The following is a 72,089-nucleotide window of genomic DNA, read 5'->3' on the forward strand; positions in this document are numbered from 1 at the left end:
TTCGGATGTACCTTGCTGGAGCTAGTCCAGCACTCACCGAGGAAGAAGGCCAAGTATATCCTCAGTATTCAGCAATACTCCATAGCTTAATCGGTTACAAGTCCTCCAATGGCAGTCAATCTCCAATGCGCAGGCTCCTAGTGTTTAAGACAACACTAGCAGTTTACTGTTCTTGTAAGAAACGGCTGAACAAAAAGTAATGGAGGAGGTGCGTCACCCGAATAGTAGGAAATCCCAATTGTGTGACATAGATTGGGGGAAGCTATCTTCAGATTGGCGCTGAAGATCGCCCTTCCCCTCCAAATGGACGGTAGATTGGAATGAAGTTCACCACCAGCCTGCTACGCCTATGATGTGCACTTCCAGAAAACAGGAGCAGTCACTGTATGCAATCAGAAATCCCAGATGAATACAGGAGTGGAGATGGTTCATCAGAGATGAGATCAACCCCTACTATCTATAATCGAATTCGGGGGATGCTAGCATCGAATGGGCGACGACGCACGCCTCTTCAAGACAGCTCCTTGCTACAAGATCGAGCTCCAATAGGTTCTGCTTCTCGCCTAATTCAACAGCTCGCTGCCACAGCTATTAGCAGAAAGTATGGTGCTGCGAAGGAATCAAGAGCTCAAGCAGAAAATAATTCTACAGATCATCAAGCTCAAGTCATGGAGAATGCATCAGAGAATCAATTTCACCCAAGTCTGTAACAGAATTTGGGGAAACGGGCGAGAATCCCTCTCGTAGGTGTGGAACCAGCTCCCAGACTAGCATTCCTTCAAAAAATTATAACTCCGTGTACAGAGGTCCAAAAATCATGAAATTTGATCTGGAGGAAGCCAAGATCTGGAGGATTAGACGCTCCAAAAATCAGCACGAAAGTCGTTTCCAATAGGTGAGTCGTTGAAGTTTGAAGTTGTGCCTCTTTTTCCTTGAAATCAGCCTGTCGCAGGACTCAGGCAACGTCTGGAGCCAGTCGCCTTCAAAATTCGCCCGTAGCTCGGATTGAGCTGAAATTTGAACCAGTGATAGCTGAGATTTTGATGTACAAATGCCTAAAAATTCAGCTTCAAAGCAGCTTCCAAAAGGTGAGTCGTTGAGGATTGAAATCAGCCTAGTTTCTGGTGTCACTCAGAACTGCATCGCCTAATTCCGCGATCCACCGTCATGATTCCGATCAGCTCCGGCGAACTATCCAAAACAGCTTGGATTCTTCCCAAACTTCACCAGAATGATCCCCCAAGAGTTATGAAGACGTCTGAGCCATTTCCCTGCTGCTCAGATCAACCTCCGATCGCCGGAATTGTGATGATTTTCAGAGATTGTCGTCGCTGTCTTCAAAACAAGAATTCAGCCTCTGTTTCTTCATCTTCAGTCAGCCGATTCCTCACTATTTCATTTTGTAGCTCGTCACAAGGGATACACAACAATTAGACACAGATTGTGATAGTAAGAATCGATTCTTAAAAGAATTGAAATTGATCTAAGTCAGACGTTAGGCGATCTACCTGAAACAGGGATCGTTCTCGCCTGAACTCGTCAACATCTCAAATCCTTCGATCCTAGTCCGATCAGACCGATCTATTCTTCTCGTTAGATGAGTTGACTCAAATTGATCAGAACGTCAGCATCCTCTCCCCTTCTGATCGAGTAAACAGGAAGTTCTCGCGGTAGAATATCCACAGAGAAGGATTTCTTACCGATTGAGAAGTTCCTCCCGCTGTCGATGTGCAGTTTAGGAATTCCTCGGATGAGCTACGATCTGTTGCGCAACCGAGTGATCCTTCTTCCGATTCCAGCCTCTAAGCGCCTCAAGGATTGGAGAGCACTTGCACTGTGATCGGATCTACTTCTGCACTGTATTCAACGTCTATAGTTCTGGTAGCCTTTTCGGTTTGGCTCTTCCGGTTCTGTAGGCGATCTTCTTCTCCAACAAAGTCTCCTTCGCTGGCCAAGCTTTTGACGCCACACTTAAGTAGCTCAAACCCTCTCGCGCGGGAGAGAAAAAGTTTATTTTAGTGACTCAATTTCCAAAAGTTACAGTCTTTGGCGCAGTCTCCAGTTTATATACTACTGGATTGTCTCATTAGATAAGAAGATAACGGATCCCCTTGTCTTAAGCCTTTCTCACTAGAAAAGAATCTCCCTCCCTCCCATTAATAAGCATGGCATAAGAGGTAGTGGAGACGCAAACCCAACATATTTCAGGGCAGCTGCTAAAAAATCCCGATTGACCCTATCGTAACCTTTTGAAAGATCTATCTTCATATAGACACTAGAGGCCCTCCCATTGTTTGTTGCGTAAAGCATCTCATGTGCCAAAAGACAGCAATAGTGAATAACTCTTCCTGACAAGAAAGCTCCTTGGCAAGATGAAATAATTCTACTCAAAATATCTCTCATCCTCAAGACCACGGAAGATAAATTTGAAAACACTATTTTCAAGAGTAATAGGGCAAAAGTCTGAAATATGGGTAGTGCCAGACTGCTTAGGAATGAGCACTATGTGACTACGTCCCACACTTCGCACTAACTTTCCATTCATAAAGAAATTTTTAATAGCATTGGAGACTGCAGGCCAACAACATCCCAATAAGATTGATAAAAGGAATTCAAGAAACCATCTGGTCCCAGAGAACTATCAAAATTGGCTTCAAAAACTGCCCAATGAATTCGTTTGTTAGATACATGAAGCATCAATTTAGAGTTCTCCTCAGCAGTGACAAAGTTATCGCCAGATAAATCAGAAGGCAGCAGCCCAAACGATGAGTCACTGGAAAAGAACCTTTTAAAGTGAGAGAAACAAGCCTCAAAAATATCAGCAGGATCATGAAATTGGCCTTCATCGGTAATAATACATTTAAGATATATTTCTTAGCTCTAGCATTTGAAAAGTCATAGAAGAAACTTGGTGTTTCCATCTCCCTGTTTCAGCCAATGAATTTTAAACTTTTGCCTCCGCATCAACTCTTTTGCCTTTAAAGCTGATACACACCCACTTGGAACACAGACAGAAGCAGAGAGACTATCGCAGAATAGGGGTATGATGCGTACGTATAGCTGACGACGCCGAAGGGTAAGCACACCATGGGACAGTAGCCAACAGATCAGGGACGAAGATTAGAGGTGGACGGGTCGGGTAGATGAAGACTGCGTTAGCTGAAAGGAGCTGAGACAGATTGGGCGCAACCAAGTGTGCGTGCAGGTCAGGTTTAGCTAGCAAGAGCTCAGGCTAACCTGAGCGTGTCGCGGCTGTGTTCAAGCCCAGACCGAGTCATTGTATTCATTTCTGTTTTGGTTTTGTTTGAGTCAGGTTTTGTACTCGTCTTAGTCCGAGACAGCGTGTTAAACCCAAGACAATTCAGTGGTATATAAGTTGGAGACTGCGCCAAAACTTATAACATTTGACATTTTGAATCAATAAAGAAATTGATTTCTCTCCCGCGCGAGAGCCAGGCCACTGGATTATGGCGCCAAACACTTAGCCGATGAAGAAGACTTCGCTGGAGAAGGAGAACGACTGCAGGACCAGAGAAAATGAACCGAGAACTCTACCGGAAATGCAGGCGACGGACCTTGAGCAGACGTGTGATTCCGACCGAGGTGCAGATGTCTTCTCTCACCAGGACATCTAGAGGGTAGGACGGAGGAAGGAGATTCAGTTGAGAAGCTGGGATGCCGATCAACTGAGAAATCTTTAGATTTGTTGCACGACAGCCAGAGGAGTATCTCAGCCAGGTAGGATTCCTATCTCTGTGAATCTTTACCATGAGATCTTCCTGTTCATCCGATCAAAGGGGAAGAAGATGCTGACGCTCTGCTCGATTCGAGTTCTTGGTCTAATTCATCTGAGATTGAAGGATCTGAGGAGAAATTGAAGTGCTGACGAGATCGGGCGAGAACGATCCCTGTTTCAGGCAGATCGCCTAATGCCTGGCTTAGATCAATTTCTAATCTTATTAAATTGGGTCTTTCTATCACAATTCGTGCTTAATTGTTGTGGATTATCTGTGACGAACAACAGAGTTGAAATCGGAGGAGGAATTTGGAGATTTAAGAAGAACAGATAAGGAATTGTTGTCCCATAACAGTGACAGAAATTCCTCATAATCTGCAAATTCCAGGCCATCAGAGAGAGATCTGAGGATGAAAATGGCTCAGATGTCTTCGTAACTTTTAGATGATCAATTTGGTAAAGTTTGAGGAGAATTCAAGTTGATTTAGTCAGTTCACCAGAGCTTATCGGAGTTGCGGCGGCGAATCGCGGAAATCAGCGGTGCAGTTCTGAGCGACAGCCGGAAATAGACCATTTTATGTCTCAACGAGCCAACTCTTGGAAGTGAATTTGAGGCTGAAATTTGGAGCGTCTAATCCTCCAGATGTTGGCTACTTTCAGTCCAAATTTCGTGATTTTTGGAGCTCTGTACGCGAAGTTATGATTTTTTGAAGGAGACTCTCCAAAGCAGGCGACAAGCTGTTTGAGGCTGAAAACAGACTGATTTTGCCTTCAACGAGTCATCAGCTGGGAACGACTTTGGGGCTGATCTTTTGAGCGTCTATTCCTCTAGATCATAGCTTCCTCTGGACCAATTTTCATGATTTTGAAGCTCTAGACACGACGATATGGTTTTTTGAAGTGGGCCGGGTCTGGAAGCTGGTTTTTACACCTGCGAGAGGGATTCTCGCCAGTTTGTTATAGATTTGGGTGAAATCCGAGATCTGGTGCATTCTCCATAACTCAAATTTATGATTGATTGCTGGATAAACATTTGCTTTATATCTTGAATCATTTGCAACATCAGATCTATTGTTGTTAGTTGTGGTGAGGAGCTGTTCCTGAACAGATCCTGTATTTTTGAAGAGCACGCAACCGGCGCTGAACGGGGCACATGTTTCCCCCTATTCCGTCCATCAACAGGAGTTCAATCGTTCTTTGGTGACGCTCTTAAACCTCCTGAGAACTCCATATTATCGATGTATCTTGCCTACAGTGACTGCTGGTTCTATAAGTTGATGCTATAAAAATCATCAGGCGAGGAGGGACTGTTCAGCAGGAAGATAGCCGAGCTGCTGAGGAGTTGATCTTGGAAGAGGCGTGCGCTAGGGTCTAACCAGCGTCTGCTACCCCCTATTCCACATTCAACAAGGGATTCAACTGAGATTTGGTGAACTGCAGAACCTCTTGCATTTCTGTACTTCTGTTAATAAGTTCTTGAGATGCAGTGTTCTTATTAAGTTGAGGTATATCCAGAGAAGACAAACTCAGTAGGGAGCTCACTACAGCTGCTGTCCGAGGAGGCATTTGCTGTGGAGTATTGCTAAATACCGATGATTTTTTGGCTTTCTTCCTTGTTGAGTGTTGGACTAGCTCCAACAAGGTAAATATGAACCCCCCTATAGCTGCGTGGGAGGGTGTACATTCTATTTCCAGCCAACCTTCGAGTTTGTAGCCGATTGGGGATCCTCCAAAGCACAGTTTGCCGAGGACACATTCCCTAAGCTACCGGACTTACTAGGGCGAAGGGTGTGGATTGCTCGTTTTAGAGATTGCATGTATGGTTTGATAGGGATGAATGTGATTGTTGAGTGAGGCAGAGATCAAATTTGTATCGCTACCGTTTGTAAAGCCTCAGATTCCCCACTCTTGATTGTAGTAGGTTGAGACTTGGGAGGGAAACTCCACTTGTATATCAGTAGGGAACAATTCAGTCGGGGTTGCTGTCCAATTTGGGCTCGAAATTTGTAATCTTTATTCTTTTATCCTCCTTTGACATGTCCGTCCCCAATAGATCTTGGGAAGCGACTGCAACTTGGCCAGATTTGAGCAGCTACAAGGGCAGGTCACATCAAAAGCATTTAACAGATCTTCTCTAACTCTTTGCTCCTCCTTACACCAAACAACTGGACCTATGTCCTGCCTTAAATGAAGGGCTGCCAAACAGTCCTGAAGTCTGGTCGCCTCTCTATCAGCCTTGCTGTGGGAAGATTTATTCCAATTCTTAAGGACCAACTTGACCTTGTTAAGCTTATCAAGCAACCATAACCGTATCATGGGGCACGCCTGCACCTCCTCTTGCCACAAATTAGCAATCACAGAACAACAATCTGGTTGGAGATCCCAGTGAACATACAAATGGAAGACCCTTTGACCAGCTGTATAACGAAGTAGAGAAAGGTTGGAGAAAATTAGAGCAGAATGATTTGAGGTTGCCCTTGGAACCACCTGAAGAGAATTGATATCCTGCATAGAATACACCGAAAGGAGTCTACGTTTTACTATATACTAAACCCTCTCTATTCCTTCTGTTAGACTTAGACCAAGTAAACCTACCCGCAGGGTCATTAATCTCAAGAAAGGCCAGCATAACAAACACACGTATTAAATGCAACACAAACTGAAAGAGATAGAGTTCTGCCGGTCTTATCATCACCCTCTCTAATTGAGTTTAAGTCACCAAGAATAATCGTAGGGCCCGATTTGTTCGCCAGAACAGCACCCAACATGATGAGCTGGTCACGTCTCATACGAAAATTGGTGTGAAGGTACACTCCAACTACATCAATGACTACTGAAGCCTCACACCTAACAAAAGAACAAGCAAACGAGTAGAGATTATATCTACAACTCCTCATTTGCACTTCACAATCATTCCAGCCCACCATAATGGGCACTCAATTACCATCAACGCCCATGTTAAATTCAAAACTGTACCCCTTGAGAGGACTAGCAAATCTAATAAGATTCTCAGACATCAACATAGAATCATACAAGAAGAATAAAGTCAGCTTATGTTCAGCAAGCAAATCTAAAAAATCACGCATAGTTAGCATTTGCCAACCCCTAACATTCCAACTGAGAATTTTCAGAGGAAGAAGAATCAGGTGTCATCTGGATAGCACGAACTAGCCCTATCTCCTTCCCAGGTCAAGGGTCAATTTGCATATCCAGACTAATCTCCCTCGAACTAATCATGCCCCCACTCTGCTGCTCACACAGGATTGCTGCTGCCCGACTGCTCTTGCTTCCTAACGCTGCCCCTTTTCTCTTTGTCTGGTTGACTTCCTTACAAGGCAAGCTTCTCTTCTTCAAGGGAGAAGAGTTTCTGCCTTTCTTTCCTCTAGGCTTGACGATAGCCTGCTCTAAGGAAGCCAACCCATTCACCATTTGGCCATGGACTATTGGATGGCCTAAGTGAACATCGCCCTGCTCCCCCATTGTTGTCCTGAGTTGTAATACTTGTTTGCAGTTTTACTCCACCCATGTCTTCCACCTGTAGACACATGGTCACCCAAGTCCCCATCGAGCGTCTGTTCACCGGCTGCCTCAGTAATACATGTCTCAACCTCCTTCGTCGACATCTTCCCCTCACCACCTCCGCTTCCATGGCATCCAACTGAGTTAATAAATGCTTCTCCGTCTCATTTGATGGTTAGTCCCTCTTGCATGCGGTTTGGGTTTTCTCTGAGCAATGCGAACCCTAGACCAACCATCGCCTTCTATCCCCTTATCGTGGCCTTTGTCAAGAGCTTGTCGATTTTTTCACATAGCAAGTAGCCCCACAGAGACTACAAAATTGAATACGTCCCTCATATTCTAAGGATTGTTCAAGCACCAGTGAGCCATCAACAAAACGAACAGAGCCAGGAGGAGACAAGGAAACAGGAACAAAAACTAAAATGCGAGCAAAACCATACCTTGCACTGGATTATGTGAACAAACCTGCATCCAAGAAAGTTCCACCGATCATTTTTGCAATCCCAGCCAAGACTTTGCGATTCCACATCTGCATTGGCAGGTCCGGAAGCCTAATCCAAAGAAGAACACGAGCCTCTGCCTCAATCTTCAGGGGCATGCGCGGTCTCCAGCGACTGGCAACCAAAAATCTGCCTCATATTTGCCAACGTCCCTCTAGAAGAATGACTTCCATATCCTCCTTTGAGTTCAGTCTGATGAAAAACAATCCTTTCGAAAGGATAGTGAAGCGAAGATTCTTCATCCACGCCCACAGTTTACACAGCTCCCCGAACACATATGCATAATCCATCCTTGGCCTTGCACCCCCTCTGGAAAGAAACGCAATCACAATCCATCTAAAAGGGTTCATCTTCCTCTCACTCTTAATAGGGTGATAATTCGTATTATTTACACCACTCCGACAATTCCGGTATATTTCTCGTTTCTCAACAATTGACTGGAGATAATTATGAAGGCTAAAACGTGCATGATAATAACTTAATAGCTTTATCAGTGAAGAACAAGTTGGATTTTGCAGATGGTTCCATTAAAAAACCTATTGCACCACTGTCTTTAGTTATCTATTGGTAAAGATGCAATAATATGGTTTTATCATGGCTTCTTCATTCTCTTCACAAATCATTGTCAACCATTGTGATGTATGGTAAGAATGTTACCGATGTATGGGAAGACTTAAAAAACAGGTTGTCTCAGTCCAATACCTCATGATTTTATCAAATCAAGCAACAAGCCATCAATTGTAAGCAATGTCAATTTTCCATTGATACATATTTTACTTAGATTAAGGCCTTATGAGATGAGTATGATTCTTACGCTACATTGCGGTCTTGTGAGTGTAGGGTGATGGCAAAAGTTATTGGCATTCAGCTAAGTGATCGATTGATTCAGTTTTTAACCGATTTGAATGAAAGTTATGCAGCCATTAACAGCCAAATACTTCTCATGAAACCTACTCCATCAATTTCTAAAGCTTATTCATTATGAATCCAAGAAAAAAAACAACATGAACTTCATATTCCTATTCAATCAGAAAGCATATCTGTTGCTGTAAAAGGGGAAGAGCCAAATTATGAGGAGGTGAACAAAGGGGCTGGATGAGGCCTAAATGTGAGCATTGTAGGCACCTTGGTCATGTCAAAGCCCGTTGCTATCATCTGATCGGTTTTTCAAGGAGGGGGATTTTATAGTGTGCCGCGTCAACAGCCACAAGCAAACTCAGTCATGACTGATAATGCATTGACATTACCAAATACCCCCAACCACAAGCCCCAAGAATCACAAGACTCGCCTACCACCTTGATGCCCGACCTTTACTGTCAATTCATGGGGTTTATGATAGTAAAAAAATCTACCCTTGCAGGTACTCTCTCATTTCCTCTTGTTTGTTCTATCTCCTCTCAAATGTGAATCATGAGGGCTACTCACCATATTGTTAAATCCTAATCAACCCTTTTCAATTCTAGTCCTGCCACATCTAATCATGTCAAGCTCCCAGATGGTACTAGTGCGCCTGTCACTCATGTCGTTCAGGTTTGTCTAAACCCAAACCTTACACTATCTTATGTTCTTTGTGTTCTATCTTTTTCCTTTAATCTTATATCTATTTTGATGATTGTTACAGAAAATAATTGTCATGATGTCTTTTATGATTAATCTTGCTTCACTTAGGACCGTCGCTCTCAAGGAGGACGAATGGGAAGCGTAGACTGAAGCATGGATTATACATCTTTTGGGAGAGAGACACCGTTGACTGCTGCTGCAACAACAAACAAGTCCCATTTATGGCATGTTTCACTTGGCTACCCATCCAATTTGCTGTTAAAAACTATTTTTAGTTCTCTTAATTTTCTTAATAATGATGAACATTTAGTTCTCTTAATTTTCTTAATAACGATGAACATTGCTCTAGATGTCATCTTGCTAAACATACTCGATTACCATTTCCTAATAGTTCTATATCCACCTACTCATGCTTTTGAATTGATTCAGTGTGATGTTTTGGGAGGTTATAAAACAACTTCTCTATCGGGTGGACATTATTTTCTTACTATTGCCCATGATTTCTCTCTATTTACATGGGCATATCTAATGCATTATAAATCTGAGACTTGTTTTCTTATTTAAGGTTTTGTCAATACGGTAGAAAATCAATTTTAAACTGCCATTAAAAAATTTTTGAAGTGATAATGGGACTGAATTTTTTTCAAATGATATGACATTTTTCTTACATTCCAAAGATATAGAAAGACAACATTCTTGTGTTGCGACACTCCAACAGAATGGCGTTGTCGAACGTAAACATAATGATCTTCTCAACATCTCATGTGCACTATGTTTTCAAGCCAAATTACCATTATGTTTTTGGGGTGGGTGTATCCTTACCGCTACGTATTTACTCAGTAGACTTCCTACTCAACCTCTACGTGGCAAAACTCCTTACGAAATTTTACATGGGTGTGCTCCAAAATATGAACACATTTGAAGTTTTGGTTATCTTTGCTACAGTTACAAATTTTGCAAAACTCATAAATTTGATGGTAGGGCAAGACATTGTATTTTCATTGGGTATCCCTTTGGCCAAAGTGCTTACAAAGCCTATGATCTTAAAACTCATGAGATTTTTACTAGTCACGTGTGAAATTTATTGAAATGAGTTCCCTTTTCGTAACATCTCTATCACCGATAGTCAATTTATTTTATCCATATTATCACAAGAATCATTTGAGTATGAGTACCATGCCCCTCAACAGACCTAACCATCTACCTCCTCTTACCTGATACCCATACCCAGGTGCCACTACCCAATGAACCACCAATACCTGGCCCCATCATTTCACCATCCCCTACTACTAACAATGCACCTTCTCTAAGACATTCTACCAGGCGGCGCATGGCTCCCTCTCACCTCAAAGATTACCAATGCTTCTTATCGACTCAATCCACATCATCCAACTCGCTGACGACTTCCAAAGGAAGAAGGTATCTATTACATCATTTCCTTCATTTTGATAAAAATTTCATTTGTCATCAAGCTTTCATTGCATCTATACTTAGCCACCACAAACTTTCCACCTTTCATGAAATCATGAAACATCAAGAATGGCAAGACACTATGCCTGTTGAAATACGGGTACTAGAGGAAAACTCTACTTGAGAAATTGTATTTCTCCCATCTGGAAAACAACCTATTGGCTATTGTTGGGTTTATAAAATTAAATATCATGCGAACAACTCAATAGAAAGGTATAAAGCTTCTCTGGTTGCTAAGGGCTATACTAAAACTGAAGGTGTAGACTATATAAAAACTTTTTCTTCCGTTGCCAAGATCACTACTATTCGGTGTCTCTTGTTCGTTCCTGCTATCAAAGGTTGACATATTTTTCAAGTGGATGTTAACAATGACTTTTTACATTGGGATTCAGACGAAAAAGTCTATATGATACTCCCACCTGGTTTTAACTGACAAGGGGAGAACAATATGGTATATCGGGTACAAAAATCTTTATATGGCTGAAGCAATCATCACAGAACTAGTTTTTTAAACTCACAGAGGCCCTTAAAGATCTCGGTTTCTCTCAATCAAAGGTTAATTATTCTCTACTCTCAAGAGTCAACCAAAATGAGAAATTATTCATAATTATATATGTTGATGATATCATTATTGCAGGAGATAACAAGCAAGCTATTGGAGAATTGAGAACTATTATCAATGCCAAATTTCAATTAGAGAACCTAGCCAAGTTAAAGTATTTCTTGGGTATTGAAGTGGCCAAACCAAAGAAAGATATTTTTGTATCTAAAAAAAATGAGATGGAATAGCATCTAAAATTGGTTAATGAAAGAGGACAGCCTCTTAAGGTTCCCACTTTTAGAAAACTCATTGGATGCCTTGTCTATCTCACCATTACTTGGCCATACATTTTGCATAGTGTCCACATTTTAAGCCAATTTATGTCTCAACCAAGAACCGGGCACTTGGGGACAGCTTTTCATATTCTTCGCTATGTAAAGTGTACACCAAGTTATGAAATTCTTTTATCTTCTTAAAATGATATTAAAGTTTTTTGTGATTATCTTCTTAAAATGATATTAAAGTTTTTTGTGACTCGGATTGCACATCATGCCCTATAACAAGAAGGACTACATCAGATTTTTGTGTTTTCGTTGAAGATAACCTAGTTTCATGGAAAGTAAAGAAGCAAACAACTGTATCAAAATCTTTGGCAAAGCATAATATAGAAGACATGGATAAAATATGTTCTTCATGATCTTGACATTAAACAAAGTCGACCAATGGAGATGTTTTGTGACAATCAAGCAGTTATCCACATAGCTGCAAACCCTGTGTTCATGAGAAAACAACACACATAAAAATCGATTGTCACGTTGTTTGGGAAAAGATTCAAGCTGGAGAGATTTGCACCAAACACATTGATTCAAATGATCAAATTGCCGATATCTTCACTAAAGCATTAGGAAAATATCCACTCTACAAATTAAGATGCAGGTTGGGTCTTATAGAACCAAGAACTTCAACTTGAGGGGGAGTGTTAACTGTTGCCTATGTCGATAAGATCTATATCTCATTAATTGAGGAGTTTATCTTGTAAATATTTTCTGTTTTAGAGACTGATCTTATTGTTGTAATTTTCCTTGTCAAGGATATCGACATTCAACTTCTCTCCCTATATATCACCATACCTTTTGTAAAGCAAAACACTAATATGAAATAACGAGCAATTGTTTGCCCTTCCACCGTGTCTAGCATTCTTCTCTCCACCGTGTTTATCAGATTCCGATGAACGGCGTAGCCAGGATCAGCAGACACCGGTGACGACTTGAGTAAACCCTCAATGGAGGGTTGCCCTTTCCCCACACCCTCGGGAACGAAGGCCATTCTCTCTTCATTGTCCGACGCATACTTCCATGTTCAAAATCAATTGAACTCCATGTAAGTTGTCAAGGATGTGGTTCACAAATTTGGACCAAAACCACTTTGAGCCGAACTGCATGCTGTGTCTTAGCAACGTCCACGTAGATGCTGAACAAACTGTGTTGGGTTAATTGGTTTGCCCAAGACTCGAACGTGACTCATCAAAACTTGGTTAACTGGCCCAAGTTCCAACTTAGTTAAGAACCACAAAGTTACCTTGGATTCCGGTGTGAATCTACCGGAGGAAAGTTGCCTCGAATTCATCAACTTGGAGAATCACGAGGCATAATATACTGAATTTTTACATGGAAAAGCTTTGAATCTATAACCTGGATTTGTAGCATCCATCATCTTGGTTGCCGTTGACGATTGAGTGAATCGTTCGAAATAAAATTGGATCTTAGCACCCGTTGCAGAAGGCCGACTCACCCTTTAAATACTTTACATATATCTAAGTCCGCAAGAAAAAAACAAGAACCCACATGAATTCAAGCAGTCTGGGTTGATTCACCAATTCATGTGCTGGATTATTCTTTCCTCAATATGATGTTTGCAAGCATTTAGTCGGTTGTTTCTTTATTGTCATATTGGTGCCGTCAACTATTTGTTCATGCCCCTCAATCAAAAATTTCTTGCTCCGCCACTCCGTATGGTCCTTAAAAAAGACTTTTCCACTAGGACATATATCAAACTTTTTCAATTCTCAAGGAGCATTTAATTTCTTCGGATTTAAAATCCATGGACTTGATGTGGATATGACGTGACATGTTTTTGATGGTGTGGTCAAAGATTCATGGTAAAATCACATTAAGGATCTTAGATCAGACCTAAGGTAACCATATTTTACTTTTTTACTTTGAGAAAGAGTTTGATTTAAGATAATCTCATCTTAAATCCAAGGTTCTCAAATCCTGAGAACTTATATCTATTAGACTATCAAACGCCCTTTTAATGAAAATGGCTAAGTGAGTTCTTGAATGCTCTGCTCCATATCTCCAGGTCAACAGCCAAATATGTTTTGTTTTTCATCAAATAAAACAGTTCCTTCAGTATCACCATTTCTAGCATCAGCCAAGATGCAAACAACTGGAAGCAGGATTGAAAAGGCTCTTATTTTCTCTTGGCCAGAAACCCTCAAAAAACCGGACCTTTTAATGTGGAAAATCAGGGAACAAATTTAAGTGGCAGTTTTGGGGCTTGATCCAGGGTTTATCCTCAACGACCTTCACTATTCTCCTCCTAGCTGCAGATGTTGTTCAAAGACGGTGTTTGAAGGCAAATGCTCTTTCCAGCATCGTTGGCTTTTCTTTTTCGTTTTTCTTTTCCAGAAACTACATGGTACAATCACTTCTTACAGACAAGGTACCCATGTCTTAGAAGGACAGGTGAAGGAGAAGAGCAGCTTGGCCTAACTTACGGAACAAACGGGGCCCTTAGTTCTAGGCCATACTCAATGCGGAAGATTTGGAAAACAAATTCCCAGGAACTCATTTCCCGCTGATCCAAACAAAGAGGCTTATAAAGATGCATCTTCGATATTTCATCAGCATAATCTGAGGGCCTGTGCACCCTTGTACGCCGATCTAGATCGTGTCTGCCTGCAAACCGACACCCTACACATCCTGGTGATAGTGAAAAAGGCTTCCCCAGAATCACATGGATACTGCAAATTCAGTAGCTATGAATGCTCGGTGGGTGAAAATGGTACTACCCAGCAGTTTCTTTGTGAAGTTTCTTCTTTTCTTTTTTTCGGTTTCATATGCTTTAGGCTTCTTGAAGACATTGTTTCAAATTTTTAGCCATAAGCGGCCCTTCTCCGTAGGATAAGTTTGCATCTAAAAATTTCTACAGCATTACATATTCTGGTTACTTGCTAGTTTAAAGAATACAGGTATTATTTTTATATATCCTCATAATTTGATCGATTAGAACAGTAGCAGGTCTGTCAATTGATGCGCTATCTTGGTTTGGTCAGTTCCACTGATCTCTGAACCATCTGACCTCTAATTTTGTTGGTGAGGTCAGTATGCTTCAGCTTTATTAGACCCAATTACATTGTCCTCATAAACTGTCATCGCTAAGGTGTGTTTTCCTGTTCTGGCACTGTTCTTCCACTTATTGGCCCGATCTTATACTACCACTTGGCCCATCTTGCCTGCTTCATAAAGGGGGAACTTAATGTTTCAAGAAAATGATCAGATATTCAGTAACCAATCCTTAGATAACTCAAGAATGAATCCTCTTTTCCTGAAGAAACATGCCTACAGATTTCTGGAAACAAGTTTTCCAGAAAGTTTCAGAGGCGTGGAAGAAACATATGGTTTCAGGATTTAAAAGAGTGAGAGTAACCAGCAACTTGAGAAGCAATTTGTGTAGGCTTAGCTAGAGAAAGAATAATCGATATAGTTGGTTATATAAATGAAACTGATCGCTTTCTTTTAATCTTCATACACTCCCCACAAGAAAGAAACTTGTGAATCTGGATATTCCAAGGGCGTTCACCAAAATCAGGAACTTCTGTTATCTGGAAATTGTAGCTACTAAAAATGGCGACAGTGCAAGATTTCAAATACATCAAAAGTTGAGGTCCTTAATTATGACATGCATGCAGATATTCTGATATCATAATTACTTCTTAGAAGTCGCAGTCAGCACAAGGGAATCTCTGAAGTAGGTGTGCAATAATTCACCGAGATGTGGACAACCATTCACTGTTTTCCTTGTGAGTCCTTTTTGCTTTGTAGTGAAGCACTTCTGCTCCCCACTTTGTCCTGCATAGGCCAGGATGTACCACAGGTCATGATGCCTTAGTTTCTCAACTATATTAGATTATATATTATTACAAGAAAGCAAGTGCAATTTATTAAAGTTTTGGCCTCTAGGATCAAGTGCAAAGTAAAAACATCGGGAGTTAATATTCAAGCTTTGGTTCATTAATGATGATTTTGGTATGATTACTGGATTCATAAAAGAAAAAGAATAAGTTTTGGTTGAAATTGCAGATGCAGTACTGAGTTTGAATACTTTTCATGGTGGCTGACTACCCAAACTGGAGTGCAGTCGTTAGAGGATCAACTTCACAATCACAAGAGCTTCCTTTTTTAGACTTTGTGGCTACAGAAACCACCGCATTGTTAGCAGATCTCTGCAAGATGTTGGAAGATTTCATGTACCGACAATCTTACGTCTGTGGTTGGCTCCAAATCACGCACATGCATTTGTCTTCGAAGCAATAGACTATCTTGGTCATGAGTTTTTGAGAGATCAAACGTACAAAAGCCAGAGCTTTTGAACTGTTAGCCTGCGACTTTTTGTCACAAGATCGCACCTCCAGTCGAAGAATCATAAGTTTTTAAAGGATATTTGCTTTCATAGAGACGCATTCAGATACCCATGAAACAATTTCTTGGGGGCTGTGTAGCCTGCAAGTTTTGTGAATGTGACAGAATCCTCAAAAGCATGTAAAAATGGAGGAATTTATGAGGTAAAGCAAACTACATGGAGACATAAGATCTCAATGTCCACGTCTGAGCACAAACTTATTAAGATTCTCATCAGGCTCAAAATCTACTTATGTTTATTTATTTATTTCAGGAACGGACCTTTTTGGTCTTGTTTCAAGTGCAATATACTAGGACAACACCTATTTTTGAAGCTGCTCTATATATGTACCATCCATCTAAAAGATTTAACAGATTTGAAAAGTTTAAGTAGTGTTTCATAGCATGGATATCGTATAAGAAGTTGCATTAAAAGCAGTGCCCACACTAGCCCACAAAATTTACTTTATTTGTATATAGAAATTGGGTAATTTTCAGTTTTTTACATATGAGTGTCTTACAAATTTTGAAATTTAAACTTAAAAGTGCCCCTCAGCTAGAAATGTTTGGTTCTGCCACTGATTAAAAGGTGTGCATTGTAAAATCTTTAGCTTAAATAAACTGAGGATGTCATCTTCAAATCATATTGCATGTAAAAAACCTATGAATTTAAGGTCGGATTGAAAGATGTCCAACCTCAAATCCATACATCTACATCTGACGATTTCAGACTACCACGGATCAGATCCATGGTGAAACTAACACACCCTCAGTGGGTTCGATATAATATGTAAGAAGAGCAACCATTGGAATCCAACGGGTTAGCAACTATAACTGCAGGAAAGAGTAGGGATGTAAATCCGTCGCTAAAATTCCATTGCTGACCCGAAACAAGATCCATTAAGTCGGATCCAGTAAAAAGAAACCCATTAAGCCGGACCCAGTAAAGAAAAATGGATATGAATCCTGAACAGTCGGACATGGATCTTTTTATGCGGTTTCAAGTGACTGAATCCATGGCCAGATGATGACTCAATCTGATTATATGTAAGGTTTGGATTCTACACCTGCTGAATCCAAATTGATCATTTCAAAAGTTCATGGCCAAATCTGAATCCAGATCCAATCTAAAACTGAGTAAGGCTTAATCTATAAAGTTGGATCTGCTAAACAGTGGGCCCGAACTGAATCTCAACTGAACATGTGAGAGCAGAACTATAGTCATTTGATGTATGCATCATCACGGACGGATGAAAGGGATGAGCAAACACAAAATAGATCTTAGTCATATGATATCTTCACTAGCAAAAGTTTTCTCTTTCTTTCTTCTGTTGAATCCTTCCTACTTCTCCTGATTTTAAAGATGCCCATGAACTTTAGCATTCCTATTATGATACTCCTTCAGATTTAAGAGTCGAATATCACATATTTTAAGATTTCAGAATAGACTAGAAATATCCTGCAGGAAATCTATATATAACCCGAAGTAAACCCAACATGCTGTATCAAATCCAGTTAAAGCTTGGGCTCCGGTCCAGTCAGGGCATGATGGTAACATCTCGACTGAGAAGACCTTCACATGCATTAAACTTGTCTGAATCCGAGTCATTTACATCCTTATAAATGAGCGAAGGGGACCCACTTCTGCATCAAAAATATAAGCTATTGGGCCCACTTGCAAGGAAGTCATTTCATTTGGCAGTTCTTCGCCTAGGGTCCCGACTGGCTGTGGGGAGTATTTCCTATGTGTGTGTGTGTGCGTGTGTGTGTGTGTGTGTGAGAGAGAGAGAGAGAGAGAGAGAAGAGATGGGGAGAAGAGGGAAAGTGGAAATTATTGTAGGGAAAGTGGAAAGAATAGCATCACCTTTTTCCCAGCATCGGTTCTTCACAGCTTTCTCTCTCTCTTTGTTAGTGTGAGGCCTTGCAAGTGACCAGCAGCCTTGCTTATATATATATATATATATATGTGTGTATTCAGGTTTAGATGGAGAAATTATGTGTTTAACTATGATATAATGCATTCGGGTGGCTGTGATTGAATAGACATCAGTTTATGTCTCTGTTGTTCATATGCGACGCCTTTGGGCTTGACCTTACGAAGAAAAGAAAGAAAAAAAAAAAAGTGGATTATCTAATTTTTGCTTGACCTTATAAAAATGGGTCGGACCGGGTTGGGCCTCGGACAACGTTGTTTTGGCCCAGTGCACGGCCTGGTCCTCTATTGGTGAAAAATAACCGGGTTGAGCCAGCCCAGCCTGGCCCCATGCCTAGGCTTAATCAAACAAAAATAAGCTTCTTTGGGTAACAAATAAATAAATAGATTTTACTAAGCATCATATAATTCATAAAACCAAAAGGAATTCTTAATATTTTAGGATTAAACAATTATGGCTTGTAAAAACTTTGGAAGACAACACAAAGTTGAGAGGCACGCAAGGACATGTAAATAAGCACACGGACGAGTGTGTGTGTGTGTGTAGATGTGTGTGTTTGTGTTATAACAAGCCTCTCTTGAAGCAGGACAGAAGCCAGTCAGAATGACCCCACTAGGTGTGTGTGTACAAGAGGTATTTGTTTGTTAGATCTCATTAACTGAAGAAGAATAAGAGCTGGCTTTACTTATCGTTCTAAGGAGCGCTAGCTACTCGAAAAGGAGTTGTTAAGTAATCTACCCATAAAAATAAAAAAAGAAACAAAAAAGAGAAAACATGCAAGCGAAAACCAGATACCTAAAATGACAGAGAAATGACTGCAGAATCTTTCACATATGATATGCTACGAGGCACACGAGCCCATAAAACATCAAACAAACACATGTTATAGTATCTTGGCTGGATGAAAAGCAATAATTTCAACTAGCAGAATGAAAACCAATAATCACTTACATAAATACTTGTGATCATAGACTGAGATGGCGTCAATGGAAGAAAATGGCATCAAAATTGACAACAAAACAGTTGATAGAAAAGATCAACCGGCTAGAGTTTTACCTTTGTTGTAGGTGAAGAACGTCAAAATTGTGGCAATCGACGATCCTCTAACCATCTTGCAACAACATTTCATGCGATGACAAAGTAAAAGGGCCCAGGAAGAAAGGTCGGTCACAGTTTGTTAGGGTTTTATTGTGCACCGAACAATATTAGGATCTTCCGGTCTGGCGAACAACAACCTTCTTGGATGTACCTGCAGGCGAGAAAAAATGGACGATGATGAGAGAAGAGGTTATAGAGGTAAAGAAAGCACGAAACGTCGATGATGAGGGGAGAGTGAAAAAGAAAAGGCACGATAGTGCTTCATGGCATGCGGCCGACGTATAGAGAGAGAGGGAGAAAGAAAGAATAGAGATGGCATGAGAGAGAGATGCCGATAGAGAGAAATGGTGTCTTACCTGCGAAGAAGCACATCCACAATGCCGCGCTCTTCTGTGAGAATGAAGAAGAGCACCGGTCCGACTTTTATTCCAAGGTAAAATTATCCTATCCATGGGATTCCACAAGGGAATTTTCTCTGCATTTGAATACAAAAGGAAAAGCCCTACAAAAACGTCAACTTGTCGCTGTGCATGAAACATGGCCTAGATGAAATTCTCAATAAGTCTGGTATATGAGAGTATGGAAGCCACAAATTTTATATATGTGTGACGATTATGTGCACTATTTATGATTTATCTTTATCAACTTAGTTAATCATGATTGACATATCTGTACATCCCAAAAAAATGTTGAAGCACTTGTTATTAATTGAGAGATTCTCGATGATGTACATGTTACTTGTATTGAGCTGGCCAAGTTTAGCATGATCTTGAGTTTTGGCATATTGAACCCTAGGGAATAATTCAGCTCCCCTTTTTCTGTTTTTCTTTTTGGTTTTTTTTCTTGTTTTTGTTCATGACATCTAGGTGGAGATTCCTTGATTATTGGCCACACATTGGTTGGTTACAGTTAGCCAAAGCCTTCAAGCTCCTTCAACAAGTACTTGCCTCACGCTCACTCATCTGCATTTCATTAGAAACTATATGTGAAAAAATAAGGTAAAATTAGATGCAAAATCTGTGTTGTTGAAATTAGGGCTGCACAATGAGTCGAGCCAGCTCAAGCTCGACTTGAACTCACTCATCTGAACTCAACTCATTTTAAACTAGTCAAGCTCGAGTTCAAGTGTAAGCTCGAAATGTTAAACGAGTCGAATTCAAGTTGTAGGAACTCGACTTGGATCAACTACATAACCAATGTTGAATTATAATGAGAAAACAGTTAAACGAGTAGCAACTAAACAAGTTAAAAAAAAAAGACATGTTTCACATAAGAGAGTTAAACAAGTCGAGTTTGAGCTTGACTCGAGTTTGAACTCAAGTTTTATGAGTCAAGTCGAGCTTCAGCTACCCCAACTCGAGCTCTACATGGCTTGTGTGCAGTCCTAGTTGAAATTGTATGCTTCATGATTCAACAGGAAGACTACCTCAACCTTGAGGAGTGGGAATGAAAAAAGGGGAGAGTAAATTTAACTCAAATATCCAATGCAGGGTGAAGCTATATTTTTGTTAGTAACATGTGCTACCCTATAAAACTGGACCGAATTCACTCAAATTTTAACACAAAAAAAAGGTTTCAAACAATAGGCTTCATGGGACATATGCCCCTGGTCAGTCCAATGAATCTGCTCAAACTTTAGGATAGATTCATAAAGCACTTACAAAATGTTTGTACTTCCAAACTGTCGTTTGACCATTAGAATGGCAATAAACTGTCTCATATATCTATTTGAAAAATTGAAGCAGATTTATAAGAAATATTTTGTGAACCTACCCTGATTTTAGAACGAATACATAGTTAAAACAGTTTGTTGATGCTCCCATTGTCAAATATGTTTTTGAGATTGCAATTCATTTAAAACTGAATTGGATTGCCTTTTTTTTTTCCAATAGATGGACACAACGGCATACAGACAACTGTCCAGGATCCTTAGATAAGGTCGGCCCCGGACCAATCTGGTTTTTTTTTTTTTCTAAATAATAAATTAGAGGAATCCCCTTCGTCATCAAACTCTTAAGGCTCTATATCTTTTTGCCTTTAAGGTTTTGGCTTGCTTCGAAGTTTGGGTGGATCCAGGATACATCCTTCAACTAAAGTGTTGCGCTTACCGCCATTTGCAATCTAAATGAACAACACGCACGCCAAAGTAAAGCCATGACCAAGGGATTCAAGCCTCGAACCGACCCCTTGGGTGCGAGCCACTTTGCCACTAAGTTGCATGGGGTCAATCTGGATTCATCTGATTATTTCAACTTAAGCTCGGAACAAGGTTTAATTGACAGAAAATCATATTTGCTTAGTTCATTTGGTTGAAGAGCAAATTACGTTATTGTTATCGAGACGCTAGTGATTATGAATCTGATTGCGACTCCCATGGGCGATGGTTTAGAAGATCTGCTATCAGGGGGTCCACCTCAAGAATGGTTCTGAATTGTTGGTATTAATCCGATTACGGGCCCGGCGTTTAGGAAATGCCAACATTAATCGGACACAAATTGAGATATGACTGTCCTTATCAGGTAGATCATCTCATGGTTTCTGTTGTCCAATATGACATTGGATAGGATCCGGTCCTGAACACCATCCACTAGGGCGCAAACGGTTCGGACTGGGGATACAGATAAATGCATAGAAATCCATCTTCCCTCTTGGACGCTAAGGCCTTTTTCGTATTTGATCACGCACCCTATATTTATATTTATATTTATATTTAGGGAGTGTTTGAAGATACCCTCTAAAAGCAAAGTTTTGTAAAAACTAGGTTTTGTCAAATCTTGGTTTTTTAATCAAATTTTGGTGTTTCTCTCTTGCGAATTGCCTCCCATTCTGATCCTTTTTAGTGACAGTATTTTTGTTTGGTTGCGGATTCTTTTGTTGTAAATATTTGTTGTTGGGATAAAAGGTTAGGGGCCTCTCCCCTCATAGGGTTGTTGTGGAATTTGGCTCGGTGATTAGACACTTAGAACAACCTATAAGTGAAGAAGAAACCACAAGAGGAGTCAGGTCATTCATTTCATTTTAGAAATGGCATTTTGTCAAAGGTAATTTTCTTATAAACCTAATCTTAGAAATGAAATTTTGCATAAAATACCTGTGTTTAAAGGTGTCATCCAAACACACTTTTGTGGCTGTTTGGCACCAGTAATAAATAAATTGTTACCGGATGGTACATTTTGTAACACTATAAAAGTATCCTACCAATCTACCTCAAATTCACTAAACAGTAACAATCCGTTATGGATGATAAGCGGCCCACTGAGCTGCGGCCTTGTGAATTTGAAACCCATGTTGTAGCAAAAAACCTCAGTGTAAGGTCCGACTTGTCCAAGTTGAGCATTTTTGTTGTAAGGTATAGATCTTAAATAAAAGATCCAGATACATCGCGTATTGAGTCTCCATTGGAGGCTTTACCTAAGCGCTTCAACTTTTGTTGTGGATTTTAACCAATCCATGGTTCTCACACGGAAAAAGAAACCTCCTTTTCAGCATTTCTATCTCACAATTATGAGCCAAAAAACTAGATCCACATGAAACTCCAATTTAACTGTCATTTTGGATTTGGATATGCACAAAGCATGTACAATTTCATCTCTATACAAGAGGGTACGTGATTTAAGGGGGTCCCTGTTCCGGGTCAGAATGAGTCAGATCCTGAATTGAAATTTGCCGGATTGGACCCCACCCATGCAGTACGGACCCAAACGGCCTTATAGATCCTGATGTTTTCGGGATTTGGATCTATTGAACTACCCCAGATTCTGGTACTGGACCTAACCCAGAACTTGTCCAAGGTTCATAAATTTCGAATCTTTTCCTGCAGGTATAATATCCGAACATGAAAAATCTCTGATATTTTAACGCAGTATAGAATCTCTAGTGTTCGAAACTGATCAAACCGGGATTGGACCCATGATCCAAATCCTGGAGAATCTTTTTGGACACGGAAATCAATATGGGCTCAAGGTAGAACAAACGAATTGAAGGGTTTGGAATTATATGGCGCTGTCTGATTCAACTTGACAATCCTGTCAGGACTTGGACTCAAATCATCACCCAAGTTCAAATTGAAATCAGATAATAGTCACAGTTAAGTTCTTGTTTTGAAACTCTTGAAAAATACCTGCACACGAAAATATATAGATTCCACAAAAATATGAAAATGTATCAATAAAACATTAAAAAACAGCAATAAAGAAAATTTTATTTTAGATGGAATTTTTAAGTGGTGAAGATCAGGATGGAACCAAGGTAGGGTCCACATGGGTCATGGTTTTACAAAAAAAAAAGTTAAAAAAATTATATGTAAATTTTAAAAAGTTTCGCTTGTTTTATATCAAAAATTTTGAAAAATGATATTTTAGTGCTATTCAAAATTTAGAAACTATAATTGGGTCTCTCTTCAACTCATAAAAATAAAAGGAGCTCTAAAACCAGATTTCAAACGGGATGCATTAGATAAGATCAATGATCAAGACAGACAATATCACATGCACAAAGAAAATTTAAGAAAATACTTAATGAATGAAATATTAAAATTGTCATAAATATGTTTTAATATTTGAAGCAGATTCATCACCCCCTCGTTGCACGATGATACGGATCCAGGCTGCTCGGATTCATAATAATTTCTGATTCGGATCCAGACCCGTTTAGATGGGCCGATTCCTTTTGGAACGTTGGCTTGTCCCAAGGCCGAAGCGACGGCAGAAATGTTACCGTTTAGAGCGGCAAAGGCTTTTTACCCCGCCCGATGCGGCGCTTTCTGTTTTTACCTTTTTACTACTTTTCTCTTTTTCTTTTTTAATCCCTTCATTTTTTTTTTTTTTTTAACCTTTCACCAATCCCAGATACTTGCAGTCCGTACATGGGATTTACCGTAGATTATACGTGTAAAACTAATAGTGTGGCCGCCCAAAAAAAGGAACCGGTAAATATTGTACGCTTGTGGTAAATGGCCGAGGTGAAACATAATTGCACTGAGGCCCCGCCTTTGCATCAAAATTTCGAAAGGTGATGCATGCTTTGAGATTTTATCCTGATTCCTGATGCAAAGCTTAGAATTTTGAGTGCTCACAATGTTTCTATGTAATTCTATCGGCCTGATTAATGTTTTATTAATGGCAGTAGTGTACTTTCAATTTTGTGATAAATAGATGATCCTCCGCATCAATGCAATATATTTTTTTAAAAATATATTGCATTTAATTTGGAAGAATTTTTGGTAAAATAAGAGATCAATGGATTGAGGAGATTCGAATAAAATAAGTGGTGGCAAATTAAGTCCATTTGGGGTCCTGATTTTGGACAATTTAATATACTAATTTTAATTAATTTTAAATATTTCTGCTTTATTTGAATCACCCTCTAAATACTGAGCGTGACTTTCTATGCGATTCTCATATTGATGTGATTCATATCAATGTCGTCAGATGGTTGATAAGTCGGTAATAAACCAAAAAATTAAAATGAACAAAGATAAATGTTTTTAAATTATCAAAAATATTTAAGGGGGCGTTTGGTTGGCACTGTTCAACAGGAAAAAAAAATTCAAATTTTTAAAACTTTTCTATTTCATCAAACATGAAAAAAAAATTTGAACAGTTGGAGATGATTCTGGAAAAATATTTCCGAAAAAATTTCTCCAACCATAGGAGTGGAGAAATTTTTCCAGGAGGAAATTTTTTCTCCCTCCTTCTCTTCTTCCTCCTTCTTCCTCACCATTCTCATCAAACAAAGAAATTTTTTTCTAGAAAAATAATTCCTCCATAACAAACACAAACTGGTTTTGGAAAAACGGAAAAATTTTTCCATTTTCCTTTTTCCAGAAATTTTTTTCTGACGGCCCCTAAAGGATGGCAATCTTGAAGCACTATTTTTGCACAAGTGAATAAAGCACTATTACGAAAATCAAGATTTTATTTGTAAATTTTAAATATCTTAGTTCAACCTATATATATAAAAAATTTAAAAATTAGATATCGATCCGTCTCTGCTACTGAGACAACGAGACAATATTACTATTCTCTTGGAGAAGCAGGGCGTGCATGGCAAGTCTTTGTCACGTCTGCCATGTGCCCGCAAATGTCCACTTGATAACAGTATATTTCTTATATCTATGCGGCGCCACATGACCTGAACTTCATCCTTTTTTTCATCTTTCAGCAAGGGAATTTATTATGCCTCAGACCTGCAACTGCTCTCTTCTTTCATCGCCATTAATGTTTCTTCTAAGATGAATCGCAAGGACCCAGGAAGGGAAACAATTTGCTGCCGTTGAAAATGCGTGCTGATCAGTTAGAGCACAGTTCATTTAATCTTTTTATTAACGTAGCTCAAACTCAGGCTTATACTTGGAAGTATTGATCAATTAAAGTTAGAGCTTGATAGTAAAGGACACATGCAAGTATGATTCACCGATTAAAAAAAATTCCTATAGAACCAATTGAATTTCTTAACATGTATAATTTATATATCTTAAGTTGATTGTGGTTGACGTGTTAATATATGTATAAATTCAATAAATGTATACCATATATGTAATGGTGGGGCAGTACTGAGCCTACATAAATTGATACGTGCATCATTAGGTGATCGGGAAGAAAATCTCATCAAGGAGCTTTTTTATTTTAAGTTTCAGAAGTGCATCGGTGCCTACTTCATCTTGGCACACTTATCAAATAAACAAAATACACAAGACTACGGTAGGACCATAGTCAGAAAGTGCGTTTTTTTTTTTCGGAAAAAAAAACGTGATAAATTAACTAGCCATTTAAAACTAAAAAAAATGTGTTTTTTTCGTTTAAAACCTGTTTTTAACGCATTTTTTTAGTTTTTTTCAGTTTTTTTAATGTCAAACAGTTTTTTTTTTCATTTTTTATTTTTTATGTATTGCAAATCTACTTATCTTTTGATGTATGTTATTAGTTTCTCATTTATTTTATTTTGCTTTTATTTTTAATTTTTAAAATTTTCAAAAATTTGTCGTATTTTATCATTTTTTTATCATTTTTTTTTCAAGCTCGCTATATTATGCCCAAAAAAACCCTCACCATTTAAAACTCTGAGATGTTATTTGTGACTATGGTTAGGATTAAGGTAGGCTAACAAAGTTTTGAAAAATAAAGCTTGTAAGATAAATTTTTCAAAAATTATAATTTGTTTCTAGTAGAACTTTTGAAAACTACAATAAGCTCACAAGAAATAATTTTTAGCCCTCCTAACAAAAAATTTTATCTCTAACAAGTAAGAGAACACAACTAGTTAGGTAAACGGGTGTATAGAAGAAGTGTTGCCTGTTTGATTCTTATAAATTCTATTTTTTTTATTATAAAAGGTAAAAATGTGACACTCTAATTGATGGGCATACCATACTTCACTCCAATGTCGATGTAGCTAAACACAACATCGGAGACAATGAAAATGAAAAGAAATTGAAGTCTCATTAGAGTGAGTTGTTAACCTCCTGTTCCTCCGTAGACTCATGGTATGTAATATGCATTATATATGTCGGATGACTCAATTTTTGTTTGGCGAATAACGGCTATATGAAAGTTAACAGTAAGAAGCAACGTGGCCTTCTTACTTTGCTCTCTCTGATCTTGGCGATACATAAACTAGAGTGGGTCCACGATGATTCTGCAGAATGGGCTAGGCGGGTCCCCCAGCCTCCAAGTTGATGGAAGCCTAAAATTCCCTGACGCATGTGTTGGGCAGCTTTCACTGCAAGAACAAAAAACAATAGAAAATCAATGGCTTCTTTTCTGGTGAAAACTTTCATCCTTTAAGTTGGTGGTGAATCTTAAATCAGGTCCACAAACTTGGAGCCGAGTTCCTTTTACTTTTATCATCTGAAACAGAAAAATGAAGTGGGGCAGTCCACAATCTACAGCTGACCTTTTAGGTTGCTTGAACTTGTATTGTTAGTTTGGTATAAGCACCACAGTTCGCCCCTTAAGAATTTGATTCAAGTTTTTTCCTTTTTCTCTTAGATGTGAAGAAAAAGATCTCGTAAATGGACGAAACAAAGCAATACCAAATCACGTTACTTTAACTAGACGGATCTGCGATCATCTCTTCAAGAAATTAATTGTGAAAACCAGCAACCTGCCAGAATGAAGTTTGAACAAAGAACAGAGTCTGCTGCCTACAAACTTTGAGCGTTCAAGTTAGAAGAAGTTGGACTCGTTTTTTTGTTCTTATAGATTATTTCTTGAAGTTTTAGACAAAACCCACTTCTTAACATGAAAAAATTCGAGAGAGAGAGAGAGAGAGAGAGAGGAGAGCACATGGAACATACTGCAGTAGGGAGAAGAAGAGGGTGGTACATGGCGTGTCCCACCAATGCACGAAGCACCAAACAGTGACAGCCTTGTTGAGTTAAAAGGGTTGGGTTGCATTGGAACCATCTAGATGGGTTTATGACCGTTGGGGGTAAAGCAACAGCGGCCAAAACCATGGCACTCTTGTCCCAAGGAACCCTAGACAGAAAACGCTTAAAATATTTACGAAAGAGACTGTACAGTAACAGACAAGTACCACATCACCAGGCAGAGCTTCATTATTTACTAGTGACGCACTCCCTAAAACCTGCAAGAACCCCATTCTACTAAGCCTCATTCCTCACAGCCACTGCCTCCACTTTTATTTTGTGGTTTTTTTTGCTCCCCTTTCCCTTTTGTTTTGCTCTTCTGTTCCTGCCCCCTTAAGATTCCAGGTTCCACTACACATTCTCTCACTTTTAGCGCACAAATTCTGAGTTCCCCGTCTTCTGCTTTTATCTCCTCTTTCTTTCTTTCTCTCTGCTTTTGCTTCATTGTTTTTTGGCGCTCCCTTTCCCCTTTGCTTTTTGTGTGAAGATGGGTATTGCTGTGCTTCTGGTTTTGGCCATGGCAACCTGTTCAGGTGAGTTTTCCAGGGACTGAGTCTCAGGTTTTCTTCTTTATTTTTTGGGCCTTTTCTTGCTGCCATAACACGGGGGCGTCATTAGCCTGGCTTACAGACTGGTTGTGATGAGTTTTAGCTGCTTTTCTTCACAGAGCTCTGATGCACATTAAAGAAATTAGGGGCTAATATTTTCCTTGCAGGCATTATGTTTTCTTGCATCTTCTTTCTCCATTTCTTTTCCATGGATCTGCTCCATCGGAAAACGGTCGCCACCTTGAGCTAATCCTTTTGTGGTTGGGGAGTTTGTTTGTTCGTCCCTCTTTTTCAGTAAGGAAAACGTTTCCTCCTTTCCTGCTTCGGGCGGTAAAGGATACTTCATTTGTTTTCGGTACAGTTGGTCACGATAATGTGTGTAATCGATTGGTTCTACACATAACCGACCATGGAGGGGGGGTTTTACTGCACCCATCCCGTGTGTGCATCTGTATCTTCTTTCCAAAGGAAAACGTGTATCTGGTTGTTCTTTCTTGGATGTTGGTATGCTATCTTTTGTAGATTTTAGGTAGATTTAATCTGATAACAATGGGTATTTCCCGAAATGTAACAAATCCAATCTTCTTTTTCTTGGGTACATGCAACAAAATGATCCCTGTCTCTCTCTGGTGGTGCTTCCTGTGTTTTCTTTTTCTTGGGAGGAGGAGGTTCCTGATTTTCTTTTCTCCCTTCTACTTTGGGCAGTGATGGTGGAAGGTGGCACATGGTGTGTGGGGAAGAGCAACGTGGACCAGAAGGCGTTGCAGAAGTCGCTGGACTACGCATGTGGGGCGGGTGCTGACTGCCGCCCCATCGTGTCGAGTGGGGCTTGCTACAACCCAGACACCGTCCTCGCCCACGCCTCCTACGCCATGAACAGCTACTTCCAGAAGCTTGGCCAGGCCCAGGGAGCCTGCGACTTCTCCGGCACTGCCACCCTCACCACTACAGACCCAAGTAAGACCAAATCTACCAGAAAACACATTCACATTCGCTCTCTCTCTCTCTCTGTATATCCCGCCTTCGAAATGACACTTAATGCCTGTTGGTTCTCTGGTTGCAGGTTATGGTTCCTGTGTGTATCCTTCCTCATCCAGGTTCCACCCTCTCTTTCTCCCACTGTTGCCAACCTTCTTTTTTCTTTTTTGATTTTACCGTGAGAGAATGAAAATGCCGTTTTGTTCTCTCTCCTCATCTCTTTGTCCGTCTGGTCCAAGATGCTATCTTTGGTGCGCTTCCTTTCTCTCTAAGCTGGAGCGCAATATCCCTGCCTTCAGCTACTTTGGTGGGACTGTGTTCTCTTCCGCTTGGCATTGGGAAGTGTTCTTGCCATTCTTCTTCTCCACGGAAGCGTTTGGTAACTTTCTTAATCATGTTTGAGTTTGGTGAACGTCACCGAAACAAGAAAAGCCGAAGATGGCTACTTGGTTTTTTTTTCACAGCCCTTCGCTGTCGCGCCTTCTCAAAGTAACAGGAAATTTATTACTTCTAGTAGGACTGTCCGGCGTATACAATTCATTTTCTTCTTTTACTAGAACGATTGTTTTGGTTCACATTCTTTTTGCTCTCCTTTCCACCTTCTGAGAGAGAAAAAGTATTCTTTTATTTATTCTATTCCTCACGTCATGCTCATGTCTTTTCATTTGGCTGTTCTGTCTTAAAACTTAAGCCTCCATGGTTTGGTAGATCTCTGGTAGATTTTTAATAAACCTTTGTCTTCAAACGGATTCGTGCGTGGAATATGCTTTTGCAATACACGCGACAAAGGAACTTCATTTATTCTTTTGATGATCAGTGGTAGGCCTGGTTGTTTAGCTTTTATGATTCTCCATTTCCCCTTGAAAACGTGTTTACTTTTCCTGTCTCACATGCTGAGTCTGATGCCTCTGCGTGACTGCTTGTCTAGATACATATAAAATTTTTACTGCCCACTGAGTTGTTAGAATTGATGAACGTAAAAGCGGGTGTCTAGAAATGATCTGTAAGCAACTTTGGTTGTCTTTATTGGTGTTGATGATGTTGGTTTTTCTTCTATGGCAGCGCTGCTGGGACGCCGCTGACGCCCACCACCACCACCACCACCAGCGGCAACACGCCCACCACCACCACCACCACCAGCGGCAACACGCCCACCACCACCATCCCAGGCCTTGGCCCGTCGAGCAACATCAACGATTTCAACTCTGCCGTTGCCGGCTGCACCTTCGACCTTTCTCTCCTCCTGACCAGCTTGCTCTTCTTGGTCTCAGCATTATTATTCTAATGGCTGTCATTATAAAAGAGAGAGAGAGAGAGAGAGAGGTAGCTAAAACTGAAGGACTGTGAGGCCCTGTCGGTGGGAAGGAGGAGGGGAGGACTGGCCCCCATGGTGCTGGAAGTGTTTAGTGCTGTGGACAAAGGGAAAGAGCAGAAGCATCCAACAAAGCATTCTATACATTGAGGTCCTGTCTCTTTTTTAGGTTTCTCTGCCTTTTTTCTTTCTGGCTTTTTTTTTTTTTTGGGTTCTTGTTGGGAGAGCAGAGGGAAAGGGTTTCTGATTCCTTTGGGAATCTTTTGGGAATGGCGGACGAGGAGGATGAAGAAGACGATGTGGCCTGTGGGGGAAGAATGGCTAGCTAGTGTTGTTGGATGTGGCCTGTGGGGGAAGAATGGCTAGCTAGTGTTGTTGGGTGGTGGGGGCAGATGTGAAACGTAGTACGGCTGTCTATGCGTTTTTCTGTTTAATTTTTGTATATGTAATAGGCAGGATGAAACTCTTAATCTTTCTTCTTACCTTTTTTGATCGGAAAAATGAGATATGGCCACATTTTTAACCATTTAAATCTTTTATAATTCGGCATCCGGATCTCTCCGGTTGTCTGCTAAATCCGGATTGATGATGGATGGATGGCCGGAGGAATCCAATTACCTTATGTATACCCGTGGTGATTGGTATGAGGTGCCTGTTTATATATACGAAGAAATTATACTCTCTTTATGGGCCTAAACCTGATTAATTAATCCATTTTTTATGGATTTATTTAATGGTTTTAGACCTGGTTAATAGGACTTTTGTCATCATCAAAATTTAACGATTTAAAGTTTGTGCATATAAATCACACCTGTAACTTTTGCCTAAATAAACTGATATACAAGCGGATGTACATAATAAAACCTTGAGGCCAGAGCACTTAATTATCAAAAAGTTTTGTACAATTTAAGGTGAGCAGGATGTATTTCATTCTTCTTTAAAAAAGTACTTTTGATAAGCAATATAAAATAAATTAACTATTTTTGAAGTTCAAATACATCTTTTTAATAAATTTCTATCGTACATTACTAAAAATTAGAACATCTACATTTTATTCAAAATATTTCTAGCTTGGAAATGCCGGCGCCGAGGTTGGTAGGCAATCGCCCCGACAAAAGGGCAGCCTCTAAGAAAGTAAGAATATTTCAACATTTCCTTTAAAAAAGGATAGGAGAAAAGTTACTTTTAAGGTGATCTAGAAAGAACGTTGGTTCTGCTTCTAAAAATTTGAGGTAAAAAATACTCAACAGATCATTTTACGCATGACGGAAACCAATTAAAAGGCTCTCGATTTGTTAATATTGTTTAATTAATGATAACACTCAGGAAGACACCCACGCCCACTGAGGACATATAGAATGAACACTAAACCTTAATTGCAAAGAGATTGAAGTCATAAAAAAACCAAAATATATCACACACCAAACACAGTACAATTCAATAATTTGAGAAACTGGATAAAAGTTAAATTTTTCAACAGCGGAAAAGGCATGAGGCAGATCTTTTACTGCCCGGACAAGCCTCGAAGGCGAAGTGCACTTAAACCACGGTGAAACGCATTCTTTCATGCCAACCAATGCTTCACTCTATTTATGGTGATAATTAAATACCTTTAAGACCTTCAAGGGTGTTGCATGTTGGGAAACTTAGCCTAACTAATAAGATTGATTTTACAGAGTATTACCCTTTAAAAGTCATAAGTAGGACTGATGATAGCTGGTACGGACAGTGGTAGTTTCATAGTTTCTTCAGGGGTGTTTCAACCTTGTGGACGCCTTCTTGGTAGCGTTTGTTCTGTAAACCTTGTTTTACGATAGTGAACTAAAAGTTGTCAAAATTATTGAGCTATTTATCATTTTTTTTTCCTAAATATCAATTACACAGCGGAACTAATTATGTTTAACGTACACGAAACTAGTTTGGCTGTTACTTTGTGTGGAAAGAAGTATGTTTTTGGGCTGCGACATACTTTTAATGCCTCATGTTTTTTTCAAACATCAAAATGATCCGCCTCCAAACTGATTTATTTGTTGAAATCGACACCGTAAATCATATTGTTCAAATTGTTTTGGTTATCCAATTATATAATCAAACTGTTGTCTCAATACACTACTATTTCATATGAAGGTCAGCTTGACCATCCAATCATCCGTGATTTTTATCCATGCTAACCTTTACATGCAACAACTTCCTCGGATTCTATGTCTATGTGAGATTAATCAAAAGCAAAAGAAATTCCAGTTTTATATGAAGAAACCTCAACCTCCAAATGTATCTGTTCCCCAGCACCCGTACAAATCAGCTTCCACTTACATTTCAAAATTCGTAAACTATACAAAGAGACAAGCAAACTGCTGGATGAACATCTTCCTAGTTAAGGGGTTTCGAGCTTGTTTACTGCCAACTTTCTTTGCATGCAATGGAAAGCAAGCGCGTGTTCGAGTCTTCCTTATTCTGAAATGAAGACCTGCACATGCTCTCCCACGGCCTTGACCTGGTTAGGATCAGAGAAAAACTTTTGCATGAGATGGTCAAGAATCTATAATCCACACAACAATTGAATTCATTCAACATAGAGCAAATACTGTGGGTTCTTGCCGCCCCATTGGAGCAGACCTTTCTGTGAGGCTTCACTACAGAATATGCAAAGGGGTATCCAAATCAGGCCTATAGGATTCCTTGCGCAATTCTGGTATCTGTTGTGTTGCACCTGCAAAGAGCATTTCATGTCAGATGGTTATTATAAAGAAAAAAAAGAAACGAAAAGGAGTTTCACGAAAAGCAGATCCTCCTACGGTCCCTACTCCTTCCCTACTTGGTAAAAGAGTCCCAACATTAGCAGCCATCAACTACATTTATAGCCACCCGTTAACAGCAGTATGTAGGAGTGCAACCAAGCTTGCCCAGACCTCTTCCTCGTCATGGTTCCAATAGCTGCTGCTCTTGCCTACCACTGCTCATGGAGTTTCGGTTAGTGTCCCTTTTTTTATCTCTTCTAGTCTTTCTTCCGATCATATTTGTTGATAAGCTAGGATTTACAGCAAGTAAGTCCAGGGAAGCATCAAGTTTATCTTTCAAAAAACGGACCCCAACATTTCCTGTGAGCCTCATGCTCCGTTCTACTCCTATTTTCATATTTTTTTACTTAATGTTTTTACAAACAAAATCTAGATAAACAAAAGTGGCAATTTTTTAAACTTTCCAAAACAAAATCAAGTTGCACACGATAAGGACAATGAAAGCCAAACTACGCACCATAAGGAACCAGTTTGATCTAGAAGGTATTGAAGATAGAAAAAATATGGTGGTAAATCTGTTGTAATCGTAAACAAAAAAAATAGGCAAGATGTTGATAAAACAAAGCAAGAATATAAATTAAATGTAAATAGATAGTCATGTAACAATACACACACTTATGCTACTGTAAAGGAACCTCTCCTTTAAACTAATGGATGAAGAGTGAGAGAGAAAATCCTCTTGCTGTGGATGTAGAATTTGTTTGAATCGAACCACATTCACATCACCATTTAGTTCTTGTGCTCTCCTTCCCTCTTTTCTCTTGTTTTTTTGATATGCTATCAGAGCCAAAAGAATGATTTTGGCAAAGATGGCACATAATGAAAGGTTCATGCAGCACCACAAACAAAAACAGTTTTTCCATGCAACCAATTCTACCTGTGGCATCCAATCTGCAATATCTCATATCAGTAAAACTCTCCACTCCACTGATAATTACTTGTTACGGGAATCTCAGCTTATTCCCTTATTGAAACGCTATAGATTGATGGGATATGTTGATGGCACTCATCTTGCCCACCCGTTCCTCTTCCTGCTGAGCAAAGGAACGAGAGCACAAGAACTACACGGTAATGTTAACATAGTTCGAGTCCAATGGAATATACATCCATGACAAGAGGATTTTCTCACTCATCCATTAGCTTGGAGGAGAGGTTCTTTCATAGTAGCACAAGAATTATGCGTATTGTTACAAGATTTTTTATTTACATTTAATTTATCATCTTGTTTTTTTTTTATCAACATCTTGCCTATTTTATTTGTCTATAGTTGCAATAGATTTATCACCAAGTATTTTTCTTTTTATCTTTAATGTGTTCCAGATCAAGCTTGTCTTTATTGTGCACAGCTAGGTTTTCTTTATCTTTATCCTTATCGTATGTTGTTTGATTTCCTTTTGTCAATATTAGAAGATCACCACTTTCTTGAACATTGGATTCTCTGGATCTCATATTGATACATCATTGTTTATATATTCCAAGCAGAATGTACCGACTACATTGACAACATTATAATTACAGGACGCTCCCAACAAGTGGTAACGCAGGCTATTCAACATCTTGCCAACAAATTTCCATTAAAGGATTTGGGACGGCTCCACTATTCCCTTAGAATAGAGGCTGCTTTCATAGGTGAAAATTTGTACCTTACCTAACCAAAGGATATGCTTGAACTCCTTCAGTGGTCTCATATGCTTGAGATTAAACCTGCTAATACTCATCTTCCAACAAATCTTAAAACGAGTTGCAATGATGGAGATTTACTGACAGATCCTAGAGTTCATCGTCAAATGGTGGATGCTCTCCAATATCTCACATTGACACGTCTAGACATTTCTTTTGCTGTGAGCAAGGTTAGTCAATATATGCAACAACCCAACATAGAGCATTGGATGATTGTCAAAAGAATCCTTAGGTATATCAAGTCTACTGTTGATCATGGTCTTGGTCTTCTTCTACAATCATCCTCTCAATTTAATATTACTGCTTACACAAATGCCGACTGTGGCAGCAACCTGGATGACTAAAAATTTTTCTGGCGGATTCCTCATCTTTCTTGGCCACTTTTATATATCTTGGTCTGTTAGCTCGGTCCAGTTCTGAAGCAGAATAACAAGCCTTAGAATAACAAGCCTTATCAAATCACACTGTCAAACTTTTATCCTTTTACTTATATCTTAAAGAAGCTTCATCTCCCCACGATGAGCATTCCAAAAATATTACGTGACAAACTTAGGCTGTTTATTTATCTACTAATCCTGTGTTTCACCAATGAGCAAAGCACATTGAAATTGTTGTGCACTTTATGCAGGACCATATTGCCAAGAATCATGTTATGGTTGCATATGTGAGTTCTGAAGATCAATTGGCAGACATGTTTACTACAAAAGCAGTTCCCAAGCAGAAACTTCATATGCTTAAAGCCAAACTTCACATGCAGGCATGCTTGCGCAGTTTTAGGGGGAATGTTAAAAGTGGTAATCTTCTGGCATTTGCAAAAAGAAATCATGCTGCACATGATAAGGATAAGGAAAGCCAAACTGCGTATGATAAGGACAAGCTTGATTTGGAAGGCATTGAAGATAGAAAGAAAAGATTTGGTGATAGATCTGTTGCAACCGTAACAGAGAAAATAGCAAGTTGTTGATAAAAGTTAAAACGAAGCAAGAAGATAAATTAAATGTAAATAAAAAATATATGTACACTTATGCTATTGTAAAAAAACCTCTCCTTCAACCTAATGGATGAGTGTGAGACAAGATCCTCTTGCTGTGGATACAGATTTTGTTGAAATAAAACCACGTTGACATCACCATGTAGTTCTTCTACTATCTTCGCTCTTTTCTTATATATAACTGGCCCAGAAATTTACTGTACATGAGGAAATTAAATTTAATCCCTCTTTGTCAAACATGGAATAGAAAAGATGACCATCGGACAAATTTCCAGACAGATAGTGGGACGAGAAAACTTGGACAAAAAAAATGGCCATTGGGTTTGAAGAGAGAGAATCTGCAGTTGGTGGAATTGTGGCTTAGAATTGTGGCTTACATGATAAAGAATGTTAAAAAAAGGAAAAACTAATGGTTATTTCCATCAATTCATTCCATGCTATCAAAGAGGAAATATGCTTCCAAGAATCTTTATCTAATCCCATCACACACACTAAGCAAAAATGGAATGGAAGCAAATTTCCCATTGCATGATTCATGGAAACATATTTCCAGAAACTTCAGTTAAAGATTTCCAAACTATCAAACTATACCTCAGGTATGAAATATAAGTTAAATTCATCGCCGATGCAGGTGCATAGTTTGAGAATAGGTTCCTCTATTTTATGTTTTTATTCCTTTTTTCTTTTTTGGTTATCAGATTCTGGAAAGCCATGAACTCAAAACAACATGCGGTGAAAAAGGCAAGGACGAATTAGTGTGATTGTGGAGTTTGATTGTCTGGTCTCCTCTGCCTTTGATGTATCCTTTCTCTTGTTCTTTAATAAATTCCTTGTGGGCCAATGCTTGTCTCCACACAAATTATTGTCATACTTCAATTTTCAGATCCTTGTGCAAATGCAGTTCTTTGACATTGCCTTCACCATACCAAACCTTCTTGGAAACTGAATTATACTATAGTTGTCGCCCTTCATTATGACAAACCTTCCAGCCATGATCACATTGTTGTTATCCGACAGTTTTTTCAAGCCTCTTACTACAATGCTTATTTATAAATGTTCATACAGGCGATTAGTAGTAATTTTTTTTTTCACAGCACAGCCAAGATGTCTTATTTAATTGCCACATTAAGTAGAAAGGATACCTTTGTGTTCAATGAGAGTGTGCTTTGAAATGTCCTAGATGAGAAATGAAGTTGGTCAGCACAATATGGATGCTTGATTGGTCATTCCTTTCATTACTGTTGTGTCTGGGTACATCTCATACAAACTTCTCTGTTAGGGTGCAACATTCCCACTGTCATGGCACAGTTACATTTACAAATGGGGCTCTAATTAGGGTCAAGTAAGTGTTCGGTATGGATGATACACCATGTCTATTTGGTCCAAATCAAATTTTGACAGTCAGAAGACTCAGAACTATACAATTTAGTAAGAACCTTTACATGATAACAAAGCTTTTACAAAGGAGAAGCATGATGGGTGCAAAGACTTGGTAGGGATGACTTCCTTCTTGGCAAGCCCTACCCTGGCTCTCTATTATAGTTATGGTCTCTCTCTTGAGTCCGGGAGGGAAGTATGTTCAGTTGGGTCCAGCGTAATGAGAGAAACTGACTAATTTTGGAGCCCACTCACCTTAAGCAACACTGCTTTCAAAATGATTAAATACAGGAGCAAAATGGGCATGCGTCTTCTTTGGGTGTAGGTTCTTCTTTCTCAAGAAAATTGAAAGGAAAAATGGAGAATAGGCTGAATAGGGAGAAAAAGATTGGAAAAGAGAAAAAGTGCAGGAGCCATGGTGCAGCATCAGCAGAAGAAGAAAAGAAAGGGAGAAGCAAAGGCAGAGAAGGAAAGTGAAGTGTTGGCAGCAACAATTGTTGAGCCTCCATCCTTGCACATCGAGTTCCTCCTCCTTGTTCTTCTTACTTCTTAGGTTCTTCTTGCTAACAAATAAGGTTAACGATCTTACCTCTAGTGATTGCCGCTACTGTTTAAAAGCACGAAAGATTGTACCTGACGTACTCATTTTCTCTTTTAAATAATGCATTCTCTTGCCCCACCGCTTTTCCTCAACTTTAGAGTTTCTCCACACAAAATTCTGTGTCCATTTTCTGCCATATCTATGCTTATTTCTGCTCTATCTTGCAACTGCTCTATCTTGCAAATTTAGACACATCAGTTTGTAGCAGTTGACCATATCCTAGTCTTCAGCAACAAGTTTCAGTTTCATTCACTCAATATATATATATATATATATAGACACACACACACACACACACAGAATGTGAACATGCTTCTGTGGAGCCATCAGATCAAATATGTGACTGTTTGTAAATTTTTAGTGACATTGTTAAATCTGATTTGGTGAGTTTCTACAAATATGGTTTGGCATGACCGTATTCCAACAAAGTGCTATTAGAACACGAGTTCTTTAGTACTTAATTTTTCAACAAAAATGGAGGTGATTGCTAGCAGAATGATTTTTCTAATGGATGCAATTGAGTAATTTAGAAAGCAAAAATGGAGGATCCACTTTGTAACAAAAAATCTCTATAGAGCCACTTAGGGTGTTGAGAGCAAGTTAAAACACATGATACATGAAAATTAGAAGCTTTTAAACTGGAAAATTATTAATACAATTTGACTATAATTGGATGATAATGTGCTTCATTTTATGTCGGCAAAGACAACTACAAAATATCTATAATTGAAGCTATATGATCTTTACAGGAGGAAGACAATAGGAAATAGGGTCATTCAAATTAGATGATGAATCTAAAATTGAAGTTAGTTTAACCATAGAGCACTTAACCCCCTTTTTACATTATGTTGTTTTCTTTCATAAAAGAGGCCTTGAGCGGACCCTAAAAAATAGTCAGGCTCCCCCTTGAGGATGGACCCAACCAAACAACCTCTTTCCAGACTCGAGAGGGATTATAGCTGTAACAAAGAGCCAATTTAGGGTCTTGCTTAGAAGGCAGTCATCCTTTCCAAGCTTCAACACTTATCATGTTGCTCATTTGGAAGAGTTTTTATTATCTAGTCAGTATGATCCTTGTCCATGTGGATCTTCCCCAACTGCATTAGCTTCTGCTCAAGAAGATCTCTTACCCCATGATATTTACTTCAATATATTTTGTACTATAGTAATAAGGCTGAATTTTTCCCCAAATGTATAGCACTGGGGCTATCTCAATGCAATATATAGGCCTCTTATCAAGACCAACATTATAAAGGAGACCTTTCACCCACAACATTTCCTTGCATTCTTCTGTGACAGTAACCAAACTTGCACAACCAAGATATATTAGTGATACAAATCTGTCACCTACTGTTATTTTTCATTCTTTAGGCACATTTATAAATGCTTTGCACCCAATGACACTCTAATGGTCAGGTACAATTATAAATGCTTTGTACTCAATGACTATCAAATGGTTATATGTTACCTGACCAAACCCTTTGTGCAACATCACCTTTTAGTGGCACTAAGGGGAACCTATTTATCAAGATTCAAGTGTACTACTGTGCATGTGATTCTCCACAAAGCATACTCTAATCCTCTCTATAGTTGTCTGGTTCATCCTCTTTGCAGCTTTGTGTTATGGAGTACCGGGAACAATCTCCTCATGTCTGTTGTTATGCTTTATGCAATATTTTCTAATTGACCAAGCTCTATAATCACTATCACTGTCCGCAAACGATCTCTTTAGCTTCTTACCTTTTTTTGCTCAATGGCTGCATGAAAGGTCATAAAATGCTGCTTAGTTCATTTTTACTCTGCATCTGCCAAACATTCCTTGAAGCATTATTAACGAAGTTACAAGGTAAGAAGCAAACTTTTTTGTTGTGACATTAATTGGACACCAGATGTCTCAGTAGACCACCTCTACCAAATTAGTAGCTGTTTTTTTGATGATTTCATTGGAAAGAAACCTTATGTTGCTTATCTACAGTGACATGAAGTTGACTTTTATCATTTAACTCATGAAATAGATTCTTCTTTACGAGCAAATCTAATCCCTTCTAACTCGTGGCTCAGTCAATTGTGCTACGATTTTGATGAAGAACAATAAACAACTGAAGTTATATAATCTCTATTGATTTTAAGTCTTCAGTCTTCACCATGTAGGTTCCAAACTTATCGCCCCATGCCAGTACAAACGCTTCTTCAATAAGCTTCCAACCATCTCGACTCGCTTTGTTTGGATGGAGGGAAAGGGAAGGAAAGGGAAGGGTGGAAAATGGAGTGGGAAAGGAAAGGGAAGGAAAGGAAAATGGAGTGGGAAAGGAAAGGGAAGGAAAGGAAAATGGAGTGGGAAAGGAAAGGGAAGGGTGCAAAGGAAAGGAAAAGAAAGTGACGGAAATGGAAAGAGGTGCTTATAAAGCTTATTTGGATAGAAAGGAAGGAATTGCTAAAATCATGTTTATTTGGACTACATAAAGGAAAGAAATGATAGAATTTATATTACTTTACAATAATACCTCTGCACGAGACGATGGAAAGGAAGAAGGGGGCATCGTGAACAGTGGTAAAAGATAGATAGAGAAGAGAAGAGACACGAACCTGAAGAAGCATCTTCGCTGTTTGATGGTTTACGTGAATGGTGGTAAACAGAGACTCTAGAATGAAAAGGATGCTGCTATCACGTAAAACCTTGTTCATGCATGCGCAGAGAGTAAAAAAGGGCATATAAGGTAGAAAGCGATAAGCCTTTCATTTCCTTCCCAATCCCTCCAATTTTGGAGGGATTTTTGGATTTACATTAGAACATCCTTTCCATTCCTTCTCTTTCCTTTCCCTCCCTTTGCAACCAAACAAGTTTTTTACTTTCCTTTCCTTTCCCTTCTTCTTAATTAATCAACTAAACAAAGGATTGATTGTTCTTTCCCTCCCATTCCCTTCCTTTCTCTCCATCCAAACAGGGTGTAAAGGTAGTCGAGCGAACCGTCTTCGCCTACCTATAAAATCAAATTCATCCTGAGGCTCGAGACATGCCTCACATCTCTTAGAATTAGCGCACTTGTATTTACACAAAGGTCTTCCATTTCAAGAATTTTAGAAGTATCATTGTTGCTCATATGAACTACTCCAAAATAACCATTTCAAGAATTTGAGAAGTATCATTGTTGCTCATATGAACTACTCCAAAATAACATGATTCATGAGACAAAAGAAATAGGTCTATGCAAGGAGGCACAAACAAGATGCTCAAGTATCAAGCATCTAGGTCATGTCTACCTTTACCTTTATCAGATGGAAGAACCATTACCTCATCATCTGATATTTAACTTCAGGGAAATCTTTTCCTTTGCCACAGTCACACTCTTCCTTTTATGTTCATTTCTGCAGCCGACCATCTTGTGGCCAAGGACACAACAATGAAAGCAATTTCCATTCATTATACGTTTTGATTTGAACCTAGACTTTGGTCTATTATACTTCTTTTCTTGACTTTTTGACCTACCATGGTCTCCTAGAACCAAGAACTGTGTGCTTGAAGTATCAAGTGACTTTCTCCATGGTTCTTCATTAAAGAGTTTGCTAGTCACAGGCTTCATGGTTGGTTAACATACCATCCAGAGTAGAGTTACTCATTAGACTATAAGTGTTCCCAAATATCCGGCAAAGGATTAGGCACCACCAGTATTGTCCAACACCATCTTCATTGCAGCCAGTTGATTAATAGTTCTACTTTCATTTAAGTTAAATTTACCAACTCTTTGATTAAAAAGACCTGATTTCTTACTGTCTTCTAGTCGTATAGATCATGTAGATAGGGATTTAACAATTGTCATGGCTGATGCAAGATGAAATACACTATCATTCGACCATTGTTGAATTCTATACCAACGTTTTCTAATCTAATAACTTTTACTTTTCATCTATTGCATCTTTCAGCTTGCTCACCTCACTAGGTCCATAAAGATGTTTATATAATAAAGCAGGTCTTCTATCTTTGCTTTCCCAATCATCCAATTATTTTCATTTAGAGAAACCATTGTACTAACAATAAACTCAATCTTAGTTATCTAAAAAGCCCATGGTTCGATATCCATTGGAACACTATCTATGCCCAAAAACAGATTTGTAGGTATACTTGCAAAACTGATCAGTTCCTTTTCTAACAGAAGCATATATGTGTGTGTGCGTGTGTGTGTGTCAAAGGACTACAAAATGTACAATTGAAGTACAATAATTGCAAATTGACACTATTCAAGTAAAAGCTACTTCATACAGCTGAGGTCGGATATTTATAAACTAGTGTGGATTGATATGATCGAGTTCTTGCAAGATAGAGCAGAAAATGGGCAGAGATATGGCAGAAAATAGACGAAGACAGATTTACATGAGAAACCCCCAAAATCTGGGGTAATGGGACAAAAGATCTACCATGCCTTCAAAGTATCAACGCTTCAAGGCGAGCTTTTTCAATGTTTCAATCCAAACATCAACTTTCTTGAGAAGGAAATCCCTAATATTCATAGCTGATTTGTTAAAACCTCAAGAGATCAAATGAAGAAGAACCAGAAAAAGAACCTTGAGAAGAACGTCAATGAACAGCCACAAACTGATTCATTCCTTCTCTTTCTCCCTTCTTCCTTTCTTCTCCTCTCTCTACCCAACCTCTCCTCTTCAACGCATCGACATCAATGGCCACAACATATTCCTTTTTTACTTTCCACCGTGAGAGAGCAATGCAGGCACAAACAGGCCCGCTGTCACGTTATGTTGCTGTTTGTTTCATAGGAGGGGCCTTCATTAAAGTGAAGGAGCCCCAATAAACAACCACTGGACCCGACCCAACAAAATTTTACCAAGTCTGATTTTGTCCAGAAAGTGAATATTTTTTTTTAAGGTTTTGTTTATGCCATATTAGATTATAAATATATTTTACTGTCTCACCTCACAAACTTTAGTAGCATAGATATTCTCTTGGGCTGCGCAATGTCAACTCATTAGATTCAGATGGAATATTCCTTTAATCATGCCAGCCTTTTTTGATATTCACATATTCGAATTCAAATATGGATTCAAATTTGAATAAAGAAAGTCATATCTGAATCTGAATTCAAAATCTGATTTTATAATCTAAATCCGATTTTTATATTTGTATATGAATCCGAATGCAAATTTTGAGCCTGAATTTGCCAATTTTCAAAATATAATAGCATTAGATACATGATATTTGACTAAAAATGAATTCGATCCGAATCCAAATCCAATCGGATATTTATGTATATTTGAATCTGAATCCGATTGGATGCCATTTATTAAATCTGAAACCGATCTCATTTTTTAATCGGATATTAAATTTTTTTCCACATCCGATTTTTTCGGATAGGTTCGGTGAAATATCCGATTCAAATCAGATACAATGTTATCCCTAGCTGCGGCCCAGATAGATAACGGGCCAGCCTAATGGGGGCCCAACATGCTTTAATTTAAAAACTTTGAAAAATCCAACTTAGTCATCTGTTTTTTATGAACCTTCTTTTGAGAACTATAAATTTTAGGACGTTTTAAATGTATCTACACAGTTGGCTTTGTGAAAAAAAGGCACACACATGAGACAAGATAAAGAAGGTCATGATAGACAGTCCCACCTCTCTTTCTCTCTCGCTCTCTCTCTCTCTCTCTCCCACACACATGCATCTATATACCCACATAAAATCTTTAAAACTACTTCATACCCCATAACCACACTGATATGACAAAGTACAATAAGAAGTTTGAGGAAAAACAAAGGAATAAGTTTCCATGTACCTTTTTTGCATACAAAGTCCAGGATCAAGCTGGCCACAGCATTTGGCTTCTCGATATGAGGAACATGACCACAATCTGGAATCATATGAAGAATTGAATTTGGTATATCCTGATGCAGTTTCTGAGACCAGTAGGGTAGTAGTAGTCAGAACTGTAGTTCAGTGTGCGAACTTTAAATCACCATGTATAGGATGAATTATTGGTGTGAATGAAAGTACGGAAGTACCTAGATGAGGATCAGACATAAGCTATATCAACTATATCTAACTAAATAGAGATATTCAGTACAGTTCTTTTTCCCCACGTTCAAATTCTGTTATTTTACTGCCCCTCTCTCTCTCACACACACACACAGATTTCATGTATTTATTTTAGTAATTTTGTGGCTTGGATTTTGGTTATTTTTTTCTCTTGAGGGCCAATGGTAAAAAACTTACTTCTCACTTATCCAAGATACTGAGTCAACCTGCTATAGTTAAGTGTCATTAAATTAACATAAAGAACTGTACATAATTGTTAATGTTTATGATTAAACAATGTCACTCTTCAAAAAATGTATAGAAAAATTATAAAATCAAAATGCATGACAGGAAACCATAAGAGGCAAGACATTTTTTAAAAAAATTTATTGAAGATATTACCAACCAACCCCCCATTCCACTGTGCCCCACAAAAAAAAAAAACACAACACAACACCGAAACATGCACACAGATATAGCAAATCAGTTTATTCTATTGTATGTAAATTAGGCTAATTCAGGTCATTTCAGGCAAGTCACCAGACAACCCACCAGGCTTGACAACTGTAGGAGCACCTACCCTTTTCCAATGTAATCTTATAAAATCTTGTACTTACAAAGGCAGAAGAGAAAAAGAAGGAAAAGGTAACTTGCAAACTCATTTTAACAATGCTGCAATTCAAGTTTCGATGAGCTGGGATTATTAGAAAGCACCCAATTCTTCATGAAACTTTACATTCAGTAGTCTAAAAATGAAATACATGGTTCCAGAAGGCAGCACTCAGGGATGCGTAATAACCAAGGTAGGCAAAGGTGGAGTGCATTTTTAAGTATTTTGTTAATGTAAACAACACCAAAAGCCTTGAAGAAAAGTGATACAAGGCGATAATTGCATTTTTGAGAGAAAAGCTTAGAAGGTTTAATGGGTCACTATTTTGCATTTGATCATTTTGATGTTACTGTTTTCCTTTTTTCTTTTAAACTCGACCTTATAGATCTAATAACAATATAATTCTATATAATCATCGCACAAAAAAAAGAAATAATGGTCTGCTTCAGTTTATATTATTCAAAATAAGTACCTAAATAAAAAGAATCCACATGCATGACCTTGATAAAGAAAATCATCTTTGGTCCATAGAAGAGGCAGTGTGAGCTTGTAATACTTTTAATCATATAAAATATGCAAAATTACAATTAGCTTTTGGAAGATAAATCAGCATACTGTCACAGCCAATAAAATAGTGAGAACATGAATGCATTCAAGTGCCTCTAGATAACCATGTAAAAATATCAGGACTTTTTCTTGGGATGAAAGATATATTGAGATAAAAAGTGCAGAAGAGTCAATGTAATGTTCAAAACATTAATAGCAAGAGTACCATAAATTTCTTACATAAAACTGTAGCTATTATCAAGAAATTCAAGGAGCAGATGGCTCATTTTACTAACTCTTCTGACCTTGGTTATGAACAACAGATATCTTTTGTTTCAATGTCTCTGCTGTAATGTTGTTCTATCTTTTGTTCATTGGACAAATTAGTGCATGTTTATCCAATCACATCTACAATTCATAAATCATTATTTCAAGTAAATAAGAAAATAAGCTTTTAAAGTTACTGGTACACATCATGACATTAAGCTTCTACAGTGACTAGGTGAACAGAGCACATGCATGTCAAAAGGAATTTCTTTTCGAGGGCTTAGGCCTCTTAGGGATAGTCAACCTCATAAAGACCTCAGCCTCTTGATGCAAGAGGCATGGGTCTCTTCACATGCCAAAGTGGCTTATCCTGGCTCTACAATGATCTTTGGGAGTAATAATGAAAACCAACATGCAAAGGATCGCGAGCATCTTACCTTTGCAAACTTACTGCTAATAATTCTGTCATCTTCTCCCCAAATAATAAGTGTTTTCTGCTTTACCTGTGAAATTAACATCAAGTCCAGTAGAATCATTATAATTAACAAATTCACTAAAATACAAAAGCCTTTTCTTTCAATCCAAGTATTGAAGCTGTTGAATACAGTGTAGAATTCTATGTTTGAAAACTTAATGGCCAGAAAAACAGGTAAGAATACATCAATTTCGATCTTGCATGCTTTCAGAATTTTTCATGCAAGGTGGCAAGAGCTCATGAATCGACAAATTAATGAATGCTAACATCATGAAAAAAATTCTCAAGCTCTCTTAATTTTTAAAATAATGCATTACAATAATATGAAAACATTTCTGCTTTTCAGTTAAGAAAAAATAAAATTGATCAATGACCAAGGCAGGCTCTGAATTTTCTGCTGATAGAGAATGATGCAGAAGGTATAAATATAATGTTTCCTTTCATTAAACTTAGGACACTGATCAATCCTGAGAAAAATCTGAAAATTGGTCTGTCCTGGTCAGCCAAAATCACATTGCCTCATTTTTATTCATCCACCTTGTAGCATTATATAGTCCACTTGGGTTGGTTCAAGTCTCATCTCAACTGGGTTTCAATTTGGTAAGATAGGATTAAACTGTATATATCAGTCAGTGTTAAAGGTAATCTCCAGAAATACCTTCCCTGATAATTCATATGACAAGGCAGTTGCTATACCTGATTAATATCTGCAATGACATTATATCCACCACTAAGCATAAAATCGACAGTTGCATCATCCCACCAAGGAAGTAAGCAATGTAGAAGTGACACCTATTCAAGGAGAAAAAATACATATAAATGGACAAAATGTTTATGTTACTGTGATTTTGAGTGTATGTGAAAGCCAGTAAGGACAAAGGCGTTTGTGCTTAACAACTCGTGCTTTGTGCAGTTCTTACTGATGAAAGCTTCTCAAATAATGACCGGTCAAAGTCCAAAGCATGGATATTTCCATATTTTGTGGTTTACCTTGTTGGAATTTAGGATATCATAAAAAAAGTCATATCCATACAAACTAATTTACATAGATAATAATGCAGGGACAGGAAATGTTGTGGATACAATTGGTACGACCAGTAGTTGACAAAAATTAACAACGGACATGGCTGTACTTGCCCACACAGAAACATACACAAACAAAAGTAATCAAGGTTATGAAACAAAATAGATAAAATCAATTGGTTGAGTGTATCAATGAAGTGAACTGATATACTGGAACGCCTTGCAATAAAAGATAGGAAATGCACATTTATTCTTACACTTGTTCTATCGACAATGGTTGAGAGTGAACTGTTGTTGTACATCCCCAAACTAGCAACCAACCTCAAAGGAATGCTCTTTAATAAGGAAACCTAAATAAAAAATTGACGTCATTGGTAAGAACATATGAACATCAATCCAATAGGCTAATATAAAATTACATAAACATGGGATAACACTCATCAATGTGGAATGTATTGTGAAGTTTCAAATGCTAACTCTGTGATCGCTTCACGTCATAATTTACACCTGCAATTTCTATCAGTTTCCACACATAACTTTTCTTCAGGGAGAACTGAATAACTTGGAAGGAAACTTAGAAAATGTAGTATAAGGTACTCCACTCTGTGAAGAGATACTAGAAAAGAACAAAGTATGAAGTATTTTCCAAAACTAAATGTTGAAATTATAACATCTTATACATGCTACATTATACTACATGAATCCTTGTTAAAGAGATAGAAGAGCAACAACAAGAACTAACCATATATGCTAATGTGCCAACAAATGGAAGCTGTAAAATTAAATTGAATAATCTTACTTTGACTAGGATTTCGTTGAGTATAGAACATGAAGGTCAACTTTGACAAAAAATCCCTTTCATTATATTCTTACTGTTAGTTGACTTAAATTTTACAGCTTGTTAGCATTTCCTCGAGTTTGTGTATTTGCAAACAAACAACAATTTGTGGGACACTGGCCATTCCCATGAAGTGTACAAACTGTTCATTCTTCCTTTCTTCCCCTGTTTTTTGGTGTCATATATGAGGTTTGTGTTCTTGAAAAGGTTGATGTGAAACTAAGCATGTTACTAAATATGCTGCAAGTTGCAACTTGTGAGCATGTTACTGAACATGTTGCTGTGATTTGGGTAGCGACATAGTGGATCTTTACAATGTTCCACCACAATCTTATGGATGCAATTCTTCTCCTTCTTGTATTAAATAGCAGTGTGATCGTTTTTCGCCATTGTAGAAGAGGACTGCCTGGTCATGAGCGAATTAACAAGGAACAAAACTTTACACATAGTTTAAATTTCTTTTATATTTACTCCAAAAAAAGGAGGAGGTCCAAAACAGTTCTACACTATTATGAGAGATTAAACTAGCAAAAACATATGCTAACTTCAAGACAAGAAGTCTCACCCCAGTGTAAGCCATAGGTCTTGGCAGTCTGGAAAGGCGTCCAGTACCTTCTGCATATACACTTGCATCAATCAAGACCAACTCTGACACCTACACCAAGTGATAAGAGTGATAGGGCATAAATAAGAGCATTTCAATAAACGAATCTGTGTTCCATAAAAAAAAGGTACAGTATGTTGCAGACAAGAATCAGAAGAATGTGCACAGGAACATCTTGTATTCTTGTTCAAGTCACTTGAACCCGTTGGAACTTTTTAGAAAATCATATAATTAACAGATGGAAGTTTCTTTAAAAGAGCCAGTGCTTTTTATGTGGGTTTTCTCATATGATGAAGACTAATACCAATGCATGCATGTGGATTGGGAGTAGCTTTGCAGGGCCTGCAGAGCATTTATTCACAAAAGTGGGAAAGTCTTTAGCAAATACATTACTCCTGGACCATTTTGGTTAGGCCCCAGCAAAAAATTGAACAAATAAGTAATTCTTCTACTGTTTAGACAGATAGATGTGCTTGTTCTATCAGTACACATGTACGCAGTTAGCTAGTTTTGACAATTATATGTTTTTTTTAGAGGTAAGATCAACAGCTTAAATTGCACCAAGCACTTCGTGGTGAAAATCCAGTAAATGGATACCATCCATGATATGTTTCTTAATGAATAAGCACGAATCCACTTACAAGCCTTGATTAGACAAAAAGGACTCCTAGCTTTTCATGGAGCTCTAAACAAATTGGGGCAGGCCAATGTATATATGGGTGTGTAGAAAGGCCAGATAGGAACCGTCAACAGGGCACCACCAGTTTCACCTTCTTGTGTTGCCCAGCCGCAAGACTGTTCATCAGGGTTGGCAGTGTACTCTCATCTCTTTCAGTAAAGTGCCATCCCTGGATACTAGATGTATAGTTCAACTTGCTGCACCACACACACACACACATGCGGCTAGTTATAGGCAAAGACCACTCTAGTTAATGACCTCAATAAACATATCATTGGGAAGCAATATCCAGGAGCTTAAGAGTAAGATTGATACAGAAAGGAATATCGACTACTCACAAATTCAGGATAGTTGACTGCAAAGTCGATTGCAACTGCAGCACCAAGGCTTGCACCAACTAGCACCAATGGCCTTGTTATGTATGACCTGAAAAACTGCAATTGCAAATGGAATACATAGACAGTTGTGGAGGTGATGCTAACCAGATTCATTTAATTAAATATTAGAAAGGCAGTAAAGTGATGAACTAATTCATTCATTACAATTTCATCCTCAAGAAGTATGCATGTCACCGTGTTGCTTTTAGAGAGCTCAGTCCTGAACATCTCCATGGGTAAAGGTAAAGGGATAACCTCTTGCTGATGACTCTTTCTTAATTATATTGTCACAGTTGCCTCAATTTCTTGCTGCCACAGGACTTGCAGAACATTAGGCAATTTGTGAAACATACACGAGGCAAGAGTAGCAAATGAAGCTTTGCGGCTTTCAGAAATTTCATGGGAAGCTTTTATTTCAATGTCATGCATGGATGCAAGCAAAATGCCTCGCTGTCTAATTATTGTGCTTAGTTATTGTTGTAAACTATATTATGCGCTGAAACCATTACTCCGGGTGAGCGAGAGGTATTAATCCCACTGCCCGAAAAAATGCCCAAAGGCCCCCCCATTCCCCCTGCCTCCGGGGTCCTGAGCTGCGTCGGTGTCAGCGATAGCAACAGTGCACCCTTCAACTTGGATGTCTCGCCCTACCACCTTAAGACATAGTTACATAACGCCCACAAGAATCGAACTATACTTACACTCCATGCAACTAATCAAATAACTATAAACTCTGAATGCATTGAAAACTGGGAGAGAAAACCAAACACTCGAGGACTTCCGAAAATGAAACAATGACAAGGCACTATACCTGATATAGATGCTCACGCTTGGAGGTTGCATTACATGGAGGCAGTTGCTCTATGTCAAGCACAAGAAAGAGTATTAGCCAATAACGACTTGACATTAGCATAACAAGAGAAAAGCTGACTTAGTGGCAGCAACTGACAACTTAAACAGCAGTAAGCTTTATAGAAAGGTGCTCTTGTTTTCGTCGTATTAGACACATGGAAGTATTCCTCCTGCTGGCAACTTTGTTATGTCTTTTTATGATTTCCAAATCCATCATTTCCTACATGCATGCTTGTAAGCCACAGACATATATCCATCCGTTCAAGTTACCAAGTTAGTGACCATCTTGTGTTAGGCAAGCTAAAAAAGACATCCGTGTCTCCTAATTATGCTTTAACCAAACTCTCACTCTCGCTCTCTCTCTGAGGCGCACACACAAACAATGATAAAATTATGTTAATTTTTCAAAATGATCTCCACCTTCTCATTTATATCCAAGTAAACACTCAGGTTCAAATTATTTTTCTACTTAAAATATGGATCCACTTATGCCTCTCATTGTGGACAACTTTGGGATTCAAGAGAGAGCAAAGGAGGGTAAACTTTTAAGAGCATGGATTTGGAATTTAACCGAGTAGAGAGCGGATACAAGCTTATTCGCTATTTTGCCAATACAGTCATACTTTTTTTCCAACTTTTCTAAATTCATTTTGTACCTCTACATAACCAGGACAAGTTCATTTCTAGGGTTAAGGATAGTTAGGTTCACCATCAAATTTGACCAAAAAGATGGTGCTACGCTGAGGGATGAATTTGGTGAACAACTTGCTGCTCCTTGGCGGGAAACCGATTAGGGAATCATGTTACATCATGTAATATCTTTCTTGACAAGAAGTTATCCATATGATAAGTCTCACTTGACTACCAAAGAGAGGAAAGAGCTTCCAGCGAAGCGTACAAATTACTCGCAGAGAGGGCTTTGCTCGTGACTTTGCAAGTGTTTCATGAAGGAAACATGACGAGCAGACGAGCCGCTGAGATAGGGACAGAATGCCCATGATATCATCGAGATTCCGTCCCCATGTGTGTGTGTGTGCGCGCGCCGCACTCTATTTTGGTGTTGTAAAAACCATGTTTGTGCCATGTATAGATTACATTTTATGAAGATCTCAAAACCAGCATCCCAAACTTTTGCAGCTTATAATTCCGACTCCACAAAAAATTTTGTACCACTTTCTTGGCTATCAGGGAACAAGGTTCCATATGTATAATCAGTTTCTTGAAAAGAAAAACGAACACCTTCAGATAAAAAGAACTCACGTTATCTATTGAGTCGTGGTAAAGGGTGAAATTATTTGAACTTACTTTCTACTAGCCACAACTCTGGTCGACCTCCTTACCATGGGTCAGATAAGATGTGACCGGCGTTTGAAAAGAAGATGACTGCTTTGAAAACTTAAAATTAAAAAAATGACTTAAAAAAATCAGAAGCAATAAGGTAAGTCGGTGATGGTACTCAAAATATCCCAAAAGAACCCTCAGAAAGAATCCAGCCACTTAATGTGCCCAGACCCTTTAGGGTAGTCACAGTACAGGAACAAAATACGTAAAAGACTGCCTTTCCCTAACAAAGGAAATCGGTGGGTGAGCCAGTCTTCTAAGCATTAATGTCTGTAACTGCTTTCAGTCCCGTAACAGGCCAGGTCCTTGACATTGCATCAACTACTATAACCTAGGCGACCCAATTGTCGTCTGCAGAGATAACCTGCATCTTCTCCTAAACTGTATCATACACTCAGTTTAGATCTAAAATCTGACCTACGCAGACCCGGAGCCCAGAGTCAGACCTGAATATTTGAAATTGTATCCAGATCAGAGAGGCATGTAATTCAACAGTCACATGTAGCTGGGTCAGACCTTTTACTCAAACTGGGTTTCAGATCCGGTCACTCCTCAAAATCCTTTGCCCTTCTCGAATTTTACTAAATGGATCCGAGTCCTGGTAGGTTATCGAAGATTTCCGAACCGTTAATATGCCTACCCTCGGTTCGCCTTGCAGTCAAAGCCAGCGGACGTCAATCTAATTAATGGCAGAAAGATAAACTTACCTAGGTCAGAGAATCCCCACCCAAGAACATCAACAGCCCACGTCTCCAGTCCAGCATCCTCTAGCAAAGGGAAGGTGTATCTCCACTCCAAACAAGAACTGGGGAGCCAAAAGGAAAAAAGCTTCTCTCTCAAGACACGTCACCAATTGAAAACAGCATGCGCTTTAATGTGCACAAGCATGCTTTACACCTAAACTTAGCACCATCAAAATAAAAAGAGGGGTATCAGTTACACGTACCTATCGAAACCATGGAGAAGCACAACTGGTCTGCCTCCGGTCCTCTGCAGTGGCTTCACACAACTGCTCAAGATACAGTTCTCCAATAGGCTAGTCTGCATTGGCAAAAAAGGGAGACTAACATGAACTTGAATCTAAATGGGACAAATAATCCAATACCCACATGAGGTCACGGGATCATGCACCTTTGTTTGTACACCTGTGATTTTGCTAACTAATAATCAGGTTATTTTGACCAATATGTGTACGGCAGTGTCGATTTATTTATTTATTTAAATGGATAAGATTATGTTAAACTGCATAGTCTCGACGACAGGCCACTATGACATCGGCTAATATAATATCACACGACGTTGACAAAATTGTTGGAGACCACCCCAGTAACCCTAGAGCTAGGCCCCCTAAATACGACAGAGGGCTGTAATACGAGAGAAACGATGCATCTTAAAATTTGGGAAAGTGAAAAGTACTGAACAACTAGAAGTAAACTAGGAATCAAATAAAAGGTAGATGTAGACATCTCCTTTCCCATGAAGTAGGAAGCGAGCTTCTCATGCTAAGTAAAAGTGCTCCAGTGCTCCTCAAGTTTTTCACTCGTTCAATGATTCAAAAGGACAAAAAGTGGGAGTGTCGGACCCACATATTTTTCCTGAAATTTAAGTAGTATAACACCTCAAAGGGCGGACTTCTCTTCCCTAAAAAGTTTCACCTGTGTTTGATTTCACAAAGTATAGGAAAGCGTGAAATTTCGCTCGTTTAGCAGCTCGTGACAATCACACTCCCCATCAATATCCTTGTCAAGCTGCGGTTCAAAATGGCCCGTCTTTGCTCTCATCTCATCTCCCCAACTCATCCTTGCAGGTAAGCAGTTCACTAAATAAATGTGGCAGGTTAAGCATTAAATACTCGCTTTTACAAATACAGTGCCGACCTGACCTAGAAATGGAAAAAAAAGTTGCACTGCAATAAAACAGACCCTTTCTTTTCCCTCACCTTTTGTGGTCGGCAGATATATGCAGACATCAGGGCAGTTGAAACTGGGCCAACCTATATTCCATTCATTCACCACATTCAAAAAGCATTATCATACAAGAGATGGTCACCCTCATTATTTCACAACCATGGAGGGAAGCTGACCATGGGCATAAAATATCTCTTCAGGTCCTTCTGAATAGATTGAAGGATGTCTGGACTTGCTCAGGACACAGATGAGTCCACAACCAAGTTTGGCTTTAAGTTAATGGCATGAATCTGGGTCTATTTCAGATATACGAAAAACCATATGCACTTTCCTTGAAATAAATATACAGGAACAAAAACTTGATCCATCCCAGAAAAATAACAATCTCTTTCTAATGGAAGCTCCAGTCAGACATGGAGTTCTCGTGCAAACACCCAGTTACAGATAATAATAGTCACCCAGTAACCCAACGGACCCGTCATGTCATGACCTTTACTTTGGTTGCATAAACAAATAAACAAGAAAAGCAAGGATTTTTTTGTCAAATTCACTGCTGGCTCGCAAGAAACTGGCAAATGCATCACCATCACTTTTTGTTTTATTCGAAAATTAGTTTCTAAAGTTAAAGTTATCAATCAAAACTACTTCGCTTTTGGACAAAATAGCATAAGGACCCCTTAAGAAAGAAATAAAGAAAGTATATGACAGAATGACGACTACGTACTTTTGCTAAATACATGGTTATGGCACTGTTAACCACGTTGAAACAAACAGAAAGATAAGTGTATGGACTACTCAATAATAGATGGCAACATAAATGCTCCAACGCCAAAGAAACCCATCTTTCCCCAACATTCGCCGAGCCGGGTTTACAGGAGACCCGTCCCTATTTTGAATTCGTTTAAATGAGGTTCACATACAAAAGAAGAAAAGTCCAGATCCGTGCTCGGTACACAGCAACGAAACACGTGACTTCGAACCCGAATCCCGAAACCCAACAATGTCCAACCCGTTTTACTTCAGTACGTAACCAAGAACCGATTTATCTCATCGTTAAGCTAACTGGATTGAGTCAGTTAAAAGAAAAAATAAACAAAGTGAAAGCCAGAGTCAGAGAAACCAGGGTCCAACGCAAACTTAACACGCTTTGACATCCTAAATTTTATATCCCAACTATGCATTTCGTAGGGCGTAGGCGAGGACCACGTCCACGGCCATAATCGTTCACACACTTTCCTCACGTGAAAACATACAAATATAGGTTGACTACACACAGACTTTTCTAACATACTTTGTCTATACGTCAATGCCCACATGCTAAGCCATTAACCATAACATATAACCTGCTCCACTGAGGTATCGGTGCCGAAACTATATAGAATATCAACATAAAAGTATTTAGTCACTTAATTTTTTTAAAAATAACTATATATCTTACTATATAATTTGTCCTTAGTTGACATAATTGCGTGCTTACTTAGTCCACATATTTTGTGAATATGTATATAGACATATTAACTCATTACATCTACTATTTTGTAACTACAAATTCATATTTTTTGCATTTCATAATTTTGTTGCCTTTTTCATTATGACTTCACGTGCAAGGAGTCAAGTTGGCATAAGACCTCCAAAAATCTTAGGCGTATCTATCGATCGAAATGATCATGTGAAGGTCTTCGCCTGTCCCATCACAACTATCTGAACGGAGAAAAAACTAAAAACAAAATAAAATCAAGTGACCGGATGTCCGATGTGCAATTGACTTCCTTCTTTTTAAACTCTTAGAAAACGTGAAAAAGCAAAAAGGCAAGCCCTGTGAACACACTTTGCGAAACAGGTTCAGTTGCGCATTCAGTGTGCATTTAAAAGAACGAAGAAAGATTATGAAAACATTAAAAGTTTATTATATATATTATATATATATTTATAAAAAATTATAAAATACCTCAGCCGCTTAGTGCACATTCGTTGCGTGTCTCAATCTCATTAACTTGCCATGGATCTCGAAGATCGTTTAACCACCCAAGAGCTTGCTCCAACTTTCAGGTCCGGCTACAAATTCAGATCCTGGTCCGACCAAAACTACCACAGCCAAGTACTTCATGTTGCAGTCAAAATAAACCGTATAAATTTCACTTGACATGGAACAATTTTTCCAATGGGAATTCCAGGTCTTAAAATTTTCAAAAATATATTTTTCGTTTTACATGAAAAAGAAAGACTCAGCGGTCGACTCTTTTTATCAAATTATAAGTGATTTATTGAACGAAAAATGATATAAAAATTGTAACAGCCTAAGCGTTCGATATTCAAGAAAACAATTGACCATTCGACCGAACCCAACCGCACAATAACAAGCCAGTGGTTTGACTGAACTTTTGTGACCTCTAGTCCTTGCTAAAAATGCCAATTACAATTTGGACGTGCTAAAAAAAAAAAATCGAGATGTCCTATTAACAAAGATAACAAATTCATTAAGAAGGCAGATCAACAGCATTAAAATAAAATGGAATTAAATGACCATTATTAGTTTTATCGATTATCTAAGCATACCAATAAGTTATCCACGGCAACAGATTTAGTGAAACATTTTTTTTCTAAATATTTTATAAATACACGCTTTAAGGTTTGATGAAATAACAAAACCATACTTCAATTTTTATCTTTTTTAATTCAACCATTTTTTTTTTATGTTATTTAGGCAAGAAATCATGGAGGTGAGCAGGTTGCCTGCTATTAGATCAAAACTTAGATTCCGTAGTAAAATTTTCTTTTCCTTCTCGAGGCACAGGGCCACACCCGAAACCAGTTTCTCTGCAAACCGCGAACGGACAGTCGGGAGCGTACTCTGGATCTTACAGTAAAAGAATGGTTGAATTTGTCGATTTCACCATAAAAAGAAGTCGGGTGAGTTCGGAAAAAGCACACAAACATCAACACGTGATCTCAGTAAGAACAAGAACTGGGCTTTCACTACGGAGGCCAGCCTCCAGCAAATGTGTTTTGTGGAAGAACTGGGCTTTCACTGTGCCTTGGCCTCACGCAGCCCCAGAAGCTTCCTCCTTTCAATAAGCGCATTTCCCAAACTGCGAAGCCAACTTGTCGACTCAGAGAAAGAAAAGGCCGCACAGTTCATTTCATCTGCCGGAACTATTTAGGCAGAAATACTCAGGTTCGTGCGGCGATATCCTCAAACTCATGTCTCTCTCTCTACGGAAATGCGGCCACTCTGACTAATTTCAGGAGGCGGCCTCTGCATCCGGATTATTGCAGCAGCGATGACGCGTCTTGGTTCAATGCATCGTGCCCTACTCTTTTTATAACGAAGCGCGATCGTGATTTATCGATTTGATACGACTAATCAATCTACTTTTAAATGCTAAAATTCGTAATCTTCGTTTCTTTTCACACCGCCATTTCTCCAATTTTGCAGCGGGAAAGAAGGGAAAAACCGAGGGAGAGAGAGAAGACCTTGACCGGAAGCCTCTCAATTCGCTGAGCCATCCTCCGCGTCGCACGATCGCGGACTCGCTCGATCTCCACCGGCAGAAACTCCGGGAAGCCCCTCTCCGCCTTGTCGCCGTTCTTCCTCTGTGCGATCGCGCTGCAGCGGAAAACTCCGCCCACCGTCGACGACGTGAACATCATTCCGGTACTCCGATTGCCTCCCGACGCCGGTTTCTGTCCAGACAGTCAACTTTCCGAGCCGACACGAAAGTTCTCGGTCTGCACCGTCGAATGCCGGAAAACTCCTCGACTCCGGAAAACCGACGATCGAGTTTCTCCCACCGAAGTTGGAAAAATTTCCCGCCGTCCAGATATCACGCTCTCTCTCTCTCTCTCTCTCTGTGCTGACGCTTGGCGACTAGGGTCTGCGGAAGGCACAAGTACATTCAACCGTTTTATTACGTGGAGAAAGCCAGAAAGGTAGTGGGGGAACCATGCAAATTCGCAATTACGTAATTACCTACCATTCCCTCTTTTTCTACTCTCCGACCACTCCAGTGAAGTCCACCATTCAAATATGTTGGGCCACGACCCGATTCATATCTCCCATCCCGACAGTTTTATATTGCCAGCCAAAAAGTTTTCTTTATTTTTATGTTCTTATAATTATTTACTTATTTAAATATACTGTACTCTTTAACCAATGAAAATTTTTAAAATAATAAATTAAAAAAAATTAGCTCTCCACTTATCATATCCACAACTATGTCATATGAGTGTGGGGTGCGGGTGCGGATGCTGGCACGGTATATCTCAAAAAAATTTAGGTGTGGTAAAAATATTTTATTATTATTATTATTATTATTATTAATTTATAATAATAATAATATGTATATAATATATATGACAAAAATATTGTCTATAAACCACAAAATTATTAAATAACAAGATTAAAATTACAAAATTTGAAATTTGTTAATCATGAATGCAAAATATTCAAGTGGAAGGTAACAAAATCAAAATATGTTCTATAATATATTCTATGAAGCTGCGATGCAGAAAAAAATTCAGTAAAATTTATAAAAACAATTTATTTTGTGAAGTTGTCAAGAAAAGAGACAAAGAACAAAACTTCAAGAAGACCAGGAAGAAGGATGAAAAAGAAGGACAAAGAAGAAGGATGAAGAAAAGGGACGAAGATGAAGGACAGAGAAAAGGAGAAGGGACGAAGAAGGGAGACGAAGAAGAGAAAATAGGGAAAGTAGAAATAGGAAAAGAAAGAAACAAGATGCCGCTATGCCAGTTGCCGGATGGAGAGGTAGCTGCTGGTGGAAGAGACAGAGCAGCAAAAGGGCAAGCGAGGTCGATGCGGGTCAAACAAAGAGACGATCGATTAAAAAAAAACAAAAAAACCTAAAAGTTCGACCAAAATAGACCGACTCGAGTCAAACGTCAGTCGGGTGCGAGTCGAAAAATGACGATTTTAGTCGGGTGCGCACCTGCATCGCGTCGACGCGGGTGCGAGGCCAAAATTGCCGCACCCTGGTTACATAGATCCACAAACTCCGAAACATAGGGCGGCGAAGAGCCGATGCAAAAGCGTCTGCATGCAGGCAACCGGCTTAGGCAATAAGTCCAGTTTCGAGAACAAATTACACAACCACACTTATCTTTTCTTTTAATGACAGATCAGCCACAGTTTCAGAATTACAAATTGTCCCTCGCGTCAGGAGAGTTATTTTTAGAAAGCCTCTTCATTTGCACCGATGTAATGATAAAATTGATAACTTATATGTAGGGGTGAACATGAGTTGAGTCGAGCTTAAGTTCAGTCAGCTCAAATTCGGATCGATTAATGAAGCCTTGAGCTTGAACTTGGCTCCAGCTCGATAATAGCTCGATAGAAGTAGCTCGAGCTCGACTCGGCAGTTACATGTTGAGCTTGAGCTCACCTCGATTAAGGCTCAATAAACTCGTTTGAATATATAAACTATTATTTTGTCATAAATGACCAGCCCTACTACCTGTTGTGCCTATGAGCCCCATGTCGCCCTCTGTCAGTGGATGAAGACATGGTAGGAAGAATCAAAATGTTTTCTAAGCCATAAAAGCTCTAAAGGATGGTCTTAAGGATGGTATTGTATTTTAGGCGACACATTTGGACCCATGTCCAACCCTATTATTAGGTTTGAACATGTACGTAACTGCTGGTGCCTATACAGGCCCACATGTGGCTCGTTCAAAGCAAAGGTAACTCGTAGCCAAGGGCAGAACTACAATTTTTTTTGGCACTAAATGTATGGTTAAAAATTTTTTAGGGCATTGACCCAAAACTGTGGGCACCCTGTATAACTGAACCTAAGTTCATTCAAATTTCAAAAGTGAATTAACTTTTCAAAGAGTGGGCTCCATGGGATGTACTCTATGAGAGGTTGATTGGCCTGCCACCCCTTTAGACGAGGTCCTTAGTGGGCCTTGGGTGCCTTTAGTATCTGACATGACCACCCTTGAAACTAAATAAAATATTTCAAGTAACCATATTTCTATTGTATTCATTAGCAAATATTTCTTTCAAATTTTAATCCACTTTATTAAATTTTATAAAAGAGTTAAATTTTACAATATTTTGCATCATTTCATAATAGATCAATCCTTAATAAGCAATTATACAAAACATGAATTCCATGAATTTTAAAAGGAAATTGTCTCCCTTATCAAATGCTTCAATTGTAACATTTACTTGGTCATTTCAAAAAGGCGGTTACAAATTGCAATTATGTATGCTGTCAATAATAATGAAGTTAAAAATATATTTGATGATGATGATAATAAATTGTTTATATTTCACATATTGGAAAAAAGACAAGACTTTATATTTTGTTTATATTGATAGTTCGTGCTCGGATGTGAATATGTACTTGATGTCAAAGAATTAGGTGATCATTATTATTCAATTTTGATACAATATATTTTTAAAAAGTGTGAACCTTGTAAATGTATATGCTAAATACAAAACTAATTTACATGGATGCAACTTAATTAGAGGGCGTCAATTATTAGAAACAATTTATACAAATGCATGTAACGCTTTTACAGAGAAAGCTTACAAAAGGACGTACTATATATAGTACTTCATCTTGTCTATTGATGACTTCTCTAAATTTAAATACATATATGTCATGTCTAATAATTAATCAAACAATGGTAAGTTCAAAAAATACTGACGAGAACAACTCAAGCACAAAGATGCATGAAAATATACTTTTATATGATCAGTTATTATGCATTTTGCAAAGAAAAAGAGATTGATCATTAACGATTACTTTCTTCGTAGAACCCCGAATTCATTTTTGTTACTACAACCTTCCATTTACCGCCAACATTTCCGGCATTCTCATTCGGTTGAAGATATGGCGACGCTGACCACGACAGGCGTCGCCGGTGACCGGAAGAATCGCCGTGTTCCACGGTTCCACAACGCCTTCATTTGCCAACGACTTATGTGGGATTGAGATAGGCAACACCTCATCTGACGACGATGCAATCCATCGTCGAGAACAATGCAACAAGATTGCTGCTTTCCACGGATCCTCCGGCGACCACCTTGGCTGTTGATAGAAAATGTTGCAACCTCAAGCGATTTCTGCATAGATGAATATGCCTGCTGACCAAACGAGTTCGACTTGTAAACGAGTTCGAGTCTAGTCATTGCTTAATGAGTCGAACTCGAGTTTATGAGTTGACTTATTCAAATTATCGAGTTCAGTTCGAGCTCACTGAACTCGACCGCGAAAGCTCGACTTGACTCGAAAATAATGTGTAATGATTTTTTAAATATACGACTCATTTTAAAAAACTGGTATATTGACGTTAATTAATTATGTAAATTTTACAAAAACTCATTCAAGTTTGTCGAGTCTTAATCGAGTCGAGTTTGATTTATGACAAAGTAATAATCCACATATTCACACGAGTTTGTTGAGCTTTAACTGAGTCGAGCTCAAGCTCAACACGTAACTATTGAGTCGAGCTCAAGCTCAACACGTAACTACTGAGTCGAGCTCGAGCGGTTTCAGTTAAACTATTCTCAAGCTCGTTCCCTATGTGCTGTTTTATTTTCATGTCGACTTCGTCCATCAGCAAACGTGATTTCATTGTCTCGGACTACCGCTTTCAGGTCGACTTCGGCCATCGGCAAACGTGATTTCATGGTCTCGGACTACCTGCCGTCGGCGTTGTAGTGTATGGATTCAATTAAAAACGATAGATCAATGTGTTTGTCTGTTGTAAACTCGTTTTCAGCAAATAAGAAGATGCCGAGGCTGACGACCATCGGCTACGTAGTTTTGTTAGAGGTTGGTCTTAGTTTTATCTTAACATGTTACACTCACGGGACAGAGCATGGGAATCGGTTGTATTCATTGCGCTTGGCAATAGGGTTGTTAAACGTGTGAGATATAATCGAAATCTAATTTGATAGAATAGAAAATGACAAAAGCACATTAATGGGCTCGATTTTGGGGACCAACCTACCGACCAACTGCACAGTCACCAGCCATCTTTAACGTGAATCTCTTTCCCCTCGCCCTTAGTTTTAGTACCTTTCTTCTGCCCCTCAGGACTGCTTTGGGACCTCGATAATCAATTAGTCATACAATATAACTTTCAACTATAGTACTATGCATGCTACCATTTGTAGTTCAAATGAGTGCGACACTATGGGGATTGAACTGAGGATGTGCAGTTTGTATGACCCTCAGGTGAGCTAGCTATGCTATGTCCCTCAGAGAAAATGGTAAACTAAAATGTATAGTGAGCTGGTGTTTGATATTATGACATTTCCTGTTTATTTTTTCAAACACCCCTAGTTTCAGGACTGCTTTGGGACCTGGATAGTCAATTAGTCATGCAATATAACTTTCAACTATAGGACTATGCATGCTACCATTTGTAGTTCAAATGGGTGCGACACTATAGGGGATTGAACTGAGGATGTGCAGTTTGTATGACCCTCAGGTGCTCTAGCTATGCTATGTCCCTAAGAGAAAATGGTAAACTAAAATGTATAGTGAGCTGGTGTTTGATATTACGACATCCCCTATTTTTTTTTCAAACACAATTTTATTAGCAAACGTGTTTCAAAAAATGGTTATAATTCATGGACCATTGTGCTCTAAAGAAAATGCCACCAAGTGGTCCAATCTAATTGGCAAAATGCCTATTCTTTGGTCTAATTAGAGCTGCATGTTTAAGTTTTAATTAAAGTTTAGCCTTCAAATATCAATATTTTCAAACGTATTAAATTATTTAAATATTTGTTAGAGGAAAATAAAATATCATTATATATGATGATTAATAGAGCCAAGTATGACATAACTCTTCTTGAACAAGCCACAAAGTCAAGTTTCTACTTTCTAGGTTACAGATGCACGAGCTATAAGTTTGTGAAGCTTTTTTTTTTTTCTCATCTTTGGTATGATTTGAAGACTCTTCATTCCTATTTCAAGTCTATAAGGTTTGGGCACTGGGTCGGGCCATTCATGGGTACCCGGTATATGGCTCGATAATTTATTGGGTTAACTCAGTGGGCTTGATAAGTTGGCGTTGCCCTGACAATTCTTTTAATGTTTATTTTCTTAATTTATATATATAAATACAATATTTTATTATAATTAACTGCATTTATATATTATTTTACATTAAAAATAATATTGTTTAATTTAATTGGGCTGGGTCCGAACCGAGATTAGGTTCGGATTTTAATGATTAAACGCTCAAAGTATGAAGTTGACTTCCCGACTCCTTGTCGGTTCGAGACCTTAGGTCTCAATACCCACAGTCATCGACCTAGGACCAAGAGGTTTTAGTAACTCGCAAGTTTGCAACCCGTTTCCATAATTTCCACGCCATTTTCTTTGGTCCGAAACTCTTTGGTAGTCGAGAGGAATATTTCAAAAGGGGAGAAAGGGAGGGGCCTCTGTATTTTCGTAGTTGTTCTTTGTGTGTACTCTGCATTTCAAAAAGGGAGAGACTCGCCTTTCCTGTGATTTGCTCTAAGCCTGGGCCGTTGATCGGATTCTTGTTCCATTCGGTGAGGTGCTGAAGAACACTGATGTGAGGCTCATTAGATTATTCTCTCAGGTGTGTCTCATCGCTACTCGGCGTTCCAGCATCTCTCTTTGAAAACTAGGTCCCTATTCTCTAGTTCTAATTAAGGTTTTCTAGCAGAACACCAATTTTTTTGTCATTTTCTTCTTCTCGTTTATTGATCATATAAAGAATCATCACCGGCCTGATTTAATCATCCCTACTGTTCTTGCTGTTTTCATGGCGGTTGTTAATTAGGGCATTGTTTGTCCTTGCGCCTACAAATTCTATCTCTTTTTTTCCCTTGCTCATCGGGTTTGTCGGCACGCCTTTTTGGTTTTGGGCATTCATCTGGTCTTAATTTTGTTTTTTTGTTATTCGTTTCTACGATTCTGCTCCCAATATTTCTGTTAAGCTTTAATTGGCCCTTTTCCTCTCTTTTTCCATTTGAAGGATTCTGGTCCTTCCAACAAAGATGTAGTCTGAAGTTAAGCCTGGGTACCGGGCCGGGCCACCGCCGGGTACCCGGTACCCGGCCCGACTCGGGCCTGGGCCTTGAAATTTTGCGTTTCGGACTTTTTTTTTTCGGGCCCAGCCCAGCCCGGTAATTAACGGGCCGAACTCGGGCCTCCAACTGTGATTATCGGAGGAAAGCCCGACAACAAATTTATTTTTTTTTTCAAAAATAAATGGAGTTAGGGAGTTCTTCCTCTTCTTTTTGCTATTTTGCTGAAGACCGAAGTAGGTGATTGAGGTTACAAACATGCAGGGACTCAGGGAGGGTGGGCAAAGAGCGGCAGCGCCGGTGAGGAAGTGGCTCGTCGGAGGAGGAGGCGTTAGGCGAAGGCGGAGGCGGAGGAGGAGGAGGCATTGGGCGAAGGCGGAGGAGGAGGCATTGGGCTCACCGGAGGAGGAGGTGTTGGGCACACCGGAAGAGGAGGAGTTGGATTTATCGAAGGAGGAGGTGTTTGGCTAAGGTGACATAGAAAGAAGGCCGTGGGGAGTCTGCTGTAGCCGGCAAAGGTTGGTGGTGGAAAGTGAATGGCGACGGCTGGCTTCCATTGCCCAGTTCCATATTAACTCTTTTCGATATTGGGGTTAGGGCTGAGAAGGGTTAGGGTTTTCAGTAACTTGAGAAGGGAGAAAAAATAAAAAAAAGGAAAGCCCGGCCCGACCAGCCCAAAAGCCCAGTCCAGAACGCCCGGCCCGTTAATAATCGGGCCGGGCTGGGCCTCGGGCATAAATCAAAGCCCGAGGCCCGATATTGCATGGGCCCGGCCCGGCCAGTTTCTAAAAGGGTCGGGCCTCGGGCTGGCCCGTTTCCAATACCGGGCTTCGGTTTTTATAATTTTATCGGCCCGGCCCGATGCCCAGCCTTATCTCAATACTCACAGTCATCGAAACTCGCAACCCGTTTTCGTAATTTCTGCGCCATTTTCATTGGTCCGAAACTCTTTGGTAGTGGAGATGAAGATTTCAAAAGGGGAGAAAGGGAGGGGCATGTGTATTTTCGTAGTTGTTCTTTGTGTGTACTTTGCGTTTCAAAAAGGGAGAGACTCGCCTTTCCTGTGATTTGCTCTAGGCTTGGGCCGTTGATCGGATTCTTGTTCCGTTCGGTGAGGTGCTGAAGAACACTAATGAGAGGTTCATTAGATTCTTCTCTCTGGTGTGTCTCATCGCTACTCGGCGTTCCAGCATCTCTCTTTGAAAACTAAGTCCCTATTTTCTAGTTCTAATTAAGGTTTTTTTGCATAACACCAATTTTTTTGTCCTTTTCTTCTTCTCGTTTATTGATCATACAGAGAATCATCACCGGCCTGATTTAATCATCCCTACTGTTCTTGCTGTTTTCATGGCGGTTGTTAATTAGGGCATTGTTTGTCCTTGCGCCTACAAATTATACCTCTTTTTCTTCCTTGCTCACCATGTTGGTTTTGGGCATTCATCAGGTCTTAATTTTTTTTTATTCGTTTTTACGATTCTCTCCTAATATTTCTGTTAAGCTTTAATCGGCCCTTTTCCTCCCTTTTTCCACTTGAAGGATTCTGCCGTTGGTCCTTCCAACAAAGACGTAGTATGAAGACCACGGTCTGCTTAAGCGTGGGCACCGAGACGGGCTCCCGCCGGGTACCCAGTACTTGGCCCGACTCGGGCCCGCGCCTTGAAATTTTGAGTTTCGGGCTTTTTTTTCCGAGCTCAGCCCGGCCCATTATTTAACGGGCCGGGCTCGGGCCTCCGACTGTGATTATCGGGGGCACGAAAAAACCGACAACAATTTTTTTTTTCAAAAATAAATGGAGTTAGGGTTTTCTTCATCTTCTTTTTCTGTGTTTACAAACTTGCAGGGACTCAGGGAGGGCAGGCAAAGAGTGGCAGCGCCGGCGAGGAAGTGGTTCGCCGGAGGAGGAGGAGGCATTGGGTGAAGGTGGAGGAGCAGGCGTTGGGAGAAGGCGGAGGAGGAGGCATTGGGCTTATCGGAGGAGGAGGTGTTTGGCGAAGACGACATAGAAAGAAGGCCGTGGGGAGTCTACTGTAGCCGGCAGAGGTTGGTGGTGGGAAGTGGATGGCGGCGGCTGGCTTCCATTGCCCAGTTCCATATTAACTCTTTTCGATATTGGGGTTAGGGTTGGAAAGGGTTAGGGTTTTCAAAAACTTGAAAAGGGAGAAAAAATGAAGAAAAAGAAAGCCCGGCCCGACCCACCCAAAAGCCCAGTCCAGCCCGCCCGCCCCGTTAATAATCGGGCCGTGCTGGGCCTCGGGCATAAATCAAAGCCCGAGGCCCGATATTGCATGGGCCCGGCCTGGCCCGTTTCCAAAGGGGCCGGGCCTCGGGCTGACCTATTTTCAATACTGGGCTTCGGTTTTTATAATTTTATCGGCCCGACCCGATGCCCAGCCTTATCTTAATACCCACAATCATCGAAACTCGCAAGTGCGCAGCCCGTTTCTGTAATTTCCGCGCCATTTTCTTTGTTCTGAAACTCTTTGGTAGTCGAGAGGAAGATTTCAAAAGGGGAGAAAGGGAGGGGCCTGTGTATTTTCGTAGTTGTTCTTTGTGTGTACTCTGCGTGTCAAAAAGGGAGAGACTCGCCTTTCCTGTGATTTGCTCTAGGCCTGGGCCGTTGATCGGATTCTTGTTCCGTTCGGTGAGGTGCTGAAGAACACTGATGCGAGGCTCATTAGATTCTTCTCATCGCTACTCGGCGTTCCAGCATCTCTCTTTGAAAACTAGGTCCCTATTTTCTAGTTCTAATTAAGGTTTTCTAGCGGAACACCAATTTTTTTGTCCTTTTCTTCTTCTCGTTTCTTGATCATACAGAGAATCATCACCGGCCTGATTTAATCATCCTTACTGGTCTTGCTGTTTTCATGGCTGTTGTTAATTAGGGCGTTGTTTGTCCTTGCGCCTACAAATTCTACCTCTTTTTCTCCCTTGCTCATCGGGTTTGTCGGCACGCCTTTTTGGTTGTGGGCATTCATCTGGTCTTAATTTTGTTTTTTTGTTATTCGTTTCTACGATTCTGCTCCCAATATTTCTGTTAAGCTTTAATCGGCCCTTTCCCTCCCTTTTTCCATTCGAAGGATTCTGCCCTCGGGTCCTTCCAACAAAGACGTAGTCTGAAGATCAAGGTCTGAAGCTCAAACTAAATCGAGAGACACAAATTAGTAGCCATTTATGAATTGTCTTTTTTTTTTTTCAGGAAATAGCTTTCATTTATCATGTGCTTTCACCACCAAATCTTACTAGTCTTACTCCAAGTGCATCAAACAGAGTTTGCAAAGCACTTGCTGTCTTACCGGTAACATTTTCATTTTCCAGTCATCTTGCTTATGGAATTCGGATCATATTAGGTTATTACTGTGATCCAATGATTAAGTTCTGGTAGGCCATGCGAGTTCGCTACAGCCACGCAGTAGCCATTATATTTGAAAAGCACATAACACGGTAGCAGCTTCGTTTGAAGCAGTGGCTTTTGTGACCAGGAATGACCTGACGGACCATGACGTAGCTTGCATCATTGGATGAGATGTATTACGTATTTATGTGTTAACACACACACGCTACACCACACAGTAGCACTTATATTTGAAAAGCACACAATATAGTAGCAGCTTCTTTTGAAGATGGGCGGAGCCAAAATTTTTTCATCAAAGAAGCTGAATTGAATTAAAGTATATAAAATATCATTTTTCAAAATTTTTATATAAAAAATATATATATATTTTTTAAATTTATATGTAACTTTTTAAAGTTTTTTTTGTTAGGAAGAGGCAAGAGCCGCTATGGCCCCCCTTGGCTCTGCCTGGTTTGAATCAGTGACTTTTGGGACCACAGCAAGGAATGACTTGATGTAGTTGAGGTTGACGGACCAGGTGTAGCTTGCATCATTGAATGTGATGGATTAAGTATTTATGTGTTAACACACACACACTCTCTCTCTCTATAAAGATAAACTATTCAATAGCTATGGTTTTTTCTTGAAGGTATTTTCAGCCACCGTTTTTGGGATTATTAGCCATGGCCTTTTTTTTTTTTTTTGGTTGTATTATGTGTTTGGATGGGTGGTGCAAGATCGTCACTTGCTGTTATGCGTTTAGTAGCATACAAACAATCAAACGGAGTTGCACCCAAAGCTAGTTTTACACACTGTGCACATGTACATGTGAATGAATGTGGCAAAGCACTAATAGAAGTGGGCTACAGGAACAAGCGTCATGCACTAAGAATGGTCCACCTGTGCACGCTCATACACGTAACCACGTCTCAGTTACACCTCCACCAATTCAAGTTAGAGAGAGAGAGAGAGAGAGAGAAATTTCACTCAACATTCAGAAGAAGCCAATTAAAGGTTGGGCGAGAATCCGAACCAGTATCACGTCTCCAAAGCAAGTCAGCCACCACCTCCAAAGCCTGCAGCCCCTCTTCAAAATTAAAAAAAAAAAACTACGTGTAATTGTACAAAAATTCATTTTACCATACTAATTTTGAAAAATTACATTTCAGTCTTTATCAAAATTTTGAAACTATCTTCGGGTCTAAAAAATAGATAGTCACCCTTCTGCCTTTAACATTGCTTAGAAAAGACAACTCCTGTGGTGCATGCCCGTTTAATTATGGCTTTTGGACGCTATAACTCCTCTTCATCTTTTAGAGCAATCCTTACTTCATTACTTAATTAAGGTCTTTGAACAATATATTTGTGGTTGCAAAACATTATTAAAACCATTATAAAAAATGACAATAAATCATGAGGTTTACATTCAATTACTACTAAAACAAAATAGCTCATCTGGAATGAATGGGAACACTATATTTGATCATAGTAATAAACTATTAATAATATCAAAAGATTTAGTTACGCCAAGAAGTCAGATTTTATTACCGGTGAAAATATCCATAATATTAAATATATTTTCTTCCCTTACAAAGTTATTATCAAATCCTTTCATATTAATTTTAAATTCTTGACATGAAAGCTAGAGTTATCTCTATAATTAACAATGATTGAGTGAGAGGTTAACCCACCATCTAAAGTGAGGCTCGAAGGCCCCCTTATTCCTCTGCCTGCCTTTGAGGTCCTTGGTTGTGTCAAGACTTGGGTATGATACAATACACCCTTAACCTTGAGTGTGCAATCCCATTAATTATGATTCAAGAGAGTATCGCCACAAGCATAGAACAAACAATATGCCTTGTATACGCTTACATACCTGACCCACTATGCTATGCCCCTTGAGGCCCCTCTCTCTTTCTCACAGGCACACATTAACCGTCAAACAAAAATACATAAAAAATGATATAATATTGTAATGAAAACAAAATTACGAATTCCATAAATTTAAGAGAATTACTAAATAAAATTTTACAAACTTGGTAAAACATTGGTCTATTATTTCGAAACCTAAAGGAAATCGTCTCCCCTATCAAATGTTTCAATTGTAAAATTTATTTGGTCATTCTAAAAGGTGATTCAAACTAGCAATATATATAATTACAATAATAATGAAGTTAAAAATATATTTGATATCATGCCTGATGATAATAAGTTGTTTATATTTCACATACTAGAAATGGTGCGCCTTACAAGCACGAGCGAGAGCGAGAGCGGTTCAACAAGTTTATTGATGGCAGTATAAGGCCGTCAATATTTATCTGATTACTACTGGCGGTATTTTCCATGCTGTCTCAAATATACCATTACTGATGATTGTTCTGCTCGCATCAGTAAAGGTTGTCTTCGAGGGGTTTCAAAATGTTTTCACCTTCTCCTCACGAGTTCTTGATGTTAATGTCATCTACTTCAAAACCCAAAGGCTATTCTTAGGTTGTAAATGAAAAATTTTAGAAACATGGCGTGATATGAGAAATAAATACATGCTTTGGAAAAGAACCAGGATCTATAATCGCTAACCTTCTAGATGGAATAAAACTAATTGGATGCTAGTGGGTTGATCGAATTAAATACATGTCAAATGGGTCCATTGAATGCCACAAGGCTGGGATTCTGGAATGATTTACACAATAGGAAGGTCTGGACGATCATGAGACTTTCCTCTTGTTGCAAAACTTGTCATGATAAGATGCTTATTTAACACTTGCATCTATTTATAATTGGATGTTATGTTGGATATCTAAAATGCGTTTCTTCATTGTGATTTGGATGAAATAGTTTAATTATGTGAGCTTAACTCCAAGAGTTCAATCTCTAGAAAAGAAAACGGTTTGCAAATAAAACAATCATTCTATGGTTTAAATAAAAAACTTAGCAGCTGGTTTGCCCAGTTCTCGCTCTTTTCATGTGTGTTCACATCACTTTGGTGAGGAGAAGCACTTTTGATTCAATCACTAGATATTATAGAGGATATGACATTTCATAATTAAAGAATTACTTGCATCATACCTTGCATATGCAAGACTTAGGACCTTTTCGGTATTTACTGGCGATAAGTATCCCTATCTACAATTAGTATATCCATCTCGGTGAAAAAGGATATACAACGAATATTCTAAATCTACTTGGACATCTTGGAAGCAAACCATGTAGTTCTCATCCGAGACAAAAGATCAAATTATCCACCACTGAAGTAAAACACTTACATGGTTTTGACAAATATAGATGTCTTGTGGGTCATTTGATTTAACTAACTATTACCCGACCTAATATATTGTTTTCAAGAAACATTTTGAGTCAGTTCATACAATGTCCTATAAATGATTTAGGGCAAGTTCTATTGAGACTTAGACTGGGTTGCATATCATGAAACTAAAAAATATACAACTGGATATTGCATATTCTGAAAAAAGCCATTTCTTAGTCACCGATTGAAGATGAATAGAGGGCAATGGCTAATTATTGTGGTATGTCAAACATCTAGCTTCATTATATGCTTCATGCTCTTTGCACCCATATGCAACACTCAATAGCGCTACTTTGTGACAATCAAACAACTCTTCACATTGCACCCAATTCTGTGTTTCATGAATGGGACAAATACATTGACATTGATTGTTATTTAGTTTGAGAAAAAATATCTGATGGAACCATCAACAACCACGTTCACTCTCAAGACTAGTTGGCAGATGTTTTTACATGAACTGATGTGTGTCAGTTGTTATGCCACATCGACCAACAAACAGAGATGATGTAAAACCTGATCAGGTCGGCAACGTAACAGATAAAAATAAACTCCATTGGCCTTGGAATTCCATCATTTAACCGTTTAATATTGACATAGGAAATAGACAATTAAATGAAACAATTCAAAGATTCTGTGTCTGTGTCTATATATATATATAGATACACACATACATTGCTCCTCTGTTTTTTAAAAAAAAAATCATTATCAATATCATGAATATTTGAGCCTAGTTCTCACCAAAAGTGGGACAATTAAGCTGGTTATGTCCTCCTTTTTATAATTTTAATTAGTTTTTTTTTAATGTGTAAAACATAAAAATAGGTTGATTCACCTAATGGTTCTGCAAAACTACAAAGCTCTAACTTGTGAAAGAAAAATTTAGAATTCAGAAGGTCAAGAAAACACAATAGAGCTCTATATAGGTCACCAACAGTATTCAACAGAAGAGAAATAATTACATAGGTACAACCATACGTACTATTGGTGTGACACTTGGTCCCAACATACAAAGAAGGTTTGAAAACTTACCTGAAAATATGTATCTCTGCACAAGCATGGACAATAGCAAAAAGACATGGATGCATGTAACAAGTTGATATGGCCAATATGCAGTTATTCAATGCTTTGTCAGTTACCACAACGCCAATTAATGAAGGCAATAACATATTGCACGAACAGTAAGAAAGCATGAAGCTAACTGCATTATTATACACTTTCATGTTTTGGGCCGGTGATGAGGAAATTAATTAAGGGTTACGTGCCATACCCTTCTATATCAATTTGGGCATTTTGTCCATTTGCATACGCAAATTTGGCATGTAACCCTTGCTACCACCCTTGGGATCCCGGTGGTGAAGGAGCATCCCTTGCTGGATGCTCGCCACCTTAATTGACGCACGGGAGTCATGCAAAGCCGAGGACAGGCTCTGCCTAAGGGGGGTGGTTTCCTGACCCCCACTCAGCCAAGATGGCCGAGAGCCTTCCCCCAAGGGGCTAGAGCGCCAATTCATGCATGCAGATGCGGCCAGACACTGCCAAAGGCATCCAGCGACCTCGGTCAGCTGTGGTCAAGACTGCCCAACCCTTAACCTCAGCTCGAGAACACCAAGGAAACTCGGCCCAAGCCAACACTTGGCCAGGTATGGCCGAGAGTAGCAAGGCCACACACGGACGAGAAGGAGCTCCACCAACAAGACATATAGTGGAACACATAGCATGTGGTGTGGGACACGACGAGTTTCGACTGACACAGTGGCATGACTCGGCGTGGCGCGGGTTGCTAGACAAGGGACCAGTTTTGTTTAAGGGGGGTAGAACCGGGAGTTTTGTGAAACCTGACCCGGGAAAGGGCTACTCAGGTTAGGTCGCGGTTTGTTTTGGGGGGATCCGGGATGGGACCCATATCCATTTTTATTTGAATCGGCCAATAAACTGGGTCCATACTAAGACCCGGGTGAGTTAAAGGATCGACCCAGTTTGATAGGCCAGACTCGGCTATCGAACCGAGTCATCGGTTGGCGGCTCGCGCGCAAGCACACGTGAGCACCAACCGGTCGAGCCGGTTTCGCTTGAGCGAAACCGGCTGCGCCTTATTCGTTCTCCCCGCTCGATAAAAGTCGGGAGGCCAACGATGATAGGGCTTTTTCTCAATCAAGTGGTAATATCCATCTCT

At 39.2% G+C, this 72,089-nt stretch overlaps 2 protein-coding genes and 1 long non-coding RNA gene across 3 annotated transcripts; 1 reads left to right on the forward strand and 2 right to left on the reverse strand.

The window, feature by feature from the left end:
- Nucleotides 1–15,001: 15,001 nt before the first annotated feature.
- LOC126410319 (uncharacterized) lies at nt 15,002–19,548 on the reverse strand. Its single transcript, XR_007574120.1, has 3 exons — nt 19,398–19,548; nt 19,000–19,192; nt 15,002–15,460 (listed from the first exon to the last, which is right to left on the reverse strand). It is a non-coding gene; the product is annotated as an uncharacterized LOC126410319 (long non-coding RNA).
- Nucleotides 19,549–27,615: 8,067 nt separating this feature from the next.
- LOC116259675 (PLASMODESMATA CALLOSE-BINDING PROTEIN 3-like) lies at nt 27,616–30,773 on the forward strand. The gene is made up of 4 exons (XM_031637550.2): nt 27,616–27,942; nt 28,663–28,914; nt 29,021–29,054; nt 29,998–30,773. Exons 1-4 carry the CDS (start codon nt 27,897–27,899, stop codon nt 30,218–30,220), a joined length of 555 nt encoding a protein of 184 aa, XP_031493410.1. The 5' UTR covers nt 27,616–27,896; the 3' UTR covers nt 30,221–30,773.
- Nucleotides 30,774–32,468: 1,695 nt separating this feature from the next.
- LOC116258682 (uncharacterized) lies at nt 32,469–57,129 on the reverse strand. Its single transcript, XM_031635983.2, has 12 exons — nt 56,714–57,129; nt 52,279–52,373; nt 52,040–52,137; nt 49,951–50,000; nt 49,101–49,196; nt 48,045–48,134; nt 46,899–46,991; nt 46,315–46,410; nt 45,581–45,646; nt 43,482–43,602; nt 32,864–32,957; nt 32,469–32,741 (listed from the first exon to the last, which is right to left on the reverse strand). The coding sequence occupies exons 1-11, from the start codon at nt 56,888–56,890 to the stop codon at nt 32,881–32,883; spliced, it is 1,059 nt and encodes a 352-aa protein (XP_031491843.1). The 5' UTR covers nt 56,891–57,129; the 3' UTR covers nt 32,469–32,741; nt 32,864–32,880.
- Nucleotides 57,130–72,089: the final 14,960 nt, after the last annotated feature.

This window comes from Nymphaea colorata, chromosome 8, assembly GCF_008831285.2.
Source record: "Nymphaea colorata isolate Beijing-Zhang1983 chromosome 8, ASM883128v2, whole genome shotgun sequence".
In the NCBI taxonomy this organism is placed as follows: Eukaryota; Viridiplantae; Streptophyta; class Magnoliopsida; order Nymphaeales; family Nymphaeaceae; genus Nymphaea; species Nymphaea colorata.

Bases quoted from the DNA above. Each gene is read 5' to 3' on its own strand.
- LOC116258682 (XM_031635983.2), bottom strand. From the start codon at position 56,890: ATGATGTTCACGTCGTCGACGGTGGGCGGAGTTTTCCGCTGCAGCGCG. The intron at 52,138-52,278 runs GTACGTGTAACT...TTGGCTCCCCAG, and splicing joins CTTCTCCATGGTTTCGATAG to TTCTTGTTTGGAGTGGAGAT. The intron at 48,135-49,100 runs GTGAGTAGTCGA...CACTTGGTGTAG, and splicing joins CAGTCAACTATCCTGAATTT to GTGTCAGAGTTGGTCTTGAT.
- LOC116259675 (XM_031637550.2), top strand. From the start codon at position 27,897: ATGGGTATTGCTGTGCTTCTGGTTTTGGCCATGGCAACCTGTTCAG. The intron at 28,915-29,020 runs GTAAGACCAAAT...CTCTGGTTGCAG, and splicing joins CCTCACCACTACAGACCCAA to GTTATGGTTCCTGTGTGTAT. The intron at 29,055-29,997 runs GTTCCACCCTCT...CTTCTATGGCAG, and splicing joins GTGTATCCTTCCTCATCCAG to CGCTGCTGGGACGCCGCTGA.